Raw genomic sequence first — 72,089 nt, 5'->3', positions numbered from 1 at the left:
CCAGGGTTGCCATGGTAAAGATCGAGGTCTGCATTTTCTGAACTATGTTCAGATGCCAACATGAAATCTGAACCATTAGTCGCGATCAAAGTTTCCTAGCCGCTGGAAGACATAATGCAACTGAAGGGCCGGGAAGCGGCCAAGCAAATATATACCCAGCACTACAGAAAAAGCTGCTTTTCGACGAAACAAATAACTAATTACACTGAACAGTGGCCCATCTATACCCCAAGTACGTGGTGTTGGTGTGCTGCCCACATGTTCCCAACCCAGCAGGGCCATAAACAATGGCATGCACACCATGTCAATGGCCTATATTCGTCTTACTCTGGGCCCACACAAAACGTGTTGCAATCACGTTAATTTTACAGCCGTTAAATGCACAAACACCCTGCATAATTACATGCGTGTCGTATTTCTCCAAGTTGTGTAAAATTACGGGAATGGGCGTTTTATTGGGTACAATTCTTAACTTTAAATTACAGTTGGCGTGCGCTAGACCTCTATATTTACCCATAATGTGGCAATGATCCCGCACTTTTCGAAAATTGTTAATGGGCTTTCCGCATCTCATACAAACGTATTCTATAAAACCACATTCATTTATGACTCTACAAGTGTTCTTTTGATTTTTTGTTTTCGGTTTGACCGGGATTTCGCATTTACATTGGGACTCCTTTGTTTTATAATTGCCCCTTCACAGATCCAGCACGTGTTGCATTGCTTATACATTTTCTGCAACTCGTGCGACCAGGCTAGGGGCTCTGGGTTTTTTAATATTTCGTTAATTGTTTGGGCTTCTATGGAAAGCGATTCCACAAAACGAACTGCTGCGTCTTGGCCCCTATAGGTTTCGCAACTCGTATACTTATCGTCACATCTAACGACTTCATATGAATAGCCACAGAGCTTGCGAATTTGTGGTTTAGTTGTGTTTAACGATTTTAGTGGAAGACGCTCCAAAACAGATTCAAAATCCACGTAAATTACAAAAGGCGCGTCTTGTTTAGTTTTGAAATTTTCAAATATGAAAATATGCTTGCCCTTTTCGGGGAGTACTTTCTTGCACGCTGCTGTGTCCATTCCTTGACAATCTTCTTGGTGTTTAATTGATTTTTATTCCAATTGAAAATTGGATAGGCATTTGAAACACCAGTGTAATTTGTCGTTGTGTTTAGTAGCATCGCACATTAACCGAGAAAAGTTCTTGACCCAGCAATAATGACTCGTTTCACCTTTAGTAAAAGAAAATAAATTAATGGGTCCTTCTGCGCGTTTAGTTTTATAAAGTATGTAAATGCCTTCTTTCCCAGCATAACCAAATACGTTAATTGCCAAGTTATTTTGCAATACGAATCGTGGAATCTGCGAAATGGGTGTGGGAAAGTCTACTTTTGTGAAATTTAAACCATCGTTTGTTGAATATGTCGAAGTTCTATCATTGTGTATCTTATAATTTAGATTAGTTTCCAGCTGGTGGTTTACGTGGTCTGAATGTAATTTTAAAGCCACTCTCAACTACCAGCAAATGCACTGTTGATCTTCTTTGTTTTGAACGTTAATTATTGCTTTCTTGTCTGCCAAATATTTTGGAAGTGGAATGTAAGTCGCTCCTACTGGGTTATACTTTACCACTTTGATATAAAACGCGACAACTTGGAAAACGACCCAACCAGATCCCTTGAGCTCACGAGCTTCAACGTCCTCTTTGTGCTTGGAAATTGGTTGGTTTAACGCATTTTTGACTTGTTGTTCAGAAAAAAGCATGTTATTTTCACTCGGAAATGGGAATATACCAAATTGTGTTTCGGCGCCTGGCTTTTCAAGTTTGAATTCAACCTTAATGACTGTTTGTAACTTGTAAGAACCAATTTCTTTAAACTCGGCTAATGCTTTGTCTTGAATATGCTTTTTCTAAAATTCAAAAATTGAATTAAATTATCTGCAAAGAAATTAGGAATTAGTTCCCAATTTTTAAAACTGCCTTGAAAGCGTCTAATTTTTCGAATGTCAACCTCTTCAAGCGCTCTCAGATTGATATATGATTTAATCGCAGTAATTAGATCTTTACGTTCTGCCATTTGTCCCTGTTGGTGTAAATGATAAATCGTTGTCTCGAGCTATTTTTCAGAGTTTGTAATACGATTGGCGCGTGAGATTTTTAAATTGCTGCTAGCTCTCTTGAATCGCTTGTACGAGCTCAGGCTTCTTGTGTCGCTTGCATTTGGGTGGTGGTAATAAAATGTTACATTGTTTGACAAAGTTATCTAAAAATGATTTTTTAAATCATCTAAAGTTTGATAAGAAAAGATGACTGTGCGGTTTAGTTTCTCTATTCATGTCTCTATTTATTATAAGGAATTACAATCGTTTTTCCTTTTTTTTACTTTTTTATATATAGTCAATTTGTTTAAGACAATTTCAGTTTAAATCTTGGGTTTTGCCAGGTTATGATTTTTAATACTTTTACCCAGCGGTATATAATTTTAGCTTGAGGTTTATGATTTTATGTGTAAACGTTTGGGTGGAGAGCCATGGGAAGCCGAGGGGAAGCCCCCGTGTGAGTTATGGGCCAAGTGGTGGTGGGGGAATTCCCTTTTTGGCTTTGGAGGTCAAAGGTCACGTGGTGGTTTGGGAATTCCCCTCTGGTCTGGGAAGTGGGAAAAGGGGGCCTGGTCTTGAACACACCGTTTTCTAACTACTCTCATGAAAAGCTGGCCAAATGTTAGTTAATTGCATCAGCAACAGCACCATGGTCATTTGGTTCAATTCCTGATATGTGGATGGTACAATGTAGTATCAATCTTATTAATGTTGGTAAGTGATCTGATTTCTATGCCATTTCCCCAGTGCTACCTTGTGTAATCATCTTACTCTGTTGACACTGTAAGATGATTTGGCTTTCTTTATCTCATTTTGACCTGGTTTTTCAATTTCCACCTTAGCTGTAAATCACCAGCAGCAAACATCTTTTTGTACATCTGAATGAGACCCTTGACTTTATCTGTCATCCAGGGTTTGTCCCTTGGATGCAGTCGCACCGTTTTGCAATGGAAAGCCAGATCAATGCCATTATTAAGGATTTTATAAATGCATCAACCTTGGACTGCATTACATCTGCTCCGTGAACCTCATCCCATGTCTGGTCTTGGACCCATCAACCAAACTGGTTAATTTTTGAATGAGTCAAAGGTTGTACTGTGAGAGTTCGGACAACATGAGGCAGCTTGGTTTGCCTGGGCACTATGCTGATGCAGTTATGATCACTATAGCCAACAGGGGCCTTAACTTCAGGAGCGAAGTAAAGTTCATGGATATTGGTGACAATATAATCCAAAACTACATTGCCCCTTGTTTGCTTTGTGACAATCTGCCTCAGTGCATTGCCCAGGCATAGAGCTTTGATATCAGTCTGGTTAAAATCCCCTAAAATCATAAAACCAGCTTGGGATTTGTGTGACTGCACATAATCTACAGTTTCCACAAGATGGTTTAACAGTTCTTAATTCTTAGTATAATGACTCCGGTGGGATGTATACGTCATTGATGATGATGATGATGATAATGACATCATTATCACATGAGGTCAATTTTTGTCTATTGCAATTCCTTTTTTAGATACCTGCAAGGTTTCAACCACGTCGGACATGTCCTTTAGGAGATATAAGGCTTTGAAGTTTGCTCCTTTATTGTTATGTAAGCTGACACCATATGACGTCATTATGCCGATGTTGTTCTTGGACCCTCTCTAGCTGGGGGACTTAAAGAGTACACATTTAATACACAGTCAATCAGATCGAGAAAATTGTTGAAGACTGGCTGTGGAACAAAAAACATGTTTAAAACCAATTGGGAATATAAAATATTCAAAAATCAATTTTAGAAAATCAGAATGTGACGTCATCGTGGCGTGATAAAATTGGTGTTATAGATCAGAGTTTTTTGTTGGCTATAACTCTAATGATAATTGAAGATCGCTAAATTACCAAAATGATGCTCTGAAAACATGTACAAATTCAATGGGCTGAAACACATACAGAAAAACTGCTCCTTTAAACCTATGTCTCGTGATTTGTGTTTAAACTGAAAACATTTTCTAACATATTGATACTTTTACTCTAGGCTATATTTGTTATCAAAAGAAAGGGAAAATTTAGTTTGATTTCTCTTTCGTTCTGGTAGTAATTCTCGGTTGAAGTTGAGGACTACTCACTCATTAAGCTCCATAATACTGTGTCGTAGAAAACGTGTACAAAACCTATGAGGAAAATTAAACATTTAAAAATCAATAACAAATAGGTGGTGACATCATGACAACTTCATAATTTTGGCATCATTATTGCATAACTGTCTTTGCTGTAATTTTGATGGCTATTGAAGATCGCTAAGTTATGAAAGCGGTGGCTTGAACGTGTGTACAAAGTCAAGGAGCTCAAAAACCCAGTGCAGAAAAGCTGCACCTTTAAATTCAAGTCTTGTGATTTGCGCTTAAACTGAAACATTTTTATGAAGTATTACTTGATATTCTGACTTCCAGGTATATTTCAAACCAAATAACAGAGCGTAAAGCACACAATTTCTCTTTCATTCTCATAGTTATCTTGAGCTTAAGTTAAGGACCACTTATTCACTGGTGTTAAGTAGAAAAATGTGTACAAAACATACGGGGAAAATTAAACATTAAAAAACAAAGAAATAGGTGATGACGTCATCACGACTTCATAATGTTGATATCATTATTGTATGACAGTTTTGTTTGCTGTAATTTTGATGACTATTGAAGATCGCTAAGTTACTAAAACGGTGGCTTGAAAAGGCATATAGAGTCAAAGGGCTGTAAACACATGTGCAGAAAAACTGCTCTTTTAAGTTCATGTTGTGATTTGCGTCTAAACTGCAGAAAAATTATGAAATATTATTTGATGTTCTGACTCTTGGGTATATTAGGAATCGAATGGAAGGGAAAATTTAGTCAGATTTCCTTTTTGTTCTGGTAGTAATTCTCAGTCGAAGTTGAAGACTACTCACTCATTATGCTCAAAAATAGTGTATTGTAAAAACATGTACAATCCCTATGGGGAAAACTGCACTTTTAATCTCAACTCACATGACCGCTGATGATGTCATGGCGACGCACATGTTCTGGGACCCTTTTTACGTGGTGGAGTAGGAGTGTGCACAAACATGAAATCAGTTAGATTGACCAGCGTCCCGAAGTGTGCCTGTTGAAAAATGTGTTCAAAACCTATGGGGAAAAATAAAGTATTCAAAAATCAATACAAAATAAGGTGATGACGTCATTCATTTTATATTAAATATTTTATAACTTGCATCAAGGTCTTTGCTAGCTGTAACTATGATGACAGTTGAATATCGCCAAGTACCCAAATTGTGCCTCCAAAAACATGTACAAAGTCAATGGGGCTGAAATAAATAGTGAAAAATTAAAAAAAATCAGTTGATGAGGTCATCATGACGTCATACATTTGGACGTGTTTTTTGTATCAGGGTATTTGTTGGCTGTAACTTTGGTCACAATTGAAGATGGCCAAATCACCAAAATGGTGTCATGAAAATGTGTACAAAGTCAATGGGCTGAAATAAATATTGAAAAATCAATAATAAATCACTTGATGACGTCATCATGACGTCATTGCTCTGTGCACATTTTTACACAAGGGTCCTTCATTGATGTAAGTTTGATGAAGATCCAAAGTTGCTAAAGGACTAAAGTGTGTGGTCGAAGAAACGTGTACAAAACAAAGGGGATTTGGGTCATCAGAAGACAAAGAAGAAACTAGAGGTCATCTGTCTGTTTGCCAACAGAACAGGGGGTTTTTTCACATTCCTTTGTTAATTTGAACAACGAACCTACTGCACAAACCTGAGCGTGTAATTATTTCACGTCATGACCATTCGGGTCCAAGGTTTCAACCCAATCAGGCAAATGACTTCAGGAAATTGCATGCTTTAAAAAGTGCATGTACATGTACTATGTAATTTAACTCCTCGTCTGATGACGTCATCATCACGTGAGGTAAATCTTGGGCTAAAACACTTCCTTTTCTTGTTATCTGCAAAGTTTCAACTCGATGAGATTTTTATTTAAGGAGATAGAGGGCCTTAAACAGTGAATTTTAAGGTCATAGGACTCAAATGAGATCATTAATCATCTAAATCTTTTCTTTTCCAAGATATCAGGGAGGTTTGAACCCAATTGGACATGTATTTCACAAGATATGGTATTTTAAATAGTGCACCTTTAATGTCACATGACTTGTCACAACGAAACCATCTTAACATCAAGTCAATTTTTGTCTAAAGTACTCGCCTTCTAAGATATCTGGAAGGTTTGGACCGAATCGGATAAGTTCTTCAGGAGATAGCGTGTGTTGAGGAGAGCACCTTTAATATCACGTGACTTATCACAAGATGACGTCTTCATCACATCAGGTCAATTTTTTCCTAAAGCGCTTCCTTTCAAAGATATCAACAAGGTTTTAACCCAATCCGACATGTACTTCAAGATATAATGCTTAGAAGAGTGCACCTTCACGTGACTTGTCACCTGATGATGTCATCATCATATAAGGTCAATAATCATCTAAATCACTTCCCTTTAAAGATATATGCTAGATTTGAACCCAATTGGACATGTACTTCAGAAAATATAGTACTTGAAAGGATCAAACTTAAATGTCACGTGACTCGTTTGCTGACGATATTGTCATCAACTGAGGTCAATCTCCATTTAAAAACCTTTCCTTTCTAACTATCTGCCAGGTTTCAAAACAATCAAACATGTACAACAGAAAATACAATTCACAACATTATTGTTATCGGGGAAAGTGCACACGTTAGAGATTTTAAACATTTGTTGGCTGTAACTTTGATAACGATCAAACATTGCAAAGGATTTAAAATTATGCCTTGAAAACGTGTAGAAAGTCAATGGGAAAAATTAAATATTCAAAATTCAAAAAGAAATCACGTGATGACGTTATCATCACAAATTTCTTTGAAGACCATCCTTGGATGATTGTCCAAAGGTCTTGCCGAAACAGCTAAAAAGAAAAAAAAATAGAGGTTGTGTTTGTGAACAAACACAGGCTGTTTCAGATTTGGCTGTTTTAGTGAAATCGTATTATAAAAGAAGAATGTTTGTAAAAAATAGCTCTGATATGATAATATTACAGTTTCATGGAATACAGCTGAGTTGCCAAAATATATTGGCTATATATCTGTGTAGAAAGTCAATTTGAAACAAAACCCAAAAATCATTAATAAATTCATTGGTGTCATGATGACATCATTTTAACTGTATCATATCACCATTTGAGTCCATCCTTGATGCAACTATAATTTAAAAAGAACAATGTCTTTTAAAGGTTGCACATTCCATTCTGATCAGACATGCATGCAATGGATAACTTTTAATTGTACGTGACCTGTCACATGATGTCATCATCACGTGAGATCAATATTGCTGTAAAATACTTCGTTTTCCAGTTACATGCAAAGTTACAACACGATTGGATGTGTACTTCAGGAGATAAAGAAGTTTAAAGATGGTACCTATAGTGTCATGTGACATGTCACGTGATATCATCATCATCACATCGGGTCAACAGTCCTCTAAAACACTTTGTCCTGAAGTAATATGCAAGGTTTCAACCCTATTAAATTGCAGTTCAAGAGATACGGGTCAGTAAAGAGTGCATCTTTAAAGTCCCATGACTTGTCGCATGATATTATCATCATAACATGAGGTCACTTTTCCTCTATAAGACACTTGTGCGCGCCATCTATGTTGCAGGCAGATATTGGGTGTCCACACACACACAGTAGCATATGCATGGCATGCTAATTGGATTTTGGAGTTGGCAATTTGTATTTTAGGGGGTTTTGTCGGCGGCGCTTCACGTGTGTGAAAAAGTACACCAGTTACGCACTTCACGCAGCTGACTCCAATTTTTAAGCTGTCATCTTATGCACAATTCACGCTTATATCTCTTAGAGTTGATATTTTACCGAATTTTGGAGAATAAAAGAAGTTTTTATTGTAACTTTGTTTTCCTGATGACGTTATCAGCCCCAAACTTCACACACATATTGATTGGGTCAAGATGGTCATCTACATCGATTTTCAGGTGATTCAGACAAACTTCACCACAGACATCCATTCAAAATTCATTTTTCAGAATTTTCAACCTGTCGCTAGAGGGCGCTCTACAACTAGGTGACGTCATCAGTGGATGATTTGAAGAATACTTTGACCCAACAGACAAACACAAAAACTTGATACCTATTACCACTTTTAAACAACCGGAAGGAAGGGTCACGTGATTTGACCCACACAAGATGAATTGAAGACCACATTTTATCCTGGCACTTGCCGTAAACAGGATATTGCGGGAGGCCACAGTTTATTTTATATGGATTTTTATATATTTAACAGAATATTTAAATATTCAAAATTTAATAATAAATCACTTAATGATGTCATCATGACGTAAATATTTCAGAATTATATTCGCTTTATAGTTAGTGCTTGCTGTAAGTTTGATGACGATAAACAATTACTAAGGTACGGAAATGGTGCCTCGAAAACATGAACAAAGTCAGTGGGCTAAAATAAATATTGAAAAATCGATAATAAGTCGCTTGATGACATCATCATGACGTCATCTTTCTAGGACCATCTGTGCATAAGGGTTTTTCCTTGGTATAAGTTTGATGAAGATCGAAAGTTGCTCAAATGGGCTTTTGAGCAGAAGAAGAAGCAAAAAAAGAACAAAAAGAATGCCTTTTTCGCAAAATTGCGAAAAAGTAAAAAAAACTTTAACGAAAACAAAAGCTTTGCCGGCTCTTGCGGAAACAGCTAAAAAAACCCTTGACAAAAAGAATGCCTTTTTTGCAAAATTCCGAAAAAGCCAAGAAGAAGAAGGTCTTCAAAGAAAACTTCTACAAAAGCAATAGCTGCTTCGGCTGTACACCGAAGCAACTTTCTAGATCACAAATTAGAAAATGATTCTTGTAATTTTTTCTGTGGTTCTTTTGTTACAGAGGACGGGACTTCATATGGAATCACCTTCATATGGAGGATGTAACATGTTACTGGAAAAAGCTACTGAAGGAATATTCTAAACTCATAAAGTATAAAGTGGTACGAAACCAGGAATTGCAGCAGATACTGCCAAAGGAAAAATAAAACATAAACCATACAGTGTATAGTAAATCTGATGTCAATCTGTTCTATTTTCATACTAATACATGCTGTCATATTTTTTTACATTTCTTGAAATAAATGCCACATTATTTGAATTTGTGCCCCACACAGCATGAAACTCGATACCAAATATTGATTTCGAGAAACATCAATGAATTTCATTTATTAGCATTGAATTGAAAAGATATTTCAATTGCTTGTGATTTAGATGTTAAAATAACTGGGGGAACTTTTTAAAAAACGGTAAGTAGGTTAAATAACAGATAATTAGGGACTGCACAAAAAAATGCTAATAGAAATATTTCCAAAAAGTAAAACAATTTTTCAATTATTTCCAAGGACAGTAATATGATGATGAAATTACATGAATGTCTGCATTTTGGAAGTAAAAGGCATTGGAGTTAGAACCAGATTCTTGTCGAGAAGGAGCTTGATTTCAGTAATGCAGGTTCTTTTTGGGTGGACTGAAAAGAGTAAACATGTATTTCACCGGAAAATTGAAGAGCATGGGGAACTGGCTTTTTGTTAAGTTCATTCGAGATTTAGGTACAGTAAGTGGATGAAATCTGGCAATCAATTCACTCAGCCTAGAATATTTCCATCATCTATGTCAGTTCTTGTTCATGAGCAAAGATGTCCACTCAGGTAAAAAATGGCAAACTAATGTATTGTATTTTAGGTTTCAAAAAGTAAACTTTCAGAGAACTGTTGACAACAGGATCTTTTACAAAATGAAGCAGGGGCAAGAAAATATTCTTTGTTTGAGGCAGTCATCATAAAAAAAGAAGTTGGGAGCCTATATTTGTGTCTATATTTTGTCTAAAAACTTCAAGATATTTTTTCCCAACACTGAATTTGCCTCCTCCAAAATCAACTGGGGGGCACCACAAAAGGACCCTGTCGGGAATCCATGTTTACTGGTTGTATTCAGTCATTGTCTTTTTGCTACTTTTCAAAACCTTTCCTTTGTGGAACAGTTGGATGTTATCAATTATGTTAAATTGAAATGATTTTTATGCCTTACCAGTGAACTTTATAAAGGGGCATACTATTTCTGCCTTGTCCATCCATGGGTGTGTGTCCACAATATTCTTGTCAGTGTAAATTGAGAATATCTTTCCGTAAGAACTTCAAGTTTGGTTTATGGATTACTCTTGGTGATCCAAGAAAACTGATCACATTTTAGGCCCAAAGGTCAAGGTCAAATAGAAAGGTTGTCAGTGTGATGACTTGAGAAATACTTAGCATTTGAATTTCTCTTCTAGTATGTGGCTTGCTCTTGATGATACTAGGAGGCCTGTTGCATTTGGATCTGAACGTCGATGGTCAAAGTCACTTTACCTGAAGGACCCAGGAAATGAATTTTTATTAGAATCACCTTTTGTGTATCTCTGTACTCTTCTTTAATGTATGAAGAATGACATCTTTTTTTAATTACGTGAATTGAACGGTGCACTTTTTTAAACATGACCAAGCATTTCTGGCAAGTGAGGGTGCTTTTGCTTTGATGTGAATCCGGGAAGACATGGTTCAGGTTGCATGTTTTCAGGTTCAAATTGTGAACCAAAAATTTGCTATCTGGGAACATTTCTGTAAAAAAGGCTTTTGCTGGATTATTGCCATATACTTAGCAATAAATTGCCAAAGAAAATGAAATCTGCCATAGCAGTGGTAAAAAAAATCTAGAGATTTTCTGTGTACAAATCAGTGCACCAATAAGATTCAGTGCCCCTGATGACATCACAGTTTTGTTCGTGAATCTGCAAATAGCATTAGCAGAAAAACCAAAAAGGCATCAAAACAAGGGGTAAAATTGCAAAACAAAATTTAAAAATGAGGTTAATTGAAACCCAAATGTGCAATTTCAAGGGTTTTCAATAAAATTCATGAAAATATTTCTATTGCCTGGTTCCTTTAAACTATAGTAATCTTGTCAGTGCAGTAACTTGAGAAAAATTTTGTGCAGAACCTGTTTCCTTCATCCAACAAGCTTATTGCATTTAAGCCTGGAAGGTCGGTAGTAAAGGTCACCATGGCTGAAACGACAACTCTTGTGCTTTTAATATGCAAAATTAAACTTGTGGGCTTAGACGTGGGTTTGGCTGAGTGTTTGTGCTATTTTGGACTTCATTCTTGTTTCATGAATAATTTAGCAAATGATTTTGTTCTTTCTTTATTTACAGAAGTAAATAGTGGAAAAGAAATGCTTTGTAATTCATTTTTCACAACAAAAATGTGCTTTATGCTTTGTGCCACTATAACCAGCATTTCTGCCTTAATTCCCATATACTGCAATCTTAAACTGTCCTTGTCAAAGTCATTTTATTTATCATTTAGTTAATAACATGATAGCCCAAATGTAAGTAGGTCAATTTTAAGGCCACTCAGTTATGTTACAAGTAAAAATGGATACACTTTAAATTAAAGGATTGTTTACTTAACTATGAGGCCACGTAGGTCTTTTTACTAAGTTTATGATTTGTGGTTACTCCCTGAAGAAAAATAGCAATACATATATTTTTCTTATTTTGGGGTTAAATATTTAGCATGTAGTTATAGATTGTTCATTATGGTAAGTGGGATTAAAAAACTCTGGATTTAAGTTTACTTGGTTCTGAAATGTGTGATTTTGTTTTTGCTACAACTTAAAAGTACTCACTATTCATTGTTCTCAATTGACATGCATTACAGGGAGTTCTGTAATAACACTTTTCTATCGAAAATCCAAAATGCACTCCCTATACTGCATGTGTTATGGAACGTAAAGAACTTACCATAAGGCATAAAAACAGTTCTCAAATCTTGTCCTCTATGTCCCACTTTGGACCCTTTATTCATGGGGTGATAAGAGTCCTGGGATAGCTTAAAATTTAATGATTAAATCCACACAATCTTTGTCACAATCTTTGTCTTTAAATTTCCTTTAAAAGTATGGGTAATCATGATGTACTTGTTGATCCATTAAAGGTGGGGTCATACTTTAGTAATCCCTCGAAAATATTTTGTGATTTTTATCTGAAAGCATAACTGGTATAGAGAAATGTCCCTGTTGATTAGTAATCAGTGAAAGTATGTAAACAAATTTGAATCTCCAAAAGTCACCTTTTGGGAGATTCATGTTGTGGTCCTGGGAAAGCTGCCCTCACGCAGTGAAAATCTGCCAGCCGATTTCTAATGGGGGCAAGCGTCAGCTAATGGGCGCACTGCATTCCCGTTGACCTTCCATTATGGGTGCACCCTCGCAAACAGGCCCTAAATATGTCCGTCGAGCTCATTGATAAAAGTTATACACTCAAAATATTCTATATTAGAGAGTCCTGAGAGCCATGAAATTGAGGAATTGGAGAAATATGGCACTGAACCCCTGGCCGAGACTCTGGCTTCAAATTCTGAGTAATTTGGATGCAGTTGGGTCCGAAAATGGCACTATTTGGCCGTTTTGCAGAGGGATGGTTTTTCAAAATTGATGTAGATTATCATCTTTACCCTTTCAACACGTGTGTGAAGATTGGGGCTGATGAAGTTACAATAAAAACTTATTTTATTCTTCAAAATCCGGTAAAAAATCAACCGTACAAGATATAAGCGTGAATTGTGCATGAGATGACAAGTAAAACATTGGAGTCAGCTGCATGAAATGCATAACTGGTGTACTTTTTCACACACGTGAAGCGCCGCAGACAAAAAACCCCTTAAAATTTAAATTGCCAACTTGGAAATCCCATTTTGCACAGAGCTGTGCATATGATACTGTGTACAGGTGTGTGTGTGTGGACGCCCAATATCTGCCAGCGACATGGACGGCGCAGAGTGTATATGCTAGACTCGGGACTTGACAAAATGCCAACCATGTGCTGCCGAGAGCAGATTGCATTGTATGGAACGCCAAAAGGGACAAATGTTTAAAAATCTAATCTATGCCTTTTCCGCGGTAAGTATAATATTTGGATTATATTGTAGCGTGTCCCGCTGAACAGGGTTCGACGCTGTAAAGAATGATACTCGGCTGCAACTTGCTATTTTTGTCAGGAAATCTGCTTTAATCTCTCGTCCACAATAAACCGTCTTTTTAGCTCAAATCCAACGTGGCACCTGACGGCAGGGATGGGGAGGTGCGAGGCGGGAAAACCGCAGGCCGTTCGCAACCAGCACAGGCAGCCAGCCAACTCCATGCGGGTCTGAGCTGGCACCCCCACCAGTCGGACCCGCTGGCGCTACACCACCCCTCCGAAGACTCTTGTTTGTCCCCGAACGAGGCGGGGCAACCCGGCGGGCCAGCCCGAGGCCATCCCAGTCGCCCCTGCGCAGCTTACAAAGAGTGAAACCAAGCAACAAGTACAAGTCTGGTGGGTTCCAAGGGTCTTCTCCTCTACCATGGGGGGGATCCAGGGGTCCAGTGTGGGGGGGACGCGGTCGCTGCGTCGCCCCCCGGCATTGCCTCGCTGCTCCTGGGGGTGGACTCTGGTGGGCAGGCGGGGGGGTGGCTGCTCCTTGGGGAACTCGTCACCCTCCAACTCCCCGTTACTGGCGAAGACCTCCAGGACGTCAGGATCCTCTTCCCTGACCTGGCTGACGACGACGTGGTCGCGGTAGAAACAGCGACCACACCCCCGCTCACAGGTATAGGGCCGGGCGGCGAACAGCTCCGGACAAGCCGTCCTCAGGTGTCGCCGCAAATTGTTCCGCCCCGCTCGATGTTCTATGTCAAACTCGTAGCACCCCAGCCTCTGCAGCCATCTGGCTGTCTGCCCCTCTGGCTCTTTGAAATTGAAGAGCCAGGCGCAGCGAGCCATGGTCTGTCCTCAACAAGAAGCGTTTTCCCAACAGGTAGTGCTTGAAATAGTGCACGAAGTGCACGACCGCCAGGAGCTCCTTCCGGGTCGTGCAATAGTTCCTCTCCGCCTTGGTCAGGACCCGACTCCCATAAGCCACAACCCGCTCTCCGTGCTCCCCCTCCTGGGAGAGAACGGCCCCGATCGTGCAGTTGCTGGCATCAGTATCCAAGATGTAGCACCTCCCTGGGCAATCTCGGCGAAGCAGGCAATAAACCGCTGATAATATGACGCTAGGCCCAGGAAACTCCGGACCTGCATCACGTTCGTCGGCCTTGGCCAACCACGGATCGCTGCAACCTTAGCAGGGTCCGTGCGCACCCCCTCCACCGACACCAAGTGGCCAAGGAAGGACACCTCCATCTTGAAAAGGTCACATTTCTTGGGTTTCAGCTTCTGGTAGTGCTCCTCAAAGCTCCGCCCCCAAACTATCATCCAGGTAGACGACGGCCACTTGCCACTGGAGACCCCGCAGGACGCACTCCTTCAGACGCTTGAAGGTGGCCGGAGCATTACAGAGACCGAAGGGCATCACGGTGAACTGGTAGAGGCCGCTCTGTGTCCCGAAAGCCGTCTTCTCCTTGTCATCCTCTGCCATGCAGCCCTGCCAGTACCCACTGGCTAAGTCCAGGGTGCTGAACCACCTGGCTCCCTCGAGTGCGTCTAAGTTATCCTCTATTCCAGGGATGGGGTGAGCATCTTTCAGGGTGGCTGCATTGACCCGCCGGTAGTTCCCGCAGAAGCGGACTGACCCGTCCTTCTTCCGCACCAGGACCACCGGCGACGACCACGGGCTGTGCAACGGTTCGATTACCCCATCCGCCAGCATCTGGTCCACCCGACTCTGGGCCTCCAACCGCTTGTGGATCGGAAGCCGCCGGGGAGCTTGCCTGATGGGTGGCGTCATCCCTGTGTTGATTGGGTGGTGGACCCAGTCGGTTTGGCCGAGCCTGCCGTCCGGCCCGATGAAGGCACCCTGGAACTCTACCGGCAGGTTTGCCAGCCGTTCACGTTCCTCGCGGGACAGATGGGCCGCTCCCCGGTCCAGGAGGTCCTGCAGGTGGGTGGGCACACTATCGCCTGAGCTCCGAGAAGAGCCTCCCTGGCAACCGTGGCCCACTGGACCGCCTGCGGGGCTCCGCACGGAACCTTCTGTAGGGCAGGGCTCTGAACCGGCCTGTTGGGAACTCTCCTCGGGGTCGATCACCGCGCCTTCTTCCATAGGGGCGAACATGGCCAGACGACTCCCCTTATAGACTGTAACCAGGTCTCCCGTCAGGTTGAATACTCGCACCGGCATGGCCCCCCTACTGGTATCCACGAGGCCCGTCGCAACGGCCACCTGGCAATGGTCTATGGCCGCCAGGCTGGGGTACATCATCCCCACTCCGCGGGCACGATCTCGGCAGACTTTCCCAGTCACGATCACCTCGTACCCGGCGGGGATTACCACGCTCTCGGCTACCTGGACCCGTGCCACCACCGGCTTGCAACTCGGCCCCTCCAGGGGAACCAGCTTGTCGTCAACCACAAGTGAGTTGTCGCTCCACCTCCACTTGCAGCGGTGTTTAGCCAGGAAGTCTATCCCCACAATGACGTCGGGTCCGATGTCCGCCCCGGTGTAGCTGTAGAGGGCACCCTGGTCCCCCAGCCGGAGTTTGAAGTTGGTGACTCCATGCGCTCGCATCGGGCTACCATCAGCCATCCGCAGAGTCGGTCCAGCTGGCTGCAATCTGGGTTTGTCGGCGCCTGTAAGTGCGTAGTAGACCCTGGCCGACAAGAGACTTACGGCCGCCCCCGTGTCGAGTAGCACCGGCACTGTCTTGCCGGCCAGCTTGCCGGTGGCGTAGTTGGCCCGGTTCGCTGGCGCCACCGGCGTCTCCCTGTGTCGGGCCGCTGGCCCTGTTTCTGCCGTCAACGGAGGCGCAGGGGCCGGCTCCGGCGGCGCCGTCAAGACTGGCTCCGCCGGCAGCCAGCCCTGGACGGCGCCGCCCTTCCCCTTTCCGCGCGGGCAATCCCGGCGGAAATGTTCATACTCACGGCACCCGTAGCACTTGGCCCGCGAGGGGGTGCCCGGTGAGGGTGGATCTCCACCCCTGCCTTGCCTGGCGTACCTGTGGAGGGTTCCTCAACCACCCGAACCTCCTTGGCCCCGATCCTACCCTTCCGCTGATGTGCCTGGGACTCCAAAAAGGCCTCCATCTCAGTGGCCAGACATGGCACTGCAATTGTTCGTCCCCCAGGGCGTTTTGGAAGGCCTCCACCGCCAGATCTTCACGCGCCTGTGTGGGCAATGTGGGGTAACTCCAGAGGACTAACCATTGGACGGACCTCCCCAGTTCCTCTAGAGACTCTCCCCGACCGCGCACCGGCATGGAAAGACGGTGGCCACACTCTCGAAGTGCGTAATGTAATCCGCCCAGGACGAGCTTCCGTCATATCGGTCCGGAAGTAGCACAGGTCTTCGATCCTTCTGGTCGGCTCCCCCCACTCGGGGCCCCGCCTCGTCTGCCTGTCCGCGGATCCGGGGGGGGGATCCGCCTCAACCAGGCGTGTGTGGACCCCTGGTCGGGGATCCGCCTCGACAAGGCGTGCACGGACCCCCGGATGGGGACACGTCTCGCGCGTCTGCGCGTGGACCCGAAGGGGACCCGCCTCATGAGTTTGAGCGCGGATCCGAGGGGGATCCGCCTCGTATAGGTGCGTGTGGATCCCCGGGTGGGGATCCCGCCCCATGCGTCCATGTGTAGATCCGAGGGGGATCCGCCTCACACAGACGCGTGCGAACCCCCAAACAGGGATCCGCCTCAGGAGTTTGAGCGTGGATCTGAAGGAGATCCGCCTCATATAGTTGCGTGTGGATCCCCGCACGGGGATCCACCCTAGTCGCGCCACCCGTCGCAGTTTTGCCGCACGGGGGCGTCCGCATCTCACTCACCGCTGTTTTGGCAGGGAAAAGCGGTTGTGCGCATGCGCAAGATTTGCGCCATTTAAGTGCACCCTCTTGTCGTAAAAAGTACTATGAATATTAATGAGCTGAAACGATCTTCTTAATTAAATCCTTTTTGAGAGGCACTGTGTTAATGAATATTTATAGAATACGGCTTATTAAAAAAAAAACACAAAATTGGCCTTTTAATTGTCAGTACGTTCGGCCATTTTGGTTGCCGGATACGCGTGAGAAGAGTGTCTAAAAGTTAACGTCTGTTTGTGATTGATCGACATTACAGGATTTTTGACCGTTGTAAAAGCCTCAAAAGCATTGCTCCTAGAGTTTTGCCAGTCTAGGCTTGACATTCAGCGTGAAGAATGGACTTTTTACAATGTATTTGCGCTCTGTGAACTGTGCAAACCGAACGATACGCATTTGCAAGGCATTAAAAGACACGCTGATTTCTGCATTGATACACTTCATCTTGGAGGAATATCCACGAGAGCTCTACGTGCGTGATGGTTTCATGGGCGCCCTCACCGTGAAGGAGTTGCTCCAAAGTACATGCCGTCAGGTACCTATCTTCAAATAGCATTATTTTTAACAAGTTTGACAAAGACAAACATATACACGACAAATATGCCTGTGTGTTTACTCCATTGCACAGTACATGTACGTTCATTTATAAATATGTCGGTTTCTGGTTTATAGATTATGTTATTATTTGCGAACCGTGCTTACAATATAGCTAAGGCTATGCATGCCTTTACACATCAAAAGTTACTGCATGGTTTAGAATATCTCTTTATATCTTCTCTTCAACAGGTGCTGAACTTTGTGGATTACTGCAGTCATGTCTTTCTGCTTTTTTGAGCCAACTGCTTTGGTTGCATTTTTTGCACTTGACCCTCCCATTCATGAGGACATTCACAAAGTAGTGCTTGGCAGGTTGGATATGCAGAAGGCTGATTTGCTTCTTACATACTGGGCAAAGAACCGTTGAAGATGACGATTTGGAAAACAGCTCTTCCAGGCATTCCAAGCAAACAATGTGCTCACATTGTGTTGTGGTAGGTCTGTTGAAGATTTTGCAGCAGTACTTGCAAATGAAAGAACTATCATCTGACTGAAAATTCTGCCCCATTGTCAGAGTCGTTGTTTGCCTAAGACACTCGAAGTTCCTTTGCACAGTTGCCTTGGCTTTCTCCTCTTCCCTGTCAAGAGTCATAAGATGAGCATGTTTCCCTTTCGAAGGACGACCACCTCTTTTGGAAATGTTCACCTTGTAACAAATAAAGCAGGGGCCTGTTGGAGGGTGGGGGGGGCAATCATTTGGCACAGGAAATGTCTTTGCAAGATAAAGATTTGAACTGCAAAGATGGCAATGTGGCTCATCGGTTTCTACATTGATTTTATACTTTGCTTGTATCTTCTCTTGATTTTCTGAGCAAGGCTTAGGTTGCCTGTTATGGATTTTCCATAGATTTACTCTCTCAGTACATATTCTGCATAATTCCTGGAGATTGTGTATGTGATCCATAATCAAAGAGCCACTTTCCAATAGTCTGTCAATTAAAAGTAATAAATTGACATGCTTGTATCCTTGAAACTTTTGTCAAGAGTAGCTTTGTTCTTTCCTTTTTGATTGGTATGTAGTTCCGGAACTATTTTCTTATTTAAGGTATTAAAAAGTGACAAATTAAAACAAACGGTTTCAGTGTAAGAAAACAATTTCAAATTTTCTTTCAAAGCCTTTCAAGTAAAAGTGATCCACATGTTATGTAGTTTTTGAAAGTACATGTACATGTAATCTGAAAAGAGGACTATTTCATTTATCAACCTCTGAGGATGTTATTTAAAATACCAGTCATTTAAAAGTTTTGACAATACTGCACCCAACCTGTTTATATATCAGAAAGTGGAGGTCATTTTGCACTGCTGGGAAGTCATAATTTACCAAAGAATATCGAGTTAAAGTGCTTGTCAACCCGCATTTTTTTCTAGTCAGGCGGGCATGCAGTATCGGGCACATCGCCCGCGCGTGCATGTACATGTACATGTAGTCTGGCACTGGTACCGGGCTTACGCGGGCTACCGAAATGGCGGTTCAGGCTGAAAATATCACCCATGTAAAGTCCACATTTCTCGAAAACCTTGGGGTTTACTCACAAGAGAAAATAAATTTTGTAAGATGAAGAGCTGTTTTGTGATATTATGTGTTGTTTTAGGCTAGGAAAACTCTAGGTCATATAGAATTTTCATCTGTAAATCTTACCTCGCCAGAAACACAAAATCGGAGCAGCTCAGTTTAGCCTTAAATTTCGTGCTTAAGAAATCCATTTCAGTTCGCTTCTCCTGTTGCACTTGCCAGTAAAAAGTGTAAACGTTTCGGAGTGGTCGAAAACATTCATCAAAATCGTTTTTATACAGTATTATCATGACTTTTAGGCAGTGTTTACAAAATGGGTCAAGATTCATGAATTATGCAACTTGCCCGTACTCGTCAAAAAACTGACGCATGTGCACAACCGGTGTTCCCCGTTTAACACAGACGGAAACAGCGGTGCACTATTTATCTCCAGCTAGCCCGTCTTGACCCTGCCTCCCGATGACCGTGGCCGCGCAGCGCTCCAGGCAGTACGCCACACCGGCCATGTCCCAGGCGTGCGAGGGCACCCCGAAACCTGTCACGGGTCCGCTAGCTCAATACGTATCGGGGCCCCGCCCCCACGGCTGCCGCCACGGCCCGGCCGTGCTCTGAGAGGGACGCTTCCACAGCCACCGTGGTGCCGCAAGAGGGTGCCCCTAAACTATGGCTAGTATTACAAGCTTCAGCTACCTCACACAGAGGCTTCAACCCCGCGGCAGCTGCCTGGACATGCTCCGAGAGGAGCATTCTCTTGGCCACGATGGTACCGCCCGAGGGTGCCCTATGGACGCCGGTGATGGGTGTACTAGTGAGGGGCCGGGAGGATGTCTCCTGGCGATGCCCCGCCCCCTCCCCAGCATCTGGGGCGAAATGGTCGTGCTCCAAACGGAACCGCACCCCCTTCGCCCAATCGATCTTAGAAGGGGGGAAGTTGCCCGGGGACTGCGCAGACTTGGCTGTATTCTCCAAGGGACCTAGCCCAGGACCCCTCCACGCCGCACCCTCGATACCTTCAAATTTCCGCCTCCCGCTCCTGGATAACTCTTCCAGATTCTCAATGAGGAACGACTCCAGCTCAATTTTCCATGACACAGAAAAGGCGAAGAGTTTACCTGTTTTTCTACAGCTATCCAGCATCCCACCGCTGCCACCAGTTGTAGCATGTCCCGCTCAACAGGGTTCAACTCTGTAAAGAACAACACTCGGCCGCAACTCGCTATTTTTGTCAGGAAATCTGCTTTAATCTCTCGTCCAGAATAATCCGTCTTTTTAGCTCAAATCCAACATGGCACCTGACGGCAGGGACTGCGCAGGCGCGAGGCGGGAAAACCGCGGGCTGTTCGCAACCAGTGCGGGCAGCCAGCCAACTCCATGCGGGTCTGAGCTGGTGCCCCCACCGGTCGGACCCGCCGACGCTATAATATATTGTATTGTACACGTCTTATTGGGCTGAAACCTTGCAGGCAGTTAGGAAGGGAAGGTTTACAAATGAAAATTGACCTCAGGTGATGCAATACCCACAGCAGACAATTCACGTGACATTAAATGGTGCCTCATTTAAAATACTAAAACTCCTGAAGTGCACATCAAATTTCGTTCAAATCTTGCAGATATCTTGAAAAGGGATTGCTTCAGAGGAATTTTGACCTCATGTGATAATGACTTCATCAGGAGACAAGTTACGTGACATTAAAGGTGCACTCTTTAAGGCCCAATATCTCCTAAAGGAAATGTCCAATCGGGTTCAAATCTGGCAGATATCTTCAAAAGGGAGTGCTCTAGAGGAATATTGACCTTATTTGATGATGACGTCATCAGGAGACAAGTCTTGTTACATTAAAGGTACATTCTTTAATGCCCTATATCTCCAGAAGTAGATGTCCGATTGGGTTCCAATTTTGCAGATATCTTGAAAAGGAAGTATTTTACAGGAATATTGATGTTATCTGATGATGGCGTCATGAGGAGACAAGTCACTTGACATTAAAGGCGCACCATTTAAAGTACAATATCTCCAAAGTGTTTATCCAATTTGGTTCAAATCTTGCAGATATCTTGAAAAGGGAGTGCTTTAGAGGAATTTTTACGTTGTGTGATAATGACGTCAGCAGGAGACAAGTCACTTGACATTAAAGGTGCACACTTCGAGGCCCTATATCTCCGAAGCACATATCCGATCGGCTTCAAATCTTGCAGATTTCTTGAAAAGGGAGCGCTTTAGGGGTATATTGACCTTGCCTGATGATGACGTCATCAGGAGACAAGTCACGTCAAGGTGCACTCTTTAAGGCCTTTTATCTCCAAAAGGACATGGAACAGTGTGTTGAAAGTTAGCAGATATCTGGAAGGGGATGTGTAATAGACGAAAATTGACCTTATGGGATGATGAAGTGATCAGTAGACAAGTCATGTGACATTAAAGGTGTATCCTTCAAAGCCTAATATCTCCAAAAGTACATGTCCCAGATATGCAATTGTAACCTGGAAAAAAGACACACGATGGGGGAACTCGCGAAAATCAACATGAACCAGGGATCAAAAGGAAGAGTCGCAGGATATTCTCAAAAAGAAATGACAAAGGAAGATCAAATTTGATTTCAACAAGCAAAGAACAACAACAAAAAAATATTTATTTCAATGTGAACAAAGCAAAAATCCAAAACAAACCTCTCAATCAGAACCAGTGATTTTAGCTGAGTTTCTTAAATGTATGGACCAGGAAATGTACTCAACTCAAAACCAATTAACTTAAACCAACAATAATGCTTAAACCAAGACAAACGTCAACCAGTACCAGCACAGACTTAAATTATTAACCAACACAGCACTAGTAAATAGTCGCAAAATCAATCAAGCAAGAAACCTGCAAAAATACAAGAAAAGGAAGGAAAAGTCAGTAATGATCCAGGTTTCAAAGTCACAAATCAAATCAAATAAAAACATGAACAGGAGTGAACCTGTAATCTGCAATCATTGATCAAAAGTTGAAGAATGAAGAAATACAATTAAAAAGAAGAAACTTTCTGTACATAAAATCCAATGCCCCAAAACCAAGTTGAACATCACTGCTCTTAAACAAAAACAAAAAAACTTGGCTATCACACTATTTTACATGGGCTACAGGTCAATGACTTGGTCAATTAGGCAATGTTCAGCACAGGCCAAGAACTTTCTCAGGAGATAAACAGTCAAGTCAGAGCAAGAAGGGCTTAATCCTTCCTGCAAACAGAGGGGCTAAACTTGCACAAGTCAAACTGAGTCAAACTCTGCAGGGCACCATAGACTTAATAAGTAACTTAATACAGGGCAGAGTGCAGCTCTCCTGAGAACTTATAAACCAGTCTATTCTAGTCATGAGTCATGCACCATCTCTAAAAATAACATCATCCTCATGCCCTCCAAGCATGGACAAACTATGCCACATGGCTGAAACAAAGAATACTGGAGTACTGCACAACACTGTACATGGGCTGAACTCTCATACACACCATCAGCTTGAATTTAGCTTGACTCAACATTGTATACATTTCTCACAGATGTATGCCTGCATAATAAGTTTAGCACAAAAAGGATCTCTCAAAAATAAGGCAAAACTGCAGTCAACTAGCTAAAAAAACACACACTAAGACTCAACTATAAACCACAATTTCTCTGGTGAACTACATGCATTCTAGGGGGCTTATCGTTTTAAAGCCTCAAGCAAAACGCTATTTCTGGCCAGAAAGTATTTGAACACAATCAATATATGATTCAGTAGTCAAGCAAAAGTACAAAAAGCAGTCTAGTCTTAATTTTTATGGTCAAATGACGGGGCGTGAGAATCAATTTTAACGTACATGCAATTTTTGTCCGTGTACACCGGTTTAACGACATATTTGATCCTATTTAAATCGTCGATATCGCGACTGGCTTTGTAAGCATTTATCGTGCACGTCGGCATGATGCTCTCTGTACGTGGGATTTATACCGTAACAGGTCGTATCTGGCATCATAATGAGCAGAAGCTTTTCTCTACCTTCGTGAAGATAATAAATGGGAGAGCAGCTTCAATCACGGAATTTGAAATGGTAAGTTTACTCGCGTCAAAAGGACCGTAGGTGATATTGGGTTCGCTATTGTTGGCAGTGAGACGCTCGTGGTCGTCTGAAACGATGTAAATGCGGGTTGACATGGTTCTGATTTTCCCAGCTTTGTCAGAAATTTTTCTCATTTTGATTCACCTAATCGGCCGCGTCTATTATTAACTGGGGTAGAATTTCTACTTTGGTTAAATTTTCAACGTCGACGTCGTATTCAGCCCAATTTCGTATAAATCATAATCGAGTTTAGACGTGGAATAAGGCGGTGGTTCGTTTTCTTGCATGTGCCTCAGCTTTTAATGCTTGCCGTCTACGAGCACCACGTAATCCATTCCTTCCAATTCGACACAATTTACGCAGCAGGTGCAAGCGGTACAACCGAAACACTCGATACAACTACTGCACTCGCAACAGTCTTTGCAACGGTCCAAGGCATTTGAATTTTGACAGTCGTATGAATTGAAACCGCCGACTACGCAATTTATACATCTGCCGCAATCGTCGCATGTAGAGCAATTATTACATTTAGTGCAGTCGTTACATTTATGGCAGTCGTGACACTCTTTACAATCGGTGCACTGGAATAAACAATCAGAATTTAAACAGCGCAAGCAACCGTATGACTATGAATCTACTAAGTCACCGAGTTTGTCGTGTCTTGGTCTATCATGTCTTTTTTTAATTGTATTGTATTTTTCATTTTTAAGCGACGCGTAAATCTTTGGGAATAAATATTTCCTTTGGCTTGTAAACTCGTTTGCCAGTCTTGGTCTTTCGAACTAAACAGACCTGGTGCTTTTGGTTTTGCACGTCCAGCGCTTGATCAATTAAATCGCGTTTCGTAGCCGTTGACGATTAGCCATTCTGCGTGAACGGCGACTAATTAAGCACATTAAAATTTTGTAGCTAAAGTTAGGGCCGTTTCACTTTTAGAGAAATGTCGAAAAATTTATTTCAATTTTCCCGGAGCGCTCGGGAAAAGAGCTAGTTTTTCCGATGGTGGAAAGTCCAGGGGGGATTCCCCTTTTGGAATTGGGGACGTCACACAGAAGTCGCGAGTTGAGGTCACGAGTTTTGGAAAGTCCCTTTTGGGGCACACGAGGTTAAAGGTCGCGCGCACGTAAGTTGGACACCAAATTTTGTGCGTGAGCCGCGAGCAGTTAGAGTCACGAGTTCTAATGAAAGTCCTTGCTGGTCTGGGAAGTGGAAAAGAGAGGCTGGTCTGGAACATACCGGTCCCTACTAGTTTGCCCCATTGAAAATGTGCTCGTTGGTGGTTCCCTGGCTGCAAAAAGGACAGGAAAATTCTGCCGAGATGTCTTGGTTAGTTAAAGCAATATCGGCAAACCTGTGCAACACACAGGTTTGTAACGTGACTGTACACGGGCCTAAGGCTATTCGTGGCTACTTGCTCGTCTTGCCAACTTGTTGTTGTTATTGTGAGATTAATGGCACCTTTGGCACTATTGTTAGGGACAGAAACGGGATTTTTGAATTTGCTCTATAAGCTTTATGACTGTATTGTGTTAAAAGAGGGAATAATCCTGAGCACATTGCTACCAGTATGTCTGTATTTGGTCGAGGCGTTGCTGAGATATGGCGATTTGAATTTTCTGAAAATGGGCATTTTTCATTCTTTTTCTTAATGGAGATCATGGTTAAAGTTGTGCCACACTTTGTGTGTTTACAGCAGTAAACAAAATGATAAACAAATTGAGTCACAGACAACATCTCTGTTGCTCATTTATTTTCAGCTGTTCTTTTTTGAAACAACAAAATAGTATGCACAGTGGATGTTGTTCACATAAATCTATGTGTGGAATGTTGTTTACAAATAGGGTTGCCATGGAAATGCGGCTGTTTACATTTTTCCCCTATTGGTTGTAATGAGCCCAAATTTTACAGTTCAAACTTCATAATATCAATGAAAAACTGATGAATCACCCTGACTTGAAATTGGAATAAAATTGGGATTACGATTAATGAGTTATTTACGACAGCATTTGTTTACTAATTTATAGTGTAGTAAACAATGTAATAAACAAATTGAAGCTTCCATATCTTCAGATATGAAAATGCTAAACGCATCCTGTTTTCACTATATTCCAATACATTAACATCTCTTTCCAATTTTAAGGATTCATAACAATTCAAAGGGTAGATTATTGGAAAAGGTTGCCATGGAAACAGACAACAAAAATTTGTATAAAATAACTTAATTTGCCTTATCTTTAGACATGAAAAGGCGAGAAAATTGCCATTTTCTTTATGTTAGCCATATTTTTCTGTTTCCAGTGTTTAGGTGGAATAAAAAAGTATGTTAGCCATACTTTTCTTTTTCCAATGTTTAGATGTACAGTATCATTACTGAAAAGTATGCTTAAGCCTAATACTGGCAGTAACCATTTGCCATGGAAACGATTAATTCAGCTGAAATTTTCATGGTGATAGCAACAGCACAGTTTAAGAAATTCTAACTTCAGATCAGGGACCATTTTTAACAGTACATGTATGTACACAATGATATTGCATTTTTCTTGTCACATTAAAACCCTCAACTGGATAAAACACTAGGAAGATAATAAAATCTTAAATCTAAAATCTTAAACAAGTCAAATTCTAGAATCTTTGAAGTTTGACATACTTCAACGTTTCTGTTTGGTTCAAATGAACCATCTATTTATTACCACACAGTAATTTAGTGCAGTTAGTTGTCTTGAAGTACATATATGTATTAATACAGACAAAAGTTCGGGTAGCCAAGAGCATACATTAAGAGATTCAATGCATTTTCTAAAACGAAGGAGTTTTGTTTCACATACATGTACATGTGTATTCAGGGCCATGAACTGTAACACAAAAGTAATGCATTGCTCTACGGATGACATGTACGTGTAAATGAACAGTATGCATGTATTGAAATTGTTCACACATCCCATGCAATGAATACAAATAAAAAGGGACCTGTATTGTACATGTACATGTAACAAGAGCAATAAAGTGATATTAAAACTATATATGCATGTACATGTACATGCAATACACGTGCATCTTGGTTCATTTTGACAGAGTTTAGTTTCAAATCCAATCACATTTATATTTTATAATCCTAACTTCATCTCACATTCTTACTTCTGGCTTGTTTTTGAAAGGAAAACACTTACGGTTAATTCTTCAAAGTTGCTGGAAAGTAAGTCAGCTTTCTAAGCACCAGCTGTGGTTTCAGCCGTTTAACAAACTGTAAGAAGTTAACTACTGGTAGGTGAACCAGTTCCTTGCATGATTTTTATAATACTGTTTGTCTGATTTTCTCTGATATAGCTTAGTTTTCTGATTGCTGACACTTAAGCATATTGAGGCAAGAATGAAGTTTACAGAAGTCCTAGAGAGAACAATTTCTTTATGTACTAGTAGGTCTACTGTGAGGAGATTGGCATCCATTATGTCCTACGATCAGAAATTGAAAATGAGGAGTGAATGCAGACCCTTTTCCACATACAGGAACAATGGTGATAAGAACAGATTCAGATGCTGTTTAATATTGAACACATTGAAATGCATTATTTTCTCTTTATGTAGTTACGGGTGGATGACGGGTTAGGAGGGAACAAATTCCAAGTTGCCATCTCTGTAATACTCATGTGACAGGTCACTTTTGTATGTTATTTGTATAGCGCCCTCAGTTGGCTGTGCTCAGTCAACCATTCAGTGTGAGTTCATTTAGAGACCCCCTCTGGGCACTTGCAAGTTCATTTAGTGACCCCCTCTAGGCACCTTTGTAGTATATTGCCCTTTGTCTCATAACACACTGAGTCTTCAGCCAGTAAGCACCGTCCAGAGTCATCCTTTAGCTGCCACATAGCCAACAAGTGCCATGATGCCTGTCCCCGCAATTTAGTCCAGTTCATCTTTTGTATTCTATCCAAGTTTTTCTTTTCTTTTTTATAATGATTTCTTTCTTCCTTTACGTATTTTGACTATACCATTGCGGTTTAGTGATTTCTTGAAGTTATCCATTTGGTGCATGTGTAAGGCACACTGCCCATGTGGCACATGGCACAGGAAGTCTTTAATCCTCAAGTTGCCGCATATTCAATGATGTGTAAATAGTCTTGCTATCCTTTAGTGCAGCAAGGAGGAAGTCAGCCACCACTGTTTATTGCCCCTTACTAGGAAGCCCATTGTTCCTGCTTAGTTAAGCACTGTGGGAAGACTTAGTGGCAGTGCATGTAGGCTGGATAGACTGGTGTGCCAGTCACCGTGTGATTTGTTTTTGTTGCTTATTACTGGAGTGCAGGTAAAAGCATATACGTGCCCTGTGCATCCGAGCCTAGTGCATCATGTTGTGTTTAAAGGAACTGCAGATTTTTTTTATAACTTTAATATGTGTTTGATTGTTCTTTGCCAGAATGGTACATCCATTGGTTTAGTACTTATCTTGCATTATTTTGTTTCTCATTTCAGGGTTTTTTCTTGTTTTGGTTTTAGCTTTCTGCACCATTAAAGATTTGGAAAGAAACCAGACCATGCATCAATGGCCTTGACTTTCCCCTGTGTCACACTCAACAAGTTTGTAGGAGTACACAGCTTCATCGTCATCATATGTGATGTTGAACCAGGGAGGAAACCCAGGAACCTGACTAATGACTTTACCCGTGTACATCTGTCTCTCCCCATCCTCAGAAGCAAAGTAGTGGCTGACAGTTTTACCGACTAGCAATGGAATTGTTACATTCATGTCATCATGTGTGGTTGTTTGAACTGACTCCCCATCGGCTAAAGAAGTTGCTGCATCAATAAACAAAAACAAATGATCCCTCAAGGCTGTCCAAGGCTTTGGTTTTCCTCCATCACTGAAAGTGAACTGCTTATCCCCATTCACAAATTGGTGCAGAACTTTACGGCGAAACCTAATCTGATTTTTACATGCAGTGTATCGCTCTTTGTCACTTTTACACTGATTCATTTTTTGCATTAATGTGTTCCTTGATTGCCATAACCTTGCATCAACAATTACGCATGTCAAGTCTTCCTTCCGCTTCTGTTTCAGTTGCCATCTCCTTTCCATGTGGTTTTTCTTCTCTTGTTGTTTTTTTCACAAGTTCTTCATGGTGCAGTTTTTCTCTCTCTTTAATCTTTCCGTGCAGATCTTTAGTTGGGCTACCCATAACACTGTTTACTAATTTTTGTCTATCTTGTTCTGGCAAAGAAGCAATATAGTCATAAGTTTTGTTAAAACCAACATAACTTGTGCTTCGTTAGTAACTGCTGATGCATTGGGCCATCTACTAATCCAGTAACCTAAATAACTAAAGATTCTTTGTGGAAACTTGTTGTGCTTGGGAGTTGATTCTGTTTGCTCATGAAAGTTCTTGCTTTTCTTTACTTTACTGAATGTTCTTCCTGGCAGATAGTCAGTTGTTACCCTCAATATCAATTGTTGCAAAGCTATTAAGGTGTGCTGCATCATACTTAAGGCAATGTCATCATGTATCCACTGTTGTCTCAGAGAATCAAACACTTCATCTCTACTGATCAAGTCATCATCAAAGCATGAAATATCACAGTTGAGAAACTCATTAAGTTGTACATCTGATGTGGTGGTTTCTTGACGGAATTTATGAAGATTAGTGTATACGTCACACATGTCAAGTATATGGCCAGTTTTCTCTGTTAGGCGCCAAAGAGATGCAGTTATTAGCTTGTGAAGGATACCTAACACTTTACATCCAGCAAGAAACAAAGGAACTTGCAAATCTGCATGAACTGCTAAGAAGTCCATTACTCATTCCAATTACATTGTTAAGGAAATCCAGCATGAAATCTTTCAAGTGAAATACACAACCACCAAGTAAGAAAATAATGTTAAACCTGTTGCCACTGAAATTCTGTAGAAAGCGTTTGTGTACTCCCTTGTCATTCAAGTAGGTATTCCAGGATATGTAACATCCACTTTTTTCTTCACCACCTCTTGCAAAAGCCTTACAGGCAGATCGAACTAACCGAACAGTTCCACTATCAGCTCCAAACACTGTGATACCCTGTACTGCTCCTGCTCCAATTTTCTTACCTTCAAGATACATGTTCTCAAATTGTTTAAACGATGCTGAAATTGTTTCTGCCATTGAAAGTAGGAGGTGAAGTCTACAGAAAAAAATTGTTCATTTCAATCAACTTGTGCTTGGCAGTCTTGCTTAAAGAATCCCAGTTCTCTGTTATTTTAGGAAGGCATGACTCTCTATAAGACTGGAGGATTGCATTGAACTTAGTTTCAGTAGCAGCATGATCACTCATTGTGTTCTTAATCTCACACAGTATTTTAGAACCTACATCGTCTTTTCCATGGCAGATGTCTGTGATATTGTCTAGAATCTTCTTGAAAGTTGTAAGAGTATCCTCAGCACTTTTTGAAACCATTTCTCTAAAACCTAAGACAAAGTTGTTATACTCTGCATCAGTAACTGTGTATGTCATATAAACATCACCCTGGTTTGGCGTTTCATCTGTGGCCAGAGTTAAGTTTGGTTTGGTAGACAGATCACTCAATTGCTGCTGAGAAATCAATAATCGTTCGTCATTCATATTAGACACTGTTCTTCCACAAAGTAAAGAATCCGCGACCTTGCCAACCATGTCCAGGACAGTTTGAATGACAAGCCCAATGTTGTCAAAACTAACATGCAAAGACAGTAACTTGTATACACACAGTCTAGCTTTAGGGGTGTAACATGTATGACGTTTATCATTAGTGCCTGTTAAGTGAACCGTTTCTGAAGATTTTTCATCACATGGAGACCCTGGTTTGATTTGATCAAGCAATTGTGCATTAACATCCTTTACATCTGACAGTGTTTCTCTGAGCTTCCTATTTTCTTCTTCAAGTTCGTGTATCTTAGACTCGCATTCCCAGTGATCATTACTATCAGACAATTTAGCATTTTTCACACTGCATAACTCTGATTTCAAGTTCCGTTTCCTGGTCTTTTGCAGTTTCAGTTTACGGTCTTTCTTACGTAACTTTGTAGTAAGCACACCTATTTTAACTTGTTGCTCCTTTATTGTTGCCTGATGACGTAACTCCCTTCTTTTCTGTACCATTACTTTATGTGGTGATGGTCTGGATTGCCGCAACTTTTCATTTGCCTCTTTAAGTTTGTGAACATCCGTAGTCAAATTCTCACAGATCTCTCTCATTTCACAGATGTCTGAAAAGTACGTTTTAGCTTTTTTAGGACAATTCGGTTTACTTTTGGGAAGTGAATAAATCATTTCTTCCCAGTCACAGAATTTACCAGACCTTGCCTTAGACTTCACAAGCCCATGTCTCATTTTGATTGGATGTTGCCACTGAGAATGAATGGAGGCTTCATGGGGAATATTACACAATGGGGTGTCCAGCAATTTACTAAGCTACATTTTTACTTCAGACCATGTATGAGATCCAGATTTCTTCAGTTGAAAGAGTTTTTAGATGTGCTTATGATGAAGGTGGGTGGGTTTTTCAAGGAGATCTTCGCCTGCTTGTAGTTGATGGATGAGTTCACTTGAAAGTGCTTCTGCAGGACCAGGATTGGTTTCAATGTCACCACAGAGAAGAAAAGCTTTCTGAAAGTATGGAGAGGGAACTGTTGCTTCGATGGTCATGGAAATGTGGAAGAATTGTTGCAGAAGAGGAAGTTCTGTGGATTCTTCAGTTGGGGCAGGGGAGAGGATACAGTGATGGACAGCCAGGAAGAAAACCATCATAACAGCTATGACAGCAAGGTTAACGTTGCTGTCACACCATTCTGTTTGCTGCTTTGCTTTCCTTGCCTGTTTTGATGGAGGCATGGTGAATTCTCCAATCCTGGCCTGCCACAACTGAGTTGGGATGCCCATGACTTTGAAGGAAATGGGCTGTTTAAAAATGGACAGAAAAGAAGACTTCATAATTCCAAATATCTGCTGAATAGTTTGTTTTATTAAAGGAATCTTCTTTCAATAAATCATAAAATTGAAGGATATTAATACATTAAGCATACAGTGTTAACATATTATGTAAACAAATAAAGATTGTGAAAAGGCAATTACGACATAAATAGAAAAGAATAAAAACTAAACATTCAAATGACTTACCAAGCAACAGTAAAGCAAACCAGAATGTTTTGGGCATTTCATCTGACAAACATCCACCATACAAATGACGTCGTCTTTTTCTCCAAGATTTTTAGATGTAGAGCTCCACTTATTAAAAAAACTTAGAAGAAATTTTTCAAAATTCCAGTTTTCATTCAAAATATAAAGTAAAAAAAAAAACTTGGACAGAACACTCAGATGTGAAAAACATGATTTTAACTTAAATGAGTCAGTGTAATTTTTTTTAAATACATTAAAGTTGACAATAAAAACTGTGCCTTTGAAATAAATATTGTGAAGTCTTTTGTCCTTCCTATTCAGCCTTTCTTTATTGGAAGTCTCATAGAATTATTCCTATCCCAGGTTCATTCATCATTTCACCCATGGTGTGCATGTCGACAGTCATTTCATATTCCAAACATTAACATTGACATATTCATGTATAGATGTAAGAGCTGATAAATGTTGGTTTCAAAGTCATTTCCCCAAACAAATCTTCATCAAAAATGATGTTACACGAAATGCAAAGGTGCGTGAAAAAAGCTCTGCGTTGCGCGCTGTACGAAACAACGCGGCTACAGCAAAGCGCACACACGATTGTTGACAGACCGTGCAACACGTTGGTCCCATGGCGGTCACTCGTCGTGTTACGCTAACTTATTTCGCTCGGCGGTCAAATGCGCTCACAGTCTTTTATACAAATCCAAATGATTAAGGGTATTTATAACCTGAAAATTTAAAAAATGGACACTAGTTTCTTGTATATACGACAGAAATGCTCCAAAATCACTTGTAGAAGAACCAACCTCCTTTTCACGGCCGTATTTCGAAGAAAAATCGGGCGAAGTTCGCCAAAACTTCGGCGAGGTGCTGACGGAAGTTGTCAGCTTGCCGTGTGTGAAAAACGAAGCGATTTGAGAATGGTGCTGTGTGGAAGAACCGGTTTAAACCGGATAGTTCCGGTTTGGAGATGCGAAACTAAACTTTTGTACACAAAACTGTACGTGCGCAGATGATGTGCGCAGTAGACCGTTGCAGTCCCTACTTTTGTGCCCTTTGAGCCAACTTCAAATACAGTAGCTGAGTTACGAAGAAATCTTCCTCACAGTAAAGACATCAGATTTGAACTTTGAGGACAATGACGGATAAGAAGAAAAGAAAGGAAAAGTCTGAAAACCAAAGAACTGAGAAATGACTCTGTAAAAGGAGGCATGTACTGTAGGATAAAGAAGGAAACCAAATGAAAAAGAGATGATTATACATGCATACATGCAAAAAAAAGAAACTGGACAAGGCTTAGACGAGAAGAGGTACATATGAAATGTGAAAAACATCTAAGGCAATCAGTAGAGTGACTGGGAAGTGAAAGATGTTATGAGGGTGATAATGATGTCAGCGATCCCCCAGACATGGAGATGCTACTGTGTCCCTCAAGCCAGCCGTCTCCCATGCAATTTAAGAGCCCGTGCTCTGCCGGTACATTCGCAGGCTGCATACTCCAGGTGTTGATAGGTAGCACTCTGTTCAGCCAATCGTTTGACGTATATATCGCACCAGAAAGCATGGGCAAATATGGATAAATGTACATGTATGTATGAGCATGCATGTTTATATTAGATGTTACTGTTAGTAGCCTTGATGTATTTCAGCAAGTGGGGAATGTTATATTTTGAGTTTAAAACATTTTTAAGTGTCATTTGATCTGGAGTTAATTGTAATGATTGTTTAAGTTTTCCGTTGGCACTAACATATTTGTTACAGTTTATGAGAAAATGCTCAGCATTGTCGTACATGTTGCACGTTTCACAAATCCGTTCGTGTGTTTACCAATTTTTTATTGAAGCTATTTAGCTTTTACACATATCGAGCCGGAGTCTGTGAATCTAAACTTCTTGCCAGCGTGAGAGGTTTCACATGTTCATGTTAAGGGAAACAATGGGTTGTATTTTTTTAAGTAAAGAAGCTTCAGAATTATTCCATTCCCGTTGCCACTGTTGTTTGATGCAACTTTTGAGTTGATGTTTAACTTCTGTTATAGAAAGGGGCAGTTTATGGGCGATAATAGTTTTTTTAGTACCCTTTTTAGCAATCTGGTCAACTTGTTTGTTTCCTTTAACTCCACAGTGTCCTGGTATCCATTCAAAAATAACATTGTTAGCCCCATTTTGAATGTTAATAAGTGTATGCCAAATATCACAAGTTAGTTTGTTTCTTGGGATAGGCCGAGATATAGCTTTTATAGCACTTAGACAATCTGTGAATATAAAGGATTCCATAGGCTTAACGTCTTCAATCCATTCAAGGGCCAGTATAAGGGCAAAGAGTTCCGCTGTAAAAATAGAGGCGTCATTGTTTAATCTGATGTTCTTAGAATAATTAAGTTGAGGTATGCATATACCACATCCCACAGTGTTATTATTCGGGTCTACAAACCATCTGTATAGATGTGAAGTGAGTTTCCCCAAGTAGTGTGTATGATCTCCGTAGCAATGGAACCCTTTTCATTGATATCCATGATATGTTTAGCATGGTTCAGAATTTCTGTGGAGATATCAGGTTTATTATAATGCCAGTAAAGAAAAGGATTGTGTAATGGGAAGGTATTAAAATGTAATTTACCTGTTCTGGCTTCAAATGGAGCTTGGCGTGGATTATTTTTCCATTTTTTAGCAAAGTAGTGTTTCAGCCAGTAGTCTATTTGGACGTATTTATTAGGATGAGAAGCATGCATATCGAGTTTGATATTATATAGATTACAAAAATAATTACGGCTGAGATAAAGAGGAGGATCTCCACACTCTACTTGCAGTTTCTGTAACGAGGTTCCATGCAGTGCTCCACAGCATATCCTTGGAGCTAGGTAGTGTATACTATCTAATTTTTGCTTGTGTTCTAAAGCCGCTGAGTTGAAGGTTTCACATCCGTACTCCAGAATTGGTTTGATAAGAGTTTTGTACAGGCGAAAGAGAATACAACAGTCAACATTAATACATTGAGAAATGTCATTAACAGCAATGTTGGAGTAAAAACGCTACCTTGGGGTGTGCCATTTTTAACAGTACATGATTCAGAATAAGAGTTATTTAGTTTAACTTGGATTTTCCGATTTGTGAAAAAGTCACGATCCCGCCAAAGTACTTTCTCTGTTGGCGAAAGCCTTGTTTATGCTAGATTCAACATGAATGATATGGTTTTTGGTGCTTCTTTTCCAGAAACCAGACTGATGATTACTGATCAAATTTTGCTTCTAGATAAGTCTGTTATTGACCATGCGCTCAATTATTTTGTAGAAGGGGGAGGTGAGAACAAATGGCCGGTAAGATTTAGGATCGTTGGGAGTTTTGCTGGGTTTAAGAATAGGAGCAAGTATGGCTTCTTTCCATTGGCTAGGACACTGGGAAGTACTCCAGATCTTGTTGAAAATGAGGAGAATAATTTCACGTGCTTTTTGAGAGATATGTTTAATAATGTTAATGCCGATACCATCTTTCCGTGGAGAGGTACACTTTGCTGCATCAATGGCAGTTTCCAGTTCAGACACAGTAAAAGGTTCATTAATATCATTATCGTCATTAAGGTGAAAATTATTTTCAGCATTTTGTTTAGTTTTTAAAAAGGAGGTACTGTAATTTTGATCACTGCTGATAGAAGCAAAACTTTGAGCGAGTAAATTAGCTTTATCTTCATCAAAGATAAACTCTTGGTCATTGTCTTTGAGACTGTTAACCTTTGTACATGTATGTGTATTGTTAATATGATGAATTTTGTCCCAAATCTTTTTGGAAGGAGTTTGAGAGTTCAAAGTATCACAAAAACTTGTCCAATCATCTCTTTTAGCAGCTTTAATAGTTTTACGAACAATAGCACAGGTACGTTTGTAAGCTGTAAGATCTTTAGGGCAGCGGGGTGTCCTTAACAATTTAAGGGCTTCTTTCCAGTTTCAACAGCTTTTTTACAGTCATCATTCCACCATGAAGTACATGTAGATATCTTTTTGTTTTTTTATGCGAAACTGTACGCGGGATGGAATGATTGATAGCCTTAGTAAGTTGCTCAATGTACTCATTATAAGCATTTTCAGCATTAATATTAATGCTTGGCTCAGTAAAAAGGTTATCACAAGCTCGTTGAAAGGCTTTCCAGTTGGCTTTTTTGGTGGACCAACAAGAGTTATAGTTTTGGGGAGTAAACTGGCATTTTTGGTTAAATTCAATAATGATAGGGTAGTGGTCGCTTCCCCAAGTATCATCTAAGGTAGTCCAGTTACTCTTGGCTGCGGGATCTGGAGAGGTGATAGTAATGTCAATGCAAGTAGTAGTACCATTGGAGGTGTTAATTCTAGTACCGTTTCCACCATTCACACAGACAAGATTGTGTTTGTCCATTACATTTTCGATGATATTACCATTGGCATCAGTCATTTTGCTTCCCTAGAGGGAGTTGTGGCTGTTAAAGTCTCCACAAATAATAGTATTGTTACTTATATGATTTTCGATGTCATTTAAAGAATCTTCCTTCGAAGTAAGACAAGGTTTATAAGCATTTATAATTTTTAATTTACTTTTATCACTATTAAACACTTTAAGAACTTGATACTGGAGAAGGGAATCTTTGTCAGCAATGTTTTGAACAACGAGGGCTTTTTTGGTAAAAATAGCACATCCCCTTCCAGAGGATTTAAGGTCAGGTTTCCTGTCACTTCTGAAAATAGCATATCCAGGAAGATAACAATTTTTACTTTCTGTATGCCATGTTTCTTGTATACAAATTATATCAGGTTTGTCGTTCCAGTCATTTATAGTATTCTTGAGTTCATTTCCATGCGCAATAAGTGATTGTGCATTCCATTGTAAGATAAAGACCATGAGGGTGAGATTCGTGTTTATGTTTGCCAACTTTCCCCCTTTGACCAATGGAATGTTTTCAATGCTGTTTTTGAAGTTTCAGATTGTTAGGACTTAGCAGGGGCTCCTCTCTGTTTGGTTTTGGACTGAGAGGATTTCCTTTGTGTCCCCTGGGGGGATGTACCAGTACTTGAGGATTGTGTATGAGCATTACGTTTTCTCTCTTTGTCTGATGCCTAATGTGTTTTGGTTGATTGGTGGAATGAGTGATCAAAGAGAGACTTTATTTCTGATTCCCTAATTTCTTTATTTTTAGTTGACTCCCAGATTTGAAGTCTTCCAATAAGTAGTTAGCGAGTTATCTGCCAACAAATATGGTGAGATAGGTTTAGTTTGGCTAGCTACTGATACATCTTCGGTTTGAGTAGAAACCTCTCTTTTGGACGACGATTGCAGATTCTGTCTGCAGAGTCCAGGTTTTCAGTTTAGGTGCTGGAGACAGTGTGTCAGGCTTTTCAGCATGGACAGTGATGTTTGTACGGATGGACTTTGCTGCCTCAGCATAGGATATGTTGTAGGTTACTTTAACTTCTTGGATTCTCTTCTCTAATGGTATCACAACCAGCATAGGCAGAGGAGTGGTTTCCACCACTCTGCTGCATTTGACTTGGTCTTTTTTATCACACTAATCGTTCGTGTGAGTACCACTACATTGTACACATCTTGTTTTGCCACAACAATCGTTTGCTGTGTGTCCAAGGCGTTGGCAGTTGAAACAGCGTATGACTGGTGGTATGTATGGCTTAACATCAACGTATTGATCACCGAGTTGAATGCGCTGAGGCAGGTGAGGCGTGTTAAATGTGAGGCAGACAGAGAGGCTGTTTCCAGTTTGTCCATTTCTTTTGAAAGTGAGTCTTTGTATTTCCATGACACCTTCTTTTTTGCATTCCTTGAGGATTTCTTTATCAGAGAGTTCAAGCAGTACTCCAGAGATAACACCTTTACTTTGTGTTTCAGATTTCGCAAATTCGGTGGTAACGGACCACTAACGATTCAAGCATACTGATTCCTTTAAGTTTGTTAGCCTGACCAGGTGTGTGGCATTTAACACTGATGCCTCCTTCGTTAGTTTTAGTGACATTTTTAATGATGTTCGGTCCAATTTCATTGAGAGCTTTGGCTATTTTAATGAGATTTATCTGAGCAAGTTTGACATCTGGAGAATTTATGATTACAATGGTAGGGTTTACATTTTCTTGAGACGAATACGGATAAGCATTTAAATTTCTTCTCTTTTGGTATCGAGAATAGGACCTGTTGTCAGACTCTGTAGAATCTTCACTTGGGCTTATTGGTTGCGCTCTTTTTCTGGACATTGGTCTCCATGAAGTTTTGGCAAACTAACACGATTTTCAATATCTTTGGCATGCTCAGTATTTTTGTTATTGCTGTCTTCATTGTTATCGTCGTCATCATTTTGGTCATCTCGGGCTTGACTCATGAGAACGGCTAATGTAGAGCGTGGTTGGTCATTGTTTTGGTTTCGACTAAGCGTAGATTTATATTCTGATATCTGCTGTAGTGATACATGTAGCTGATCCCATGTCATGTCTTCCTCACTTTCGTCGGCCATGTTGGCCCGACGATATACATGTAGCCTTAGTACGTGTTGTTAATATCTGCAGGTGTTACTGTAAATGGTTTGAAAAGCAGGAAGGGCCAAAAAAAAGAAAAAAGAAACAGCAAAGCAAGTGGAGTCATGCAAGCATGAAAGCAAAGAAAATATTGCGTTTGCCCACACTCAAAATCGTAAGCGCTATCTCCATTTCTGGACATTTTGCTTTGTAATTTCAGCGGCCAAAGCAGGGAACAAACCTGTCAAGAACTCAAACAACTCAAAAAAATCCTTTCTCTCTCAAATTGAAGTGTGTAAATTTGTTGACAAAGGTTAGTGAAAGAATTGTGCAGAACGGATGTAGTCTCAAAAAAGTCAACAAATGGTTCCTAAATTATTTTTGGTTATATCGGTTGTTACACAATTTTAACGCAGCCTTCAAATTGGACCTGTATGGATGTATTTTTTATCTTTTCTGAATTATTTTGGTCTTTTCCGTCTGTTCTTCCATTCCACAATTTCTATGCGTGCTTTACCAACCGTTGACCCTTCCCACTTGACCGTTGCCGTGTAGATAACACAGATTGCGATGCCTTCTTCGTATCTATCTTTATTTAGTCTGATTTTTTTGGTCTTTTTTCGTTTGTTCTTCCGTTACCCTTTTTCTACGCGCGCATACAATAACGCTCAAAGCAACAAAAAAGCAACAGATTCGCTTTAAGACAGTCAAGCAATTCAGTATTTCACTGACTCACCATGGAGTTTCGCCGTAGCTTTGAGCAAGGGATTTTTCTCCTCGCTTCCAGACAGTGGACTCTGTTGGAGATGATCGATTGTCTATATTGGTCCATAAGGGAAGATATAAAAGATCTCCAACCGGCTGAAGAGATCATCAACAACAGCAAGATTTACAATACGCTTGCTATTCTCTGGTACAAGAAGGATAGCTTGCCAGGACAACTCTTCACCCCGCAGCTTTTGTGGACCAAGGCTCGTCACGTTCACTTATGGAGACGGTGCGGCGACCATCATCAATTAATGGGATGTACCATGACCCTGAAAATGCTGTCCGCCGACGCGGTGGATGAGGCAGTAGCTTCCGATACCCGTGGAGCTGCAGTGCTACTCGGCGCAAAAACATGGGTGGGTCGACATCGAGTGCCCGACCCGTTAGCCTGTGCCGTCACGCTCTCCTGGCGGTGCGGGCTTCATCGTCTCCTCCTTGGAGATCCCTGCTTCTTTGACGGTTTTCATCTTTGGACTAAAATGAAGGCTAATCGGATTTTCCGGGCCTCTACACTAGATCCTACCCAGGGTGACAAATATTCAAAAAGATAATTTCTTTGTCTGTCATTGTGTTGGTCTGTGTGTTTTGTGTTAAACATCAACTTCGGGGTACGAGGCACGTCGCGCAGCAAGCTCGGGGAAAGTTCGTTCGATTTTCTTATTTTACTTTTTGCAACTTTCTCTTTTAATTACCAGCAACAACGCCCTATCACCTCCTTCACCCTTGCCGCAGCTACGCCCCCCATCGTTTGTCACACACACACACACCTTTGACCTTTTCACCACTTACCCACTGACCTCTCCTGACCCTGGGAGTCGTAACCCTTACCTTCAGGGTGCACCACTAAAAATAATTCTCATAGACAGCAGTGATGAATCCCCGTACTTTGCAAATATTTTCAAAATACAACTCTCACAGGTGTTCAGGCTGCACAGAAAAATGATGTTCCACACGTCCTCTTTCATTTTCCTTTCAATTTGGGGGGGGGTTGACCAATGAATTTTTGAGAAATTTTCACCAGAAGCAGACCACCCTTAAAATGCAGAAAATGTCCCTTTCCAGAAAAGTAGCCATTTTGAAAAACCCTACCTCGGCAAAATGGCTCAAATAGTGCCACTTTCAAACCCAATTGCATCCAAATTACTCGGAATGGGAAGCCTTGAGTCCGGCCCAGAGGTTCAGTCTCATATTTCTTCAATTCCTCAGTTCCATGGCTCTCAGGACCCTCTAATATAGAATATTTTGAGTGTATAACTTTTATTAATGAGCTTGGCGGACATATTTCTGGCCTAAATACGAGGGTGCACCCCTTAATAGGGGGCAACTTTCACATTGTGACACAACAGCACTCAGCCTCCAAAGTCATTATGTAAAAAAAAAAAAAAGAAAAATATTGCCCCTGGGAGAAACCGCAGGGGTAAACGTATATATCATTTTGCACCATCCGAATAGGAAAACAGCATGCCTGGGTGCATGCCTTGTGCATCTTGAGGGTGCTTTTTTCTTTCTTTCCCTCACCAAATCTAGACAAAATTTCTCTCTTTAACACAAACATTCTATTTTACGGTCAATCTGGGCTCATTGTGTTGTGGATATGCCCACTTTTGGGGGCAGAACCTGGGTGGAAAGGGGGAGGGTTCTAATTATAAGTTTATACGCACAATTGGACTTTGGAAAGTGTATGTGGGACTTTCTGTATGTTACAGATGGTAAAGTACGTGACATCAGGCTCTCTAGTATTTTGGCTCTTTCTCAATTTATTGCAACAAAGAAACACCAACAGAAGATCAACAGCTGTACACAATCGACACTGATGCTTTGCATTGGTGTACGTAAAATCATACTGAAATCGGAGGATTCCGTAGTAAATGTCAGGGTTAATCCCTTGTCGTGGCTGCCCAATTCCATAAAACTACAAGCCGAGGATATATGATTCCCTGGCCCTGCCCCCACCACAGCCTAGCCACAATAGTACTAGCTGGGTTACTGGCCTGTTTTCTACCCCCCACCCCACATACACACCACACTCACACCCTAATAAAATAAAAGAAATCTAACTCCATGTCATGCTTGTAAAGTATATTTGATGTGCTCTCTGTTCATTATTATGGGGTTTGAAAGTCAGTCTGTGTGGCCACATGCATTTTGTCAGATGCTCAAACACAGGAGAAAATTTATCAGACTTGCACAGCCAACTAGTTCTGCAGCAATACTGGGTTGATTGGAATGTGCAGTCTGCAAATGGAGCAAAGGCTGGTGTCAGAGTGGCCACAAAATGTCCCTGCCAAACTTCAGTCCATTTCAGATGAACTCACCAATAGTCTATATAAGGCATACACAGGAGTAAATAGGAAGTAGTTGTTAGAGATAAGTCTTCAAGGACCAGTCCAATGCAGTGCTGACAATTTAAGGATGTCACGCTGCTCCGTCTCAATGTTGCCGAGACAATTCCTCTAGACAAACTCGAGTGCCAGAGTCCAATGGACAATCAGAGGGGTACGAGCAGCATGCCGGTTTGTTGACATCAAACCTTCTGCAGTGGACTTAGTTGCAATGCTGTCCTCATGCATACATGCACATGTACACCACAGAGCGAGGAAATCCTGATTCTGATGGCCGGCCCACGTTGATCCCGACTGAGAAATGTTGGGGTTTGTACAACACAGAATTTCAATCGCTGATGGAAGGAGGCTCTTATCAGCAATTGACACAACTGTCCCTTCGAGGAATGTCCTGCAAATACATTAACGAATGTCGTGAACATGGTGAAACTGTTACAAAAATGGGCACATGCAACCAGATCAAGAGCAATCGTGCAAAACCTACGTGAAGTGCAGGGTTGCAGGAAAGACGCACTTGCTGTGGCGGGCAAATGACAAAGTCAAGCATCCTTTTGGCAATGCAACCATCGAAATTGTCCGCTTTATTAGGCTGCAGACAAATTTTAGTTCAGTCATGTCAGTCTTAATGCACTGTGTGTGTTTTAACTTTCACCCCCGAGATGTTGCCCGCCCTCTATATCCTCGACTTTATCAGCAGTCAAAATTTAATTTTCCCAAGCAGAAAATTGGGATTTACTTGATTTTATCTCAATACAAAAATATTTATATTTTTTCCATCTCAATAATTATATAAATAAATAAACTAGCCAAAAAGAAAAAATGAGAGCAAGCAGAAACTGGAATGATTCGAATGACTCAACGTTTTCCATAGTGTATGACGGTTCACTTACTGTAAACGTTTAATCCACTGTGCTTGTTTTTTTGCTCTTGTCAATAAAAACCTGGAAATCAAAAGTACAGAGTGCAAATTATTTTGTGTTCTGTTATATTTTGCTTTGATTTAATCTCGATGTGCCGAAAAAGCAGCAAAAAGCACTTTTTTAAATCCCCATCAAAACAAAATGGCCGCCACCATTCTCTGGGTCTATAGGGTGCACCACTAAAAATAATTCCTATAGATAGCAGTGATAAATCCCCATACTTCACAAATATTTCAAAAATACAACTCTCATAGGTGTTCAGGCTGCACAGAAAAATGATGTTCCACATGTCCTCTTTCATTTTCCTGTCAATTTTTGGGGGATTGACCAATGAATTTTTGAGAAATTTTCACCAGAAGCAGACCACCCCTAAAATGCAGAAAATGTCCCTGTCCAGAAAAGTAGCCATTTTGAAACCCCCCCCCTGGTCAAAATGGCTCAAATAGTGCCACTTTCAAACCCGATCGCATCCAAATTGCTCAGAATGGGAAGCCTTGAGTTCGGCCCAGAGGTTCAGTCTCATATTTCTTCAATTCCTCAGTTTCATGGCTCTCAGGACCTTCTAATATAGAATATTTTGAGTGACATATTTCTGTCCTAAATACGAGGGTGCATTCTTCATACTCGTTAACGGAAGTCAAGGACAAACTGGTCTATTCTACACTGGAAGTCGGTCAAGGATCAGGGGTCAAACTGGTTTTTACTAAATACCTTTACTACTGGTTTGGGTCTTGGGACTCTAGTGAGTGGCAGGTGCTGGCATCCTTTAAATGCTGTTTAATCCCCCGATACACCCTTGCATACACTTTTTGTGTTGAAATTCGATTCGTTTTGGATTTGAATGTACCTAAATTCTTTTTCTTCCATCCACCACAATATTTGTCAATATTGTAAATCAATCTCTCTCTCTCTCTCTCGTTTGCTTTGCATATCTTCACCATACGAAAGTCTCAAGACTGCATTCAAAGCAGAGTCTTATAATAACTAACGCATTCGGTCGTAAAGAATTCCCGTTATACTTTCAGATAGTCTGGCTGCCAGAGGGGTGAACTGTGTTTTTTTGATATATAATGTTTCTTTGCATTTTGAAAAAAGGGCCCCTACTTTTGAAAATCTGAATGGTGACATCTTGTCTGGGTTGGGCAATTTTGGATATTGATTATTTATGTTTTTATCGATATTTTGTCAATACATACTATGCATTCACAGTTGGAAGAAATGAAACATACAAATGTTAACATTATAGATGTTCCATATTTACCTGTTTAAGATGCGTGAAGTAAAACAGCCTTAAAAGTGGGGAAATGAAGCGAGGTGTGATTAGGGTGTGGCCTTGGGCGTGTCTGGGGGCTTGTCTAGGGTTCAAAACAAGTTCATATCAATTTAAACATAAACCCAAAAGAATTTACAGGATTTCTAGTTTTGTCATTTTTCAGTCCAATTACAAGTAGCACGAAGCCTTACTTTCTTAAGAAGGATACTTTTCGGGGGATGGCTTGAGAAGAAAATGATAAAGAGTTTAATCAAATGTAACCCTAATAACAATCTTATCAGATTAATTACAAAGAGTGTCATAGTTATGTTTAGTTTAAACTTAAGACCAACAAGAATGAATGGACTAAAAATAATTATCCTTGAGGCTGCAATTAGTTCTGTTCACCAACCGAAAGTATTTAACATCCCACTACAGGTTTTTCTTATCAAAGGAATGTTATTCGGATGTTAATCATCACTGTTTTCTTCCAAATCGGCAACTGTTTTGGTAAGGGCATTGCAGAAAGTAGCATCTCCTTGGAACAGAAGATGGTGCACGGCAGCCTTACTTTGTGGCATCCAGATCGCATCAACTTGCAAGGTGTATCGCTTGCACAAGAACACTTGATTAATTTCAGCACAGAGGTGGATGCAAGTTCAACACTGTCAGGGACAGTGGTGGGGACAATTGATTTTGCACACTCATCACGAGTAAATCCATACTCTGAAGGATGAAGTGGTGGTGGGTCTGCATCAAGTGCTACTACCTTCCAGATGCATGCTTGCAGATGAGCCCTTTTGACATTTTCCACGAAAGCCTCTGTTGTTGGAGGTAAACTGCCAAGTTTTGGAATGGATGTTCAGCCCTTGCCAGTTTTCTCTGCCCATGACTTTTGATGAGCTTCTGACATGTTTTCACATTTGGAATACCCATATGAGGCACACATGAATTTTGTTGCTTGTTCAATGACATCTGCCAAAGCTGCATTGACATCACCCAGTAAGGACAAGGAATGTTCCTGCTGAAGCCTTTTTACAGCATTTTTCTCACCAGTTGTGGAAAAGCAGGCAGCTGACAGTGCTTAAGCAGCTAACAATTCCAGAACAATAGTCTTGTAGGCCTTAACAGTCTCGTAAATGTCTGAAACAGCTCTTTCCTGAACTAGGGATTCCATCACCACCGGACATGTTAGTTTTTCCTTTAGGTAGTAGTGCAGTAAAAGAACGAAAACATCCGTGTCGTCTGACAAGACTGATATGCCAACTGCTCTGTCTTTGTGACCATCACCATCTGCTGAACAAAAATGTTATCTGCCTCTTCATGTGAAGTTCGCATATCTTCTCTTTGAATGATTGCACCTTTATGTATTTCTACCGGTGTATCATTCTCAGCTGTGATGACTAATCTGTTTAACTCAGTGTATTTTTATCATTATTATTAATAGTTTATTTAAAAAGACTCTCACAGCAAAAATAGCTGAATTGCAGTCATTTTTACAATAAATAGATAGATACACCAGTTATAAAAATATTTGACGTTAAGAATAAGAAACTATAAATTGATTTGAAAATTAACAAGAAGGCAACAATTTTTGCAGGATTAAGAATTACAAGTAGTATCAGAGGTGTTATTAATAGGGGATGAATAGAACAATGAAGTCATAAATGAGAAAAATGGTCAAATTAAGAAACAAACAAAAAAGAAGATAAATCATTTGAAAAGGGTACAAAATAAAAACACCAAAAACACTACCAACAATCTAAGCAAAGCTCAGCAATGGTGATTTTTAAAAGTGTTGTTAAAAACGGTATGGGACTACTTTTGTAACCGTTGGTGCGGCACAGTACAGTGGAAAGCTTGCGGGAATTTCTCAAGTTATTTGCTCAATTAGGAGGCAGCCAATTCTGAAAAGACCTTGACTGTAAAAGATTATTTTCAAAGTTCAGTGTTAGTCGTTCAAGCCTTTCAGTCATTGTAGGAGTTTTAAGTGACGCACAGATTTCTTTGTAAGATTTGTTGTCACACTGGGCATTAGCTGAAATAACCCGTAAAACTTTCTTTTGTAGCCTCTCTAGGCACTCTCTTTGTGTCTTTGTTAGGCTACAGAACCACACTGGAGCAGCATATTCCAGGGCTGGGCGAACATACTGTAACTGTCAGTGGACAACAGGTCTGGCAGAGTGACATGGCACCGTCCTAATTGTCTCAAGATAAAGAGTTTTCTATTAAAAGCAACACGCATCTGCTTGACCTGAAAATCCCTTTTCATATCCCTTTGTAGATAAATCCCTAACAGCTTAACACTGTCTGCCTGCTTGACAATAGTGTTATCAATATGAAAAGCAGGTATAGCGGTTGGTGTTCTTCGAATGAAGGCTGGCTCACTTGGATTGCGTGTATGAGTTCTGGTTTCGTATGTTGGCGACGGCGAGCTGCAGGTAATGATATTTTATATTGTTTGACAAAGTCGATTAAAAATGATTTTTTTAAATCGATTAAAACCTGATAACACAGAATGATGTTGTGATCTGGTTCTTGGTTTTTTATTCATGTTCATATTTATATATAAGTAATTAATTTTTTTTTTTTCTTGAAACCTCAAGTTTCCATTTTAGGGGGTGGAGGTTTTTTGTTTTTTCCGGGGCGACAAAGATTTTTATACAGGGTGAGAAACTTTTTCATTTTTCCGCTGGGGGATGTCCCAGGAAGAGGGGGTCAGGAAGGTATAGGAGGGTAAAGTTGATCTGGTACTGTCCTTCATCTACTACTCAGGTAAAAATGGAATTTTGGCTGCCGGACTAATGTAGTCTTTCATCCATGCTTTCTGTTTAAAAGACAGAACTCTGTGAACTTGTTTCAATTCTAAACCCAGTTGCAAATATAATTGCAAATTTTGAAAATGTAATTTATGTTTTTCCTTCAATCAATTGTTTCTAATACACTGATAACCATTCGTTTGGTATCGGAATGTTCTCAGGATTGTGTTCATCATACAAATGTTGGGGATAATCCAAGGTTACTTCAAACATGTAGCCAGTAGGACTGTAAGAGTCCACTTGTAAAATATAATCGCGAACAAATTTCTCCAGATTTTTTCTCATTTAAATTTGTCCACAGGCATTGGTTCTGACATTGTCCAACCATAAAAAATTATTTTTATCTAAATCTGTAATATACATCGAATGTTCGCTTGACTGGTAATCTGGCAAATATTTATTGTTTGGTTTAGCGTAACGTTTAGCTCCCACAGAAGAAATGCCACAGCATTCAAGCACATTCAAGGAACAGATGCTTGTCAACGTCTGCATTTAGCAACTCAAGTTCTCCTTGGGGAATATTTCAACATTCTCTATCCACTGGTACAAGTTTCATGACCATATTTTGGTGGGTTGAAAGAAGGCAAGAGTTTGAGTTGGTCACGGTTCCTATTTTCTCATTTCCAACATTGTCTGTACTGTACGCTGCACATTCGGTCGTAGGTAGGCTCCATATGTCTTAGCTTATTAAATCCAAAATTATCCATATGAGCCAATTAGGGTGTCCTCTTCAACAGAATATGTTTCTCTACACACTGGTACAATTTTCAAGACTATATTTTGACAGATGAGACCGCTCTCATCAAAAGAAGGGAAGAGTTTGAGTTGGTCACACTTTGTATTTTGAGATTTCCCCGTTGTCCTTACGTTAAGCCAAGTGTTTTCTGAGGCAGATAAGACCTATATATCTCAGCTTAGAAAATCAAGAAATTTTTCAAATGAGACTATCGTGGTGTCATGTGAAATATGTTTCTCTACACACTGGTGCAAGTTTCATGACCATATTTTGACGGGTTAGAGAATTATCTTGGAAAGAAGGTAAGCGTTTGAGTTGGTCACGTTTCCTATTTTCTAATTTCTCACATTGTCTGTAGTGTGCGCTGCATGTTTGGTCGTGGGTAGGCTCTATAATCTCAGCTTAGAAAATCCAAAAATGTCCCAAATGAGCCAATAGTGGTGTCATCCAAAAGACAACATGTTTCTCTATCCACTGATAAAAGCTTTATGACCATATTTTGAGGAGTTAGAGAATTATCTTGGGAAAAAAACAAAAGTTGGAGTGTGTCACGCATACTATTTTCTCATTTCCTACATTGTAATGTACTGTACGCTGCACGTTGGGTGGGCCGACAGGTGGCTCTAAATATCTCAGTTTAGAAAATTCTAAAATTGTCCGAATGAGCCAGTCGTGGGGTCATCTGAAAGAGAATAGCATTTTGTATCCACTGGTACAAGTTTCATGATGATTTTTGACGGGTTAGAGAATTATCTTTGGAAAAAAGAAGAGAGTGTGTGTTATTTGATTCCATACCCAGTGGTACAAGTTTCATGACCATATTTTGACGGCTTAAAGAAGTATCTTGGAAAGAAGGCAAGAGTTTGAGTTGGTCACGCATACTATTTTCCTATTTCCCATATTTTGTGTATTGCATTTTGGGTTGTTGGTAGGCTCTATATATCTCCGCTTAGAAAATCCAACTATTCTCCAAATCAGCCAATCGTGGTGTCATCCGAAAGAGAATATTCACTACGAACGGGTGGAAGTTTCAGGACCATTTATTGGTTAGTTGGAGAATTATCTTCAAAAGGAGGCAATAGTGTGTGTTAGGCATTCTATTTTCTCATTTCCCAAATTGTCTCTACCGTACGCTCCATATTGGGTCGTGGGTAGGCTCTAAATATCCCTGCTTAAAAAATCTAACAATTTTTGAACGAGCCAATTGTGGTGTCATCTTAAAAAGAATATGTTTCTCTTCCCACTGATAACAGTTTCCTGACCAAATGTTGACGGGTTAGACCATTATCATTAAAAAAAGGGAAGAGTTTGAGTCGGTCATACTTTGTATTTCGAGATTTCGACTTTTTCCTTACGTTACGCTAAGTGTTCTGTGAGGCAGATGGCTCCTATATATCTCACCTTATAAAATCCAACAATACTCTAAATCAGACAATTGTGGTGTCATGTCAAAGAAACGATGTTTTTCTATCCACTGGTGCAAGTTTCATGACCATATATTGGTTAGTTCGAGAAATATCTCGGAAAGAAGGCGAGAGTTAGAGTGTGTTACGCATTCTGTTTTCTCATTTCCCACATAATCTGTACTGTACGCTCCATATTGGGTCGTGGGTAGGCTCTATATATCCCTGTTTAAAAAATCTAACAATTTTTGGAACGAGACAATCGTGGCGTCATCTTCAAGAGAATATGTTTCTCTACCCATGTGTGCAAGTTTAATGACCCTCCTGTTTGCAGTCGTTGAAGCAGTTGAGCAGGGGAAGAATTCATCATGTACATCTCAGCAGCAAGCATGGGGCCAAGGTCCGAAGAACTACAACCTGTCCATGATTGCCAGTTTGCCAAGAACATAAAGATTGTTGGTGTAAAGGCTGATGTAACTCAGCAAACGTCTAGAAGCAGTAGAAATTACAGGTCAGAATTAGAGCCCAAAGTTTTGGCACATCGAAACAAAAGGCCAGTATCTGCCTTTAACAATGATGCACTAGCAGATATTACCAATGGTAATTGTGGAATGATGATGTATATCAAACAACAGGCAGACCCTGCACACCAGACACCTAAAATTAATGCATATGTAAAGCAGGAGGAGGTTGAAACAACTCGAAGTGTCTTAACTGTCAAAGAAGCATATCAAAAGTCCAGTGGGGGGAGTGCCGATGATGTCATCGAGGAACTTGAACTGAATCATCACCAGTAGATACTGTTGGCGAATGATACAAAGAAACAAGCATCCTCTACCTTGTGGACACAGCATCGTATAGGATGAATAACAGCAAGTGTAGCAGGAGATTGTGCTGCATCCATTAAGGAAAACGGTTTGTCAGGCCATTCCCAAATAGCTAAAGTCAGGGGCTACTATGATTCGCAACACTCATCTGCTCTTATCTGGAGTAGAATGCAGGAACCTGTAGCAAGAAAACAATATGTAGCATGACACAGGCTTCATTATAAACACAAGGGTGCTACCTGTGAAGAGACGGGTCTGTGGGTCAATATCGATTGCCCATATGTTGCGGCTTCACATGACAGTATTGTCAGGTGCCATGTTTGTGGGGATGGCCTGTTAGAAATTAAAAACCCATACACCCACAGACTCTGTGAGATTCAAGACTTCTCAACCAAGAAGGGATCTTGCCTGACAATGGAGAATGGAATGCTGCAAACTTCGTCGGACACACATATACTATACCCAAGTACAAGTTCAGATGTGGTGAACCGGATACAGTTGGACCGATTTTATTGTCAGAACTGTCAGTAAATACAACAATTTTCATGCAGAATGTATTCAGTTTGAAAAAGAGTTCATTGCTAGTTTGAAACCAAAATTGTACATATTTTTAGTTAAGGAAATTCTCAAAGAATTTGGAACAAGTTCAGTACAAAACATTTTTCGGGATCCTTCTATCCGTAAAATCATTGATAGTGTTTTGTGCATGTTTGAGGAGAGTGTGAAAATGAACCCATCTGCTTCTAATGTAACATGTGGATTCTGTACTGAGGAATGTGAAAGCAACCCTAGGGAGGGTAGTCGAAATAGCACTGGGTGTGATGTTTGCATGCGATGGTTCCACTATGGCTGTGTTGGCATAACTGGTTTGGAAGCATTTCTCAAGAAGCGGAAGTCTGTTTGAAAGTGTGCCTCATGCAGCTCTCAAAAAAAGGGCAGAAAAAGACTGCGATAGTTGAGGCTTCGAATAATGTAGTAATCTGGGAAGGATCTCCACAAAAGAACACTTGACACTGTGTGCATATGCTCCATGAGACCATGTTGTCTAAAAATAAGGCTTTATATTTTCACTGTCTAAGATTACTGTTTAAGACATTATTTCTTTGTGGGTGCTACTAAGGCGCTGCAGAGGAAAATAAGTGATTTTGTATGGAAAATCCATATGCATGTATGTGTCCAACCACCATTGGGTTCTTAAATGATGCGTCCTTGGTAGCCCGAGATTGACAACATACATGTAGTTCCAGGTGGCATTCATACTGTTGTGTTTCTATGTGAAAAGAAAGTACACTGAAATTTAAAATTAAAAGAAAAGTAACAATGAAAAGAAAGTGCTCTTTAGTTTTCCATGTTGTAATTATTTTCCATTCATCTCACTGAAAATATTCATGTAGATGGGCATCCCAAGACAATGTCAGAACAATTGGTAAATTATAAAAGGGCTGCATGGCACCATAACAATTATATGTGCTCAGAAATTATTTTGACAAGATTCATCAAGCAATTAGAGCAGTTTTGAGCACTGATTGTATACACAGTTTTGTATATGTCAGAATAATGGTATTTGGTAGAAAGCTGTTGCTTGTGCTTGTAATTAAGTACAAGAAAAAAATACAAAAAGCCAAGTCTCCCTTCAATATTTTACTTAGTTTGCTAGGATGAAAGAGGAACAAGTACTGGTGGAAGGTTGACTATGGCAGAGCTCACCACAAGGACTGACTCCATAGGATCAACCATTGGCAGTGGAATTGGACCTTTTAGTATTGCGAATTCCTTCAATCGGCCAATTGCCCTTTCAACATGGATGCGAGCATTGGCAACAGTTTTTGTTCTTGTGTCCTCAGACTCTGTGAACTGAGATGAACTGCTGGTTGTTCGCATGAGTGGGGGAATTATGAGTTTCACACTTTTATGCAGTAACAGTTCTTGGATATTAAAACCACGATCAGCCATTAGAATGTCATTTGGTTCCAGTTTGTCGATAATTTTAGTCATCTTAACAAGCTTCTTATCAGATATATTTCCTCCTGTAGGTTTGGAAATAAAAGAAATAGTGCCCACTGTTGTGATACCAACAAGGCACTTCAGAGTTGGCCGGGATTTATATTGATTGTACACCTGTGCATTAGATGCAGCTAGTGAGGGCCTATTAATCTGAATCTCTGTGCTGTCAATCGTGCAGCAAACTGTACCCTTATATGAAAACACTGGGGGTAGTATTTTAAGATTTCTTCTTCACTAGGACAGTATATGAGTGGTTGAGGTTCCTTGTCAAGGAAGGGTACCCAAGTGGATATTACTTGTGACACTGTGCTCTGGGAAACCCAAAAACGAAATGCCAAGTCTTTTTCTCGGAGATTAAGTCTTAGTTTCATGAGCGTCATCAGAAATTCATTCTCTAATGCTAGTGATCTTTTGGGTCCTGGTTTTCCAAGGTTATTCTTTTGGTATTTTTTGTCTGTCTGGGACACTTTGCCTTTGTAGTACTGCATATTACTTGCATTATGCTTAACTTCTTGAAAAAAGCCATTGAAAAAGAGCATAATTTGGGAGTCCAGTATAAAGTTTCAAAAGTTCATCTGAATGGCAAATGTCACTCATTGATAGGTTGGTTTTTTTGCCTTAGATTCCTGTTTGAGTCTCTCCACATCATTTTTAGCCTCATTCAATCTGTTGTTTAGTTCATTGCACTGAATATCTTTATTATGCAATTCGTCTTCCTGATGATTAACATAGCCTGAACTGAAAACAGTTTTCTTAATACACGGGAGTTGTGCATAGCAGTGGTCATGCTCAACTCTGGCAACTTCGATATCTACCGGATACACCTAAATGCCAACTGATCTTAACCGGCTTGTTCTAGTCTTCTTATTTGGCTGTGGTGTAGTTGGACTTGATGCCTTCCGCTCTACTGGTGGACGTCTTGACATATCCGGTTCAGTCTTGTAACCCTTCAGAAACAATGTTGGATGTGGATCAACAGGAAATGGCTCTTCATATTTGAAATGGTTGCTGCAGACTTAAGTTGATGTAGTAACTTTGTAATTCTTCCGTTGAAGAAGTTGGGTCCAAACAGGAAAGTGTTTCTCGTTCCTGCAGATGTGGAACTTTAATACCTTTATATGACCCTTGATCACATACCTACATGTGAAGAAAATGATAAACAATACCATTGACTTTAATTGGGATGAAGACACATGACTAAGGCAATATTAAAAACATGCTCAGCATCCTATCTTTTCAACAAAAAGGAAGGAGGAGGTCCTTTTTTTTTACAGGCCACTACACCCAATGTGCAATTATGACCAGTTGATTTTTGTTAAATCTTACCGCCATTTTAACCGTGCAAATAGACAGAGGCCAAAAGGATGTCACTGTGCATAAACAGAATGCTATTAAAACATTACGGCCGGACCTGGCCCTCATACGCATTGCATTAAATACAGTCAGACATGTCGGAGAACTGAACAGAACATTAGGAAAAAAATTTTGTTCAGTTACCACAGTGATGTTCACGAATGTACATAAAGCAACAAAGTTGTATCAAAGGAGGTTTGCACGTGTAACTAGAAGAATTCCAGAGAGCCGTAAATGTCAGCCCAGGTCCTAGGCCTAACCACAGGAGAACTAAAAAAGCCTAAAGGGAATGTACGTGTACATGTACGTACTGCTGCACAATGTCACGAGTAGAACAAGACCGGGGTAAGAGCGCTTTGGCAAGTATAGTTTTACACTTTCAAATATTGAGGTATTCATGTGCTTCAACAAATTACACACCTGTCTGGATGTTGTCGAGTATTGTCACAACCAAACACAGCACAGTGATCTCCAATTCCCATTGTAAACGGCAAACAAAAACTGCAACCAAACTTGGGGAATCCATTGTTATGAGAATTTCACTCGGACTGTCCAAACGTAAGCGCGCGGTGGCACCTTGTCAACCCTTGTATATCCCATGATTCCTTGCGGTCGCTATTTGTGATAAACCTTATGTATGGCAGCCATGCTGGCAGACTGCATCATTTACGCCTACTTACAACTATTTATACAACACCACTGACACTATGGTAAGTTGAAGTTGAGAACATTTTAAGGATTTCTCAAAAATTGTTGGAGGGGGGTCGGCATTTGCATGCTAATTCTTTGCCTACAAGACGCATCAAGATTGTAGGCATATTATCTGTGATTAGCTTTTGAATGTTTACATTTTGCCTACATTGGTTATTTGGATTTTTAAAAGTCTGATTTGAATCATGGCTACAGATGAGTGTCTGTTTGTGTGGAAGTTTAATTGCCAGCAAGATTCCAGCAAGTCGGTGGAAGCTGGGCCTCAACGGATATAATCAATCATTAGCTGTAGCAAAGAATACGGTGATGATTTACACAAAAACTCCAACTACAACTCAATGAAAACAGTTCTCTGCATGTTCGGTGTCATAAGAAACTGTGTGTCTATATACACATCAGATTACAGGTTAGTAGACATCTGAAATGAACGGCTAAATGTGCAGAGAACCTCATTCCACCAAAGAGGCAATGCAAATGTGATGTCCCACTGTTCCTTTCCAAACAGCATTGTCTGTTTTGTGGGCTTGAATACAATGTCACTAAAGGCAAAAACACCCTAGCAGATGGAGAAAAGCTGCAGTATGTAGAACTGCGGACTGTGGTCCCGGTGCAAAAACATTCAAAGATTCCATTATAGCTACTTTGTGCCCAGCAGGGTGATACGTGGGCAAGTGAAGTTTTGGTTCATGTCCAGGGGACACTTAATGATCTGCACACCGCTGATGCTTGCTATCATGTTGACTGTATGACCAAGTTTATGTCAAAAAAGTCAGTAGAACGAGCTGCAAGTTAGTTTGTGAAACAAGCGTATGATTTTGATGAAGCATTTGAAGCACTCATAGAAGATCTCAGTCAAAATAAATCTGAAATGGGGAACTCAGCTGCATTGTTTGAGTTTTACCAGTCACATGGACGTCACAAAGTTTCCCGCCGACAACTCATCCAGCAGGTTTCAGATTATTTTGGCAATGATCTTCTTGTGTTGTCATGTCAGGGTATTTCCAGCATTGTTATGTTCCGTGATAAGGCTTCAGTGTTTTTGAAGGTTAATGCAGATTAAGAAGATGATGACATCGATCGTAAACTGAACAAAGTTAAAAGAAAAATAGCTCAGGAAGTTGAAGCTTTGCCTTTGCCAGACGAAACAAGGTACAATATTTCACTGAATAAACACATTGCTATGGATTGTGTGAGTGACACAGTGCTTGCTCTTCTCTCCAAACTGTCTCCCAAATTAGATAAAACTCTACCAGCAGTGCTAATTGGTATCATTCTCACAAATGTTCTGACTAATCATCCAACTACCCTGCAAGTTGCTCTTGGAGCACTGCTAAACGACTCCAAAGCACTTGTAAATTAAATGCACAATTTTGGTGTCATCTGCATGTATGATTAACTTCTGCGCTTCAAGAATTCGGCTGCAACTGCAGCAACAAAGAAACCTTCACTCACAAGAATTTCAGAGGCCAGGTTTGGTATGGTGCAGGTTGTTTTAGAAAACTTCGAGAATGGAAAGTTGTCAACACATTCCTTAGCAGTTCTTCTCACTCAACCAGAACACAGTGAGTCACATAGTGTACCAGTATGTGCAGAGTTGCACATGGTGATGAGTTTTGTTGGCTTGGTTGGAACCCTTATGGCAGAAACGGGGCTAAGAGATATCATGGAAGCAGCATTGAGTAGGACTGCAAAGATGCTAAGTTAAAAGAAATTTCCACAGAATGTTAAAGCACTTCGCATAGTAGCACAGGAAATATTGAGGAAGATAATAACATACTGTATGGAGGACTTGAGTGCTATCCTACAAGACTTGGCATGCAAAAGCAAATCTGCTAAGTTGTGGATAGACTGTCTTATCAAACCTGTCTTCATCATGATGATGTATATCAGAGGTGAGAGGGAAGCGGAGTGGCCACTCCATCTTCAAGCTGTTAACCTTATGTTGCCATTTTTTTGCAGCTGGGCATGTAATTATGCAAGATAAGGGTTGTACTATCTGAGAGACATGCAATCATTGCCATCACCCATCCTGAGTCACTTAATGGAGGGACAGCATGTCATGCGACACACTCAGGGGATATGGAACAGCATATGGAGTGATATGTTTATTGAGGTATGGTCATGGCCCAAGTGGAATCATAGGCATCACCCTCCGTCCTGAGACCCTCAAAACCTAAGCATTAGGCCTGCACACATGTATTCAGTTTGCATCTGATGTTGCTTCCCTGAGTAATAAAGAACACGTCAGTTTGACTCACTCACAAGGAAGAAGCAAAATCAAGAATTGCTGCAGACAAAGCTGAGAGGGAAAACATCAGAAACAAGTTTGAAATGTTCATTGACCCCTCTCAGCATGCTGATGAAATAGTTAACATTGCCAGTGGTCGACTTGCAAAGCCTACAGTGAATGTTCATGAAGCTGTAAAGATAGGAAAACAACAAAAGGAGAAATTTGAGAGTGGTTGGCCTGAAGCTTTCCACAGCAAGATACCTAAAGTGATTAAGATACTTGAGGTGACCAAAAAAACATCTTGCTGTTGGCTCCACAAAGGTGTATGACACAAGTCTCATCCATTCAAGAGTGGTGGGTCTCCAAGCCAGTTCAAGGGAAATTGACATTTGTGACATCCTGGCTCATGAACTGGCGCCTGTTCCAACAGCAGTGTTGGGGAAATGGAAATTGCAAAGGGCAAATCTCAGCTGAAGAGAATGCTTCAAAAGGAGGTCTCCATCAGGCACACATCCTGCATATCCTGTACAATCATTGATGGCTCGGCAATTCTGTATGTTGTTCACTGGCCGGTCAGTGGTACTGTTAGTGACTTTTTGGCCAACAAACTTACTGCTGGTGATGTGTATCTAGTATTTGACAATATAGGGACTTCAGTACTAAGATTTGTACTCAATCAGGCAGGGCTGCAATAGCAAGCAGAGTGCATCAGCTGGGACAACATGTGAAACTCCCCCAAGAATGTCATCCTGACAGTTCCAGCAAACAAGAAGCAGTTCATTGCTGCAATTTGTGACGCCTTTATCCAAGACAAACAATTCCATCAACACTACACCCAGTTGAACAGATTAATAATCACAGCTAAGAATGATACACCGTTGGAAATACATAAAAGTGCAATCATTCAAAGAGAAGATATGCAAACTTCACATGAAGAGGTAGATAACATTCTTGTTCAGCAGATGGTGATGGTCGCAAACACAGAGCAGTTGGCATATCAGTCTTGTCAGACGACACGGATATTTTCGTTCATATACTGCACTACTCCCTAAAGGAAGAACTGACTTGTCTGGTGGTGACGGAATTCCCAGTTCAGCAAAGAGCTGTTTCAGACATTTACAAGATTGTTGAAGCCTACAAGTAAATTGTTCCAGGATTGTTAGCTGCTTAAGCACTGTCAGGATGTGACACAGTTGCTTGCTGTTCTGGAATTTGTAAGAAAACTGCTGTAAAAATGCTTCAGCAGGAACAATCCTTGTCCTTACTGGGTGATGTCAACGCAGCTTTGGCAGATGTCATTGAACAAGCAACAAAATTCATGTGTGCCTGCTGTGGGTTTTTCGATTGCGAAAACATGACAGAAGCTCATCAAAAGTCATGGGCAAAGAAAACTGGCAAAGGCTGAACATCCATTCCAAAACTTAGCAGTTTACCTCCAACAACAGAGGCTTTCGTGGAAAATGTCAAAAGGGCTCATCTGCAAGCATGCATCTGGAAGGCAGCACTTGATGCAGTCCCACCACATTTTGATCCTTCAGTGTATGGATTTACTCATGATGAGTGTGCAAAATCAATGGTTCCAGTCAGCGCGCAGCACACGCAATAATGAGACACTTCTCAAAGTTTTATTTGCAGCTTCACAGCGGTCTCGGACCCTCCGAGAATTCAAGAACATTGGCGAGGGTTCAGTAGTAACCCTAGAAAAAAGGACGGGAAACCCAACTGAATGCAGTGTTGGGCCAACATGGAGTGGTAAGTGAAAGTTTGACATTTTCCGCATCCAAAAATACATACTTTTAATCGTAAATCAGTCTAAAATGTGAGTAATTCACATGGTATAATTGTCAGACTTTTCTGGAGGTACATGTAGCTCTACTCCTTAAGTGAACCCGACTATTTCGAGATATTTAGGGACAAAATTGGTCCATTGCCGGACTAATCGAGAGCTAGACTTTCAAACGAACCCACTTCCAGCTCTGCAGGTTTGACCGTTGAATTTTATTTCTGTATCAAACTTTCGCAAAACTTACTTATTTCAATTGCCGATTGTAAAAAAGTTGTTGATGTCACCAATGGAATTTGTGCACTGCTAGCATTGAAATGATGACTTGAAGTATATGTACGTGGACACATGTGGTGATGTCGACATTGGTTTCCCTAACCATTGACATGACATGCCACATGGTCAGGTGGATATTTTCGGCGTAGGCCCGGGTGCTTCTTTGCTTGACGTGACAAAAATTGATTTAGGCTTTTTTATAAGACTTTGGAAAATATTCCATATACAGATACATTGGTACATTACATGTGTATCCATCAAAGTCGACATTTACCATCTGTACATGCCATTTTTACATGTGTCCCCATGCCTTCTCATGATCACAAACAGTTCTCAGTTGAAGAAAATGGTATCAATTTTTTTATATTAATTTTTTCTTTGTAGGCCTACATACAATGTGACAAACTTACATGTATAATAAAATGGAGTTGAGAATGGCATGTAGCAACAATGTAAGAACTTGGAAGTGTTACCGAAAAATTTACAGTTAAGAGATTATGAACATGTACATGACTGAGATATATTCATATTGTGGTGAAAATCGCCAGGATATTTTAATATTAGCAGACTTTGAAGGGAATGGTGTTGAGATAACTAACCTCAGTGAATGCCATGGATGCTTAAGTTTATCTCAAGACCTCTGCCAAATTAATCACACCTGTACCTTCTGATATTCCATGATTTCTTCATGTAGAACACTCTCTATTAAGATGAATTAACCATTTTTTTGTTGCAGTCGACAGTGACCGTACCGGTACATGCTGTAAGTTTACTAATGTAATTCAGTCATGCATATGATGAGTTGTTACAGGCTACTAGATTTAGCCTATCAGATGTCATTGAACTTGGAGTGCGTAAATAGGTGGTTTCTCAAACGTACCTACTGAGATTTATAAGTACAGTTGATTTACAGCTGTTTGTGGGAGTTCCTGGATGGACGCCGTGCAAGCAAGTTCATTATGAGGGAATCTGGATCATGGTTCACATAATCCATAGTTAGGCTAAATGCACAACTGGAACAGCAACATAATCAGACAGCATGTTTGGTTGTTTGTCCCTGGGCGAGAGCGGCCGTGTATTCACACATACATTAATTTTCTAGGGCAGAGCATTATTACTACATTCAACGAGTCAGGCTCACTCTTAATTGTTGTTGGAGTGTACTGTACAGTCAAAATGGCATCGTCACTACACTCTGAATTAATTATACGCTACTGTAATATTGTAATGCTTGAGAATTCAATGCTCACGAAACACTGGTAGGGCAGGGACTGATGCAACTCTACTTTCAACTATTCCGTGAAAGTAACAGAAGGCACTGTTTCACTGATGTGCAAGATTTCTGAGAGATTGTGGCAATAAATCACACGGAAAGTGTTTTTTCCTGGTTGAGAGGAACCCATTCAATCTCAAGTCAAGATTTAATGACTGTCCTATTTTCTCCAGTTAGAATTCCCCTGAATTTGTGCTCGTCAACTGACTGGATAATAACAGTCCCAGCACCCACATATTAGTACCCATTATCTTGGGGTGAAAGCCTGGAGATTTGCACCTTAGCAGCGCAGGCCCGAGTCGTTACAATATTCATGTGTGCACATGTACAGTTAAAGGGGATGGGCCGTGCTGGGAAGATTTGTTATAACACATACATGAACACATAAAACAAACAAATATAGGCCCCCTAACAAGAAAACACATCTGCATATTTTCAAAATGCACGGAAATATGTTAAAAATTATATTTTTCATAACCAGATTTCACTCCCGTCTGGGAGCACAGGCTAAACAATAGCCGTCAGGTACAGAAAGTTGTCTGAAGAAATTCCCAAGAATCATGACTTTACAGGACAGAGTCCTTTATCCCACGACTGTTACGGGACAACATGTTCAATCATGTCAGACTCAAGTGACAATAATTCCAGCGCTGATACTTTTTCTGATCACAACGATCAGTTGTCATGTTCGTCTTATTCATTTGACGAAAGAAAGCAACATTAAAGGAGCTGAGGAGGCACAAGAAATTTTGCCTGACCAATTCGAACTGGAATACACTCAGGAAAAGATCTGCAACTCACTGGAAAATAGTCCACGTGCGCCAGCGCAATATAGTCCCATTTTACATCGTACGTGTAGTACATGTACATGTATGGGTGTACATGTCAGTACTGGTACGTGTACATACATGTAAACATGCACATGTATTTTTGAATTTTGAGTCCTTGTAAAAATTGATTGTGTGTTATCCACAGATCTAACCTACAATTGCTGGTGTAAAAAAGAGGATCAGGAGTCTACAAAAAAATGCTCCCCTGGGAATTGTTTTGATTGCGACAACAGCCACCAACGTAACAGTTAATCGGCATTCTTCCAAAATTCAGAATGTACTGTAGAAATTATTACATTACACGTGTACGACGCAATGTGAACAAAATGAATGTGACACATCAAGTTGAAGACGGTTGAAAAGTTAGCATATGACATCAATTTAACCCTACATGACCGTGTACACCTTAATTGAAAAAGTATACTTATGATTAAAATCAGAAAATTCATGTAACTTGTGAGACGAGGTTAACGCTAGGCAGGACACAGTGTTCGGTAGTCATGATGCAGGAGGTTTTGGGGAGGACTGTTGCATATGTTTGAAATTTTTTAATGTATTTTCAAATTACACGGGAATAATGGATTTTTGTCTTTCCTTGTTACAGGCCCAGCACTCTGAGCGACCTTCACTGGTTTTGTGTGAAGATCATAGGTGACCCCATCACCGGGTACCTACCCAAAAATCTATCCAGTGACTGGTTTATTCCAGAAGTTGTGACAAAACCAGGGAGCACTGTATGTCGCCTGCATGGTGCTTTGGAGAACCTTATATTTAGCAATGCACCACACGTTATAGTCTTGCATGATGGGACAAATGATCTTTGCAGGTCATTTCTGGATCCTTTCATTAAAGAACTACACAGGACTCCTCCAGAAAACTAAAGAACAGTATCCCTACACAAACATCATCGTTAGTGGGATATTACCACGTTTTGACAACCCATCACTGGATGAGGCAGCCAAGGTGTTCAACATTCACTTGGCAAAATCATGCCTTAAATTTGCCAGATGCATATTTGTAGATTTCCGAGAGGACATCAGTGAGCGTGGTTCATATGCAGCAGATGGGTTACATCTGAGCTTTATTGGCAACAAGAAATTTGGAGCAGCACTGCAGAGAGCAGTTGAGAGAGTTCTTGTGAGGGTCATTCCTGGAGTGCTGGTTGTAAGGAGAGTTCCCAAAGAACTCCTGATCATGGCGAGGAAAAAACGAAAAAAGGCCACTCTGTCCCCATCACAGGCTGCCGTGCAGGGGTAAACACAAAGAAAGGAGGATCCAAGAGTACAAATTGGCTCCTCCTTGTGGGAAAACATCATGTGGCCCATGGTGATGGTTGTAAAAAACAAGGTATTTTCTTCTACCATTTGGAGTCTATTCAAAATGAAGCCGTCGGAAATTGGTTTTGTAAAAATGCTTACCTGACCGAAACTGACTGCATTTGTAGGGCATGTAAGGTTTCAGTGGGCAAGAAACAGTCTAATCCATTTTACACCCCTGAAAAGTCTCGTAAAAAAACACGTCCTCTTTGTGCTCTAGCTGATTTTGAAAAATAAAGTACAATATGGAATGCTCTGGAGAAGAATTTAATGCATGTTTCTGTAAATTCCAATGAGGACACCTGTGTTTTTCCACTTTGCAAGACGCATTATCGTTTCCTGTGGAAGCACAGATGTGAGTATAAATGTGTAGATGAAAAAATATTACTGTCCTCCTTGGGTGCAGGGTTGTCTGCAGCTTCTGAATTATTGCAATCAATTTCAGGCAATGAAAACTTGGTCCTAGATGGTTATCTGTGTTTTTGTTATAAACTTGTTTCTGGAAAAGTGTCATCATTGCTTTCTTTACAGAACATGGAACTTTCTTTCCAGAACAAAATGTCTGAAAATATTGATATTAACCATGAAAATCAAATAGTCAACCTATGTCTTTTGAAAGTGTACACGCAGATAATTGACACATCTCTTGAAAATGGTGCAGTACTTTTGTCTGACCTTTATGATTTCTATACTGACAGTATTTTTGTGTTAATACAAAGGCATGAAAGTCTCAATTTTATTACTGTGGGAGAACAAGTCGATGGCTGTTGTCATCTGTTATGAGCACATTTGGAGAACTGCTGACTGTTCATTGTCTAGATGCACGCAAGCAAAGGACTCTTATACATATAATATACACCCACTTGGATTTGAAGAAAGCCCTGCACAAAACATGTTTTGGCCAAAATGCGGTCCGAGAAGCTAAGGAAATCTAAAGAAACAACCAATTCAACTGGTGCCAATCAACTTTGCCGGTTGGAAATTTCAGACTTCAAGAAATAGTGATGCTTCATTTAGTCTCCTTCATTACTTTGAAAGAGAAGATACACCATCTGATACTCTAACTGATGTTGTTGAATCAAGCAAGGGGTATTCAGAGTCGGGTTGTGTGGACGAGACATATGCATGCATATCAGTTTGTGCTGATTCACACATCTCAAAGACATTGCCCCCAACACACACACAAAAACACATGTTTGGAGAATACAAGATGACTTTTGATAAATTTTGTCTTACGGCCATAGAAGAGGCAGCAATCAAAAGTTTGGAGTGCAAAATTATTGATTTTCTCAGCATTTTCCAAGTCTTGCATGTGTAACTTCATGTATAACAAAACAGAGCATTCCAGGACTAAAATGTCACCTAGCAATATGCAGTGATCAGTGTCAAGAAAAGTCTAATCTCAGCTATTTGTATGTTCGAAATGCAAAGGCAGAAACCTTGAACCTAGGACTACTGTACAATGCCTTTGAAGCTGGCAAACTGTTAATCATTTAGTCATTGCAGGAGATGGTGCTACCGTAAAACTGATATCTGAAATTAAATATGAATATGGTGAGTCGCTTGGATGGGTAATACCTTATCTTGGAGACTGGCATCTCCTACAAAATTTTCAAGAAGTTTTAATGAAAATTTACTGGGATGCTCGCTTGAAGGATGTAGCCAAAACCACCCATAAGCAGGGTACACTCCAGACCTGTGCCAGTTTCAAAATGACCCACAGATTTTTTCTTCAGGTTTATGAGTCAGTATATGCTTCATGGAATATAGAATCTCCAATTGTACCAGTGCTAGTTCATCATTGACAAATGATGAAATGTTAGAGCCCTTGAAAGTATTGGTATTGTTAGAAGAAGGAAATTTGTCAAGTTTCAGTGATGTAGAACGCAGTGATAGAAATGTCATTGCTGAATCCATTTGGCCAGAGTTTAATTTGTTTTGTGCTGAAATGAGTGAGAAAGTTGAAACCTTCAGATTTTGGCAAAATTTTGTGAGAAAGGATTGTTTTTCATATATTCAGGGTTTTTTTGCAATTTGCAGTGGTGATTGGAATGGCCGATTGGCAGTTCTTCAAAACAAAGGTCCCCTTTTCCAGTCCTGCATGGACTTCCAAGACCAGTATTTGAGCACTTTGAAAGAGGGGCGTTTGTATCCAGTATTAAGGTCATGCATTCTTTAATGTTGCAATTGATGAGGCTCATAACGTGTTGGTCACAAAGACTGTAAAAACTACTCTGGAAGTCAGAATTGATAGCAAACTTTCAAAAACAGCTTTGGTATTTGAAAAACAATGTTTAGCGTGACCTTTCATGCCAGTGAATGGTGAACTGGCGAATTCCAAAATGTGTTAAAAAAATGGAGGAAAGTGGTGTTTTTGACCCTGGCCAATCACCTACTTTATTTTAAGCTTTGTCTAGGAAGCCTCAAGTGTACAATGACAATCTGCTCACATTCAGAGATATTGAAAGTGAGTCTTTTAATGTGCACTTAAGTCTAATATTTTGAAGGATTCACGTGTAGAAACATCGAAAATAAGAAGGCATAACTTGTAAACTTCTTCAAGAAGATCACTAAATGAACGATCAACTATATTGAAAAGGAAAAGCGTATCATTACTATGTGTAACAAACGCACGATAGCTTACTCAGAAGAGAATCAATTGCCTGTAGGGGAGTTGTGCCAGGTCCTGGGAACGCCAAGGGCCATCTGTTTACCTAGTGGCATGCCTTATAAAGGTTCAGAGTCTGTAGTATAAGATCTTTTTGCTAAAAGGTACAATGAGCACGTTGCTACAAATTCCTTAACGTTGCCTAAAAATGACTCAATAGCGTTAATACCTGAGTGTATAAATATCATTTACACGTCCCCACTGCCTTTCCAGAGAACTTTTTCAGAATATGCAGATATGCTTGCATCTTGATGGAATTATATTTTGTTAAAGACAGGATATTCTGAAGTTACAATATAGTTTGATCAGGTTGATACTTAAGGGCTGTCCTCCAAGTTGCAAGAACTCTCCTGAAGAGATGGTGATCCACAAACTTGAAATGAGCCATTAGATGATATACAGGGTGTCCCAAAGCTTCCTGGCATTAAGGGGAATGAGTTTCTGGGAAAAAAGAAAAAGCAGCTCATGTGCATCTTTTTGTCAAACAGATTCATTCATATCGTTTCCTCATGGCTCAAGACTCCGGTGAAGAAGTTTGTAATTGGAGGTGTGGATTCTCTGGACTTGAAGTCACTATAGATAAACAGTCACATTTTTGTTTAAGCAACCATGAAGAGTCAGCTAGACACTAGAATTTGGCTTCAAGTACAGGAATCGTCATGTTCAGTTGTACATGTGTATTCTGCCGATCGCGACATTTTGATTATAGGTCTGCCATTGGCAATACAGAAAGAAATTATTGATTAGAACAGAGCAAAGCCGGGAGACAGTAAGTTTATTCATCTCCAAAAGTTAAAGGACTGTCTAGAGAGAGATCCTGATTTAGTAAAAATTGTTGAAAGGGGCCATGACTGTTTACTATATTATTCCAGGTTGTCTTTATATATAGTGGTTGTGATTTTGTTTCTTATTTTGCCCCCGTTTAGGAAAACAGTCTTTTTTAACACTTTTTTCAGGATTCGGGCTGTTGTTGTTCAGTGGGCTTTTGCCTGGAAGTGGCTAAGGGATTTTATCAAACACAAGCCTTAATGAAGTTTGTGGTGTGGGATTACTTTCATTTTACAGATTCATTGGATGTGTATATTTCTCAGCACATAGAAGCTGCTTAAACAAATATTCATCTCCTATTTAACTATTTCAGACTTTACATGTGAACTTGCACATCCCAGTACGACATGCATGTGAAACTTCTACAAAAAATCAGAAAGGCTACTTGGAAACGCACATGTAAGGATGAATTACTGCCTTCGGATGATGCGCTTAAATTTCACCGGCTTCAATCATGCTGGGTAAGCACTGTGTGGGGAAAAGTGTTGGAGTCTGTTTTTATGTCCTGTGATATGTCAGACTATGGTTCGAGAATTTCAAATGAAAACAATTCTTTACAAGTACAGTGGGACTCAGAAGATAACATGCAGAATATTTGTGAAAATGTAAAATGTCTGACGACATGTTGAACATGCAGCAAATCTCAGTGCCAAACAAAATTCTGCAAATGTAAAAAAAAAAAACAAATCGTCTTTGTGGTCCAGGTTGCACTTGTAAAGAGCATCAAAATGTACACATTTCAGCCTATTCTGTAGATAGTGTTGAATATAACAATGAAGAAAAAATGACTTTGATAAAGACAGTGGTGAAGAAGACACTGATAGTGACAATGACTCCATTTCCCATGAAACTGTTTCTCTTGATTCCAGCCGGAGTTATACCAATTTTACTTGTGATCATGACAATCACAGTGTTCCTGTAACAGAGTTGTTTAATATGTTTGATGAATCTGAAGTAAGTGGTATATGTACACTGAAATTGCAGAAGGTGAATGAAGTGACAATGAAGTTTAAAGCCTCATTCAACTACTCAGTATGTTATGCTGTGCTAAAAGTAATGTTTTAATTACCTGTGACATGTAATATTTTCTGTTGTTGAGTACGGGTATGGAGTGTGGAGAGTGTGAGACTTTTTTTCTAAAAATAGTCTCTGGTTGTTTACGTATAAATTATTTATTTTTCATTCCAAAGCACTTGCCGCTCAGCCTGCACCTGACTAATGTATTTTATTTCTTGAAACGGCACTTTTATTTCCAAATGCTTATTAGTACAAATAAGTGATGCCTGGTTTCATACGTTCTGAATGGTTCTCTATTTAACTCGATTTTACTTTGGTGCAGGTATCGCTTTTTCTTTCCAGTTCACTTTCCTGACATTAGTATATATTTTATTTCCATAGATATTTTGCAAATTTGCAACAGTGTTGACATGATGTGGCTTTTCGATGCAAAAAAAAACAAAGGTTAATAGAACAAAAATCAAGTGCCTTCTATGCAACATCAGACAATAAACCAAAGCGTGCTTTCATTTATGTTAAGTAATTTTCATTATTAAAGTAATTAAATTATTTGTATGGTGTTTTGAAAAAGTGTTCAGTGTTACACATTTACAGGTATGAGTTAGTTCACTGCAGCTTGAAATAAAGATACAAAATAAAGCATTTTTCTTTAACTGCAGTTAAAAACTAGGATTAGTGTTTGTTTTATTTTGTTGGGATTTTAAGTTATCCGTACAATATTTCTTAAAAGCAGCAAGAAATGTTTCCGTTCGGTGAAGATTTGGACCTACAACCAGAGGATTTTGATTCAAATTCAATCTGGGTTTGTAGATCAGCTGGCCCTAGGTGGGATGATTTTTCGTCATTCTTGTGGCTTTGACACTTGAGGAACAAAATGAATGCACACGTTCCCTTGACGAGGCAAATTGAAGGGGATTTGAATGTTGATCTCTCAACGAGGGGCGCAAAAGCGATTACAATAGAGGGGGGGGGCTCGTGCTCACCATTTGCATGCGTGACACATATAAACCAGTCTATCGTTAGTAAGGCACCCATGTCAATGTACTGAGAGGTGCGATAATCATGCGCGAAGCAGGATACTCATCATAAGAAATTCCTTGCGCGTATGGCTTTGCTGGATTGGTCACTGAGCGGGGGTTACCCGCGGTTTGACCAATCAAACACACAAACTCATGTCGTACACGTACTATAACGAGGATTTGCGTGAGTCGGTTCTTCTTGAGATTCGAAATTTTTCAGGTGAACCTGACTGTTTTGAGCAGATTTGGATATTTCTTTGATGATAAATAAGATTAAAGATGTAGCTTTTTGACAAATTGTAGGTTCATTCTGCCAAATAGTGTTCAAGAAGGAAAAATTGCCATTTTCAGTGACCACAAATTCATTACTGAAACAACATTTTTTACCTCTTTTTTTGCTTTGGAGAACCAAACCAACATCAGAAAAGCAAACATGTCCTTTTTATCACTACATTTGAATGTTTTCTTTTTAATTTCTGCTTAACTATAACTCTTAACTATATTAAAGACAAATTTCCAGAAAAACGAGTTTTCAAAATGTGACTGCGCCAATCTCATTTAATATGCAGAACCGACACGGTTGTGCATACGCAGCAAATAAACAAAAGCTCATTTTGTACCTGACAGTGTTGAACTTGCACCCACATCTGTGCCGAAATTAATCAAGTGTTCCTATGCGAGCGATACACCTTGCAAGTTGATGTGATGTGGATGCCACGAAGCAATGCTGCCTTGCACAACTTTGAAGTCACGGCGGAGGCAGCTTTTGCTGAACTTTTGGAGGAGTTTGGGGAAAATAACCTGGCCTCCTCACCCATGACACGATTTTATGCGATGGTTCAGAAAGATGGTGAATCAGCAATCGAATATATGCCATCGCTCTTGAGGCGCTTTTGAAGCGTATTGAGGAGAAGGGGAGACAGCAAGGCTGCCAGAATCTGTTTGGTGACACCAGAGACAGCATCCTCACCACCCAGTTCATGACAGGGCTACGTGACGACCGATGCAGACAAAGACCTGCACCCATGCGACCTCGCAACATGAGCTTTAAAGAACTCCGGGCAGAGCTGAGGGTCGTTGCGGAGGAGAAGCACCAACAGGAGGAACGAATGCGACACTATCAGCTGATGGCACACATCCCTACCAAGGCAGACATCTCCAAGAACGCCACCCCCAGCAGACAAGCCTGACAACACAGGGAACAGCCAAAACACCGTTGTGAACCTTGCAGATATTGCTAAGTTGATGGAAAGGCAGACCATTACACTGAACCAAGTTTTGGAGAATCAGATGCAATAAGACCAACGTGTCAAAAGGCGCAATCATCCCACCTGCACCAAGATTTCATGACCAACCAAAGTCCTGCTACAACTGTGGCAGCTTAGGCCATTTCGCCTGCAGATGTCCCCAGCCGAGACAAGCACAGCCGATGTCAACTTCAGCTCCATTAAATTAGGAAGACCCTCTGATGCAGGGCGATCAGTGGGTTTTCATAAGTTGTCTGCAAGCCCACCCTGAGTGCACAGAAGATACCAGTGGCAAGCTGTTTGGAGGCATCTACTAGCGCAAGCTTCCACGAAACCTCCAGTGTTGACATTGACGTGAGCTCCCTCACAGCTGAAGATAGGCAGAGGCTGACTCGGTTACTGGAAGATAATGCATACATCTTTTCCAAGAACTCACAAGATCTTGGGTTCACGGAGACCATTGAGCATGAGATTTCACAAGTAGATCCAAACCCTTTTCGGCTTCCCTACAGACGTATTCCCCCCTCCCAATATCGTGAAGTGCGAAACCACATAGAGGACCTCAAGGAGTCTGGAGTCATACAGCTAAGTACAAGCCCGTTTGCATCCCCCATTGTCATTGTCAGGAAGAAGGATGGAAGTATCAGACTTTGTGTAGATTGCCGGACAATTTTTGGTGACTTGAATTTTGACAGCGTCTTGCTCTACTTGGACGACATTATCATCTTCAGCGCAACGGTGAAAGAGCATGTGTGTCGACTGTCCAAGGTGTTTTCACGGTTGCGTGAGCACGGTTTGAAGTTAAAGCCATCAAAGTGCCACCTGCTTCGAAGCAGCGTGAAATATTTTGGCCACGTTGTGTCGGCAGATGGCATTGCTACTGATCCGAACAAGATTTCAGCTGTCAAGAGTTGGCCCATGCCCGAGTCGAAGCGTGATGTTCGAGGATTTCTTGGCCTCACCGGTTACTACAAGAGGTTTGTCCGGAACTATTGCAAAGATAGCAGCCCCTTGTTTGTGTTAACTGGAGGGAAAAAGAGGCACTAAAGATCCACCCTTTGTTTGGTTACCAGAGTGCCAGGCCTCTTTCAATGCTCTCGGCGATAGACTGACTTCAACTCTAGTTCTCGCCTATGCAGACTACTAGCAGCCGTTTCTTCTTCAGACAGATGCCTCCAGGGAAGGTTTGGGTGCCGTTCTGGCGCAGAAGCAGGGTGACCACGCACGAGTGATTGGGTATGCTAGCCGCACCCTATCCCCAGCTGAGCAGAAGTACCCGATCCACAAACTGGAATTCAAGGCGTTGCACTGGGCAAATCACATCTAAATTCCGGGACTACTTGTATGGGGACAAGGTAACTGCGATCGTGGATATCAACCCGCTTACATATGTCCTGGACAAAGCCAAACTCGATGCAGCAGGCCGTAGATGGGTGAGCGATCTAGCCATATTCAATGTTGGACATCATGTACCGGCCAGGCAGAGCCAACTCCAATGCGGACGCACTGTCTCGTATCCCAAGAGCAGAGGTCACAAGAATTCTCGACAGTACTGACCAGAGAACAGATGTCGAGGCCGAGAAGGAAACCAACACCGTCCAGCTATCAGTAATGTTACTACTGTCCGAATTGTGAAGTCGCTGCCCCAAATGTCCCAGAACGACTTTAGTAGTGAGAAGAGTCCTCGACAGCCAGACAGATGAGGCAGTTGACCCATGCAGGTGTGGAACAAGTTGTATGCAAGGCTCCACTCTGAAGGAGACTGAACAAAATGATGATGCAATCCGCAGAGTGAATTGATCTGAAATGTCAAAGCACCGTCAAACCCAGCAAGAGACAGGTCTGAACAGAGCCATGGGTGGTTAGACAACTTGTGCGAACATGGGATGAGTTGATTGTGACAGGATAACTCCTGTTTTACCGTAAAGAGTATGATGACAGTCGAGTGTGCCATCTACTTGTCCTTCCACACGAGATGCGACTGAAGGTACTGCATCCCTTGCACGATACTATGGGCCACCTTGGGTTGGACAAAGGACTCCATTTAATACGCGACCGGTATTACTGGCCAGGACTATACTCCCAGACCAAGGCATACATACAGAAGTGCAAAAGATGTGCTCTACGGAAGATGCCAGAGAAAAGACAGGCTGAACTGCACTCCATCAAGACAACGCGCCCTATGCAACTTGTCTGCATAGATTTTTTAAGCCTTGAGCCATCGAGAGGTGGGTATGCTCAAGCTTTTCCCTACCCAGAGACCAGCGTGCAACAACTGTGGCCAGAGTGCTATGGCAGAAGTATATCATCCACTACGGCATACCGGAACGACTTCACTCTGACCAAGGAAGGTGCTTTGAGTCAGCGGTGGTGAAGGAACTTTGTCGTCTCTTTGGCATATCCAAAAGTAGGACCCCACCGTATCACCCACCGGGCAATGGGATGACCGAGCGATTTCACCGCACCCTGTTGTCCATGCTGGGTACCCTAGAGGGCAAGCAGAAGGCGAACTGGGCGACGCATGTAGAGGCTCTTACACATGCTTACAACAGCACCCAACATGAGTCCACCGGATATTCCCAATTCTACCTCATGTTTCTACATCACCCCGTGTTGCCAGTAGATGTCCTCATACCTCCACCAGAAAAGCCTGCTCCTGACGATTGGGACTACGATTCATATGTCACGAAGCTATATAGGAGTGGTAACCCCCCCAGTTTACCCAGCAAAAACATGCATTGTGTATACCCATGTGTAAAGTGTTTAAGAGGCATGCTTATGGTCTTTGTTCAGCAGCCAACGAGTGCACATGTACATAAAGTCTCCTCTGAAGACATGTAGGACCTGCAGTGGACTTGGTTGTTGAATTTGATTCTAATTGATTTGTGCCTTTTCCCCCCCAAAAAACAAACCAAACACAGTAGTGTTTGGTTTGTTTTTTGGGGGTCGTTATTTTCTTATTCTTACATACCTGTTTCCGTTTTTTGTACTGCTGATATTTATTGAGAGTCTTTTACTGAAAGGTTAAGGTTTACTGGGTATGAAAAAAAATGGAATTTCAAGTCTACGGTATAAGGTATTTTCACTAATTTGGGTTTTTTTGCTCTTCTTTGATTTTCAATTTTGTAATTTTTTTTGTCGGCTTAGAAGTTACTTAATAGATTGTAAATTTTTTTCTACATTGGTTCTTGGTTATTGAACAAAATAGTATTTTTTTTCTTTTGACTTTCTTTTTTAGATCTAACGTTTTTTTCTTGTCCTGTCTTTTTTTTTAGAGAGACCTCGAAATTTGTCCTTAGTTGATCCCTATGTTTGGTAATATTTTGTGCAACGACCAAAGGTGCAGCGTACAGTACAGACAATGCTGGAAACGAGAAAATACAATGCGTAACACACTCTAACTTTTGCTTTCTTTCCAGGATGATTCCCGAATTCGTCAGTATATTGTTATGAATCTTGCAATAGTGGTTAGAAAAACATGTTGTCTTTTAGATGACACCACGATTGGCTCGTTCTGAAAACTTTTAGATTTTCTAAGCAGAGATACAGAGACCGTACCCACGACCAAACGTGCAGCGGACAGTACCGAATCTGCTGGAAACGAAAAACTACAAGGTGTAACACACCCTAGTTCACTCCCTTTTTTTAAGATAATTCTCGACCTGGCCAAAATCTGGTCAGGTAACAAGTACCACTCTGTAGAGAAACATATTTTCTTTAAGATGACATCACGATTGGCTCAGTTGGAGAATATTCAGATTTTCTAAGCAGAGATTAAGAGAGCGTGGCCACGACCAAAGGTGCAGCGTACAGTACAGACAATGCAGGAAACAAAAAAGAGAATTCGGTACACACTCTAATTGGTCAAGAAACCCGTACCACTCTGTAGAGAAACATATTCTCTTTAAGATGACACCGTCATTGGATCATTTGGAGAGTTTTCAGAAATTATAAGCAGAGATATAGAGACCGTGAGCACGACCAAACGTGCAGCGTAAAGTATAGACAATGCTGGAAACGATAAAATACAATGCGCAACACACCCTAAATTCTCTCCTTTTTTTCAAAGATAATTCTCGACCTCGCCAATATTTGGTCAGGAAACTACTACCAGTCTGTAGAGAAACATATTCTCTTTAACATGAAACCAGGATTGGCTCGTTCTGAAAATTTTGAGATTTTCTAAGCAGAGATAAAGAGAGCGTGGCCACGACCAAAGGTGCAGCGTACAGTACAGACAATGTGGCAAACGATAAAATACAATGCGTAACACACTCGAACTCTCTCCTCTTTTTGTAAGATAATTCTCGAACTCGTCAAAATCTGGTCAAGAAACTAGTAACATTCTGTAGAGAAATATATTCTCTTTAAGATGACACCACGATTGGCTCATTTGGAGAATTTTCAGATTTTCTAAGCAGAGATAAAGAAAGGGTGCCCACGACCAAAGGTGCAGCGTACAGTTTAGAAAGTGTAGGAAACAAAAAACAGAATTCGGTACACACTCTAATTCTCTCCTTTTTTTCAAAGATAATTCTCGACCTCGCCAAAATCTGGTCAAGAAACCAGTACCACTCTGTAGAGAAACATATTCTCTTTAAGATGACACCGTCATTGGATCATTTGGAGAGTTTTCAGATTTTCTAAGTA

At 40.7% G+C, this 72,089-nt stretch overlaps 2 pseudogenes; both read right to left on the bottom strand.

The window, feature by feature from the left end:
- Positions 1-28,240: 28,240 nt before the first annotated feature.
- LOC147795359 (uncharacterized) lies at positions 28,241-29,863 on the bottom strand (annotated as a pseudogene).
- A 21,156-nt stretch (positions 29,864-51,019) lies between these two features.
- On the bottom strand, positions 51,020-52,723 carry LOC147795358 (uncharacterized; annotated as a pseudogene).
- Positions 52,724-72,089: the final 19,366 nt, after the last annotated feature.

The sequence above is a fragment of the Acanthaster planci genome, unplaced genomic scaffold (genome assembly GCF_054643075.1).
Source record: "Acanthaster planci isolate LZ-2023a unplaced genomic scaffold, COTS_SCS Contig58, whole genome shotgun sequence".
Classification (NCBI taxonomy): Eukaryota; Metazoa; Echinodermata; class Asteroidea; order Valvatida; family Acanthasteridae; genus Acanthaster; species Acanthaster planci.
The sequence above is the reverse complement of the archived record's forward strand: the minus strand, read 5'-3'. Positions and strand labels throughout refer to the sequence as shown.